Raw genomic sequence first — 72089 nt, 5'->3', positions numbered from 1 at the left:
TGGATCTTTCTGAGTTCTAGGCCAGTTTGGTCTACATAATTAACTTCAACAAGTCAGGGCTGCATAATGAGAGCCTGCCTCAAAAAAATTTTTCTTTTTCTGTGCCTTGTGAAATGTAAGACGTTGAAAGAACCTTATATAAAGTCTATAGGCCATCCATCCCACCCTAGCATCCCATCTCCTGGCTCTACACCCCACCTTTTATCCCCTCATTTCAAAGTTAGGGCTACAAGTATTGACAGAAGACAAGGTTTGACAAGGTTTGACAAGGTTTGACAAGGTGTGTTGTATAGAATCAAGAGCTGTAGCAGGCCTATTTATGTCTAGGATATATTGGGCCCTATGGAGGTACTTTCAGGAAAAAAAAAAGCAGAAAAAATAGCTGGGCACGGTAGCTCACCCAGTGGCAGAGCTGTTTCGTCGGGCCTCAGTGGGAGAGGATGTGCCAGGGTGAGTTGGTACCTGGTGGGGGCCTCCCCCTCCTCACAGAAGGGGAGGAGAAGTGGGGGGAAGGACGATGTGAGGGAGACTGAGAGATGAGGAGGAGCTTCGACCAGGACGCAAAGTGAATAAATAAAGGGGAAAAATATTGTCCTTCTGTAACGACCCGTTCTGCCCCATGTTTGGGGTCCTGGCCTGAGCTGCTCTGTGGGTCAGGGTCTAGTGAGAGAGAGTGGGGATGGAAGAGCAAGAGACTCGAAGAATGAAGACAAGACAGAAAGTCTGTTCAAGTGCCCTTTTACTGAAAGGAAATCCTGGGTATGTATACACTTTACCATGTGCCTTGCAGCCGTGGACAAGCAGGGGAACACAGCTGAAGACACGTTACCACGTGCACCTTGCAGCTGGGGGCACTAAGCAACAAAACAAGGTATGTGAGAAGAACAAGATGTTTATCAGAGTGTGCTCAGCTGTTGTGGGCTGTTGAAAACAAGTCTCTTGTCAGGGTATATGGCTCAAGATGGCTGCAAAGATGATAGCTGCTTTCTGCTAGGAGTCGGCTCCCAAGCTCCAACATCCTTCCTGTTAACTCAAATGTTAATATGTCCGTCAAAGTCACCTCATAAGGAGGAACCCAAGTATAACACACAAAAACACAATGTTCTACCTTTTCTATCAGGCAGAAAAGAGAAACAACCAGTCAGTGACACTCATATAACAAAGAAACTCATCCCTTTACACACAAAAACACAAGTCCAACCTTTCCTCTCTATCAGGAAGAAAGGAGAAAGAACCAGAAAGTGGCACTCATACAAAAAACAAACAAACAAACAAAAAAATCTCATCACTTAACACAAAACCCACAAATCTGAGCCGGGCAGTGGTGGCACACGCCTTTAATTCCAGCACTTGGGAGGCAGAGGCAGGCAGATAGTTCTGAGTTCGAGGCCAGCCTGGTCTACAGAGTGAGTTCCAGGACAGCCAGGGCTACACAGAGAAACCCTGTCTCGAAAAACAAAACAAAACAAACAAAAAAACCCCCACAAATCTGACCTTTCCTCTCTATCAGGCAGAAACAAGAAACAACTAGAAGGTAGTGATCACAAGAAAAGAAACTCATTCCTTCCTCCTTGTCAGGAAGAGACAAAAGTAATCAGATTGGTGTGGCTCCCTTGGCTCTCCAAGCCCACGCCCACCCTAGATTGGGACTCAGGACTTTTGGCCCTGTATTGCCATGGCCCCCTGATACACCTATCTTAACTGCATCTTGGCCACAGATACAAATTCAAGCAAGGCCTTTTTCCAGACCACTCAAAGTTTATAAACAACAGCATAGATCACACTGTGTGGAACCAAACTGCTTTGCTGCAGAGACTATGTGGACAGATTTAGCATATAGACAGACAGGATACAGGAAATTTATCATAACACTACAAACACACATATAGACAGACATAGACTGGATTTGCCAGCATCACCCTCTTGATCGGTAGTCCTTAAAGCCATGAGGAACCTCCAGGCCCATGCACCAAAATGTAGTACCAGAAAGTATTCGAGAACCCTGAAAGACCAATCAGGAGCTGTTCCAATGCAATCACACCAGAGTCTTTATTCACAAACTGGAGCTTGGGGCACAACACACTGCAAACTCACAGGACAGTTTTGGTGGAGAAAAGCCCCCAACACTCATTAGGACAAGGTCTTATAGAAAATGGCAAGCAAACAAGCAGTGAGTGTTTCTAGCCTGGCAAGCATATAATTGGGGTGGTACTGTGGCCTTTAGCACAATCGGCTGATGCTGGGAGCCAAACCATAAACTTAACTTTTTTTTTTTTAATTGGTGGTTATTAGGCAGGGGCGGGGTTGTAACCTGGAGGTGTAGATTTGTTGGGGGAAACTAGCACCAGGAAGCTGGTGCTAGTTGCTGGATTTGTTGGGGAACTAACCTGGAGAGGCAGGTATTCTTGAGGATAGCCTGTAAACTGGATCTAGGTACTGGCCTGTTAGTTTACTTAAGTTTAAACTTAGGTCAGGTTTTGAAAGATGGAGTCTAAACCCAAGAATTTGGTCTCTCAAAACCATCTTGAAAAATCAAGGATCAAAAAAAGAGAGGTAGCTGAGGCGGAAAGCAAGCTAGCCAAAGATTGGCTGTAGTTCTGATCTCTTCCTGCCCTGATTTCCTTCAGTGATGACCATGACCTGGAAGTATAACATGTTTTCCTCTTCTAAGTTGATTTTGGTCATGGCATTTATTACAGCAACAGAAACCAAACTAGAACCAGAGTATCATGTAACCCAGGGTGGCCTCACAACCCACTCTGTAGCTGTGAATGTCCTTGAGCTTTTTCGAGACAGGGTCTGCAGAGCTAGGTGCCGACTAGGCTGGCCTGGTATGCCAGAGATCCTTCTGCATCTGCTTTTTTTTTTTTTTTTTTCGAGACAGGGTTTCTCTGTGTAGCCATGGCTGTCCTGGAACTCACTCTGTAGACCAGGCTAGCCTCAAACTCAGAAATCCACCTGCCTCTGCCTCCCAAGTGCTGGGATTAAAGGCGTGCGTCACCACCGCCCGGCCCTGTATCTGCCTCCTGATTGCTGTGATCAAAGAACTAAGCCACCACACTTGGCTGTCCTGATATTTTTCAGTCTCCTACCTCCGCTCCCCAAGTGCTGTGGGTTTGTAGGATTAGGAGCTGTGTCATCCTCCTAGTTTGCAGGTCTCATGACTAAGTGCTGGGATTAACGGTGTGTGCCACCATCTGAATTCATTTCTAATCTTTCACAGGGAGGGACAGATAATCGCAAAGGAGTTTCTTATGCAGAATGTTAAAATATGCAGTTTGTTGCAGGAAAAGACGCTTGTCAATTGTGCTTTTCTCCCCTCCCCCCCCAATAACTTTTAAATAGAGAGCTGCAGATTTTTTTCTTTTGAGGGAGGGTCTCACTATATAGCACTGGTTCCCTGAAACTCCATGGAGGCCAGAGACATAGGCCTCTGCCTTCAGTGTAGGCTAGAGGTGACCCATACCACGGCTGGTAAATACGTAGACTGTTAATTTACAGTTGTTATGGTGAGAAGGCTAGGCTAATTCCACGACAGGCTTCAAATTAGCTGTTAAGGAGACTAGGCCAAAAAACCCAGGCCTCAGGCAGCTAGTCAGAAACTGCCTCACTACCTGGCCTCAAACAAGGACAATGGGTCAGCAGTTTCCAGCCAGCCCTCACGCCCCAGTAATGGAATGTCTTTAGAGACAGCATAAGACACAGCCTACCTACCCCGGGATTCCTTAGCAACAGTTTCTAGCCACCACACCCCAGTTACGGTTCTGAAATACCTAGAAAGAAGAGTAGGACAGAGCCCATCTACCCTGGGATTCTACTAAGGCGCTTTAAATTGGGTCTGTGAGCTCATTTGAAGCTCTATTTTGGTAATGTGAGAGCCCAGCATGTTGGACTTCTGCAGAATAAAACTCTGCATTTACATACTGAGTCCGGGGAGTCATTCTTCGGCGAATGATGGACCCTTACAATGGCTGTTGTAAGAACACCTAATCCTATGTTCGCTTTTATTTGATAAACTAAAGCCCAAATGATTCCAGATCCCTTTGCTAAGCAAAAAAAAAAAAAAAAAAAAAATCAACTTATTTCATTCATATGCTGCACAAGACTTGAAACAGATGACCACATTAAATAAGATACAAATCTCTAGCCAACAGGTAGGTAGCCTACATGGCTACAAGTCTTTTAGAAACTTCGGAAACCGTTCCATTCTCTAAATGCTGTACCCAAAACAAGTGGCTCTGCTTCTTCCTGTCTTAATTTTTTAAATGTGCAAGTTGCCTAATGTGAAAATCTCATTAACTCAGCCGCATTTTGCGGCCTGTGAAACGTGCCCGACTGCAACTTGCAGTGTGGGTCTCCCAAGAAGGCGGAGCAGCCACATTCTCCACACCTCGGGTCTCAACATTTGGCGAAGGGGTCAATCGGCTTTCTTACAACCTTAAGTCTCAAGTCAGAAAAGCGTGACTTTCCATCGGGCATTGGACTGGGGTGAACTGGGAAATGGAGACCCAGAAGCGCGCGGGGGAGGGGCGAGAGACGCTAGAGAAAGGGAAAGGCCTTTCTCTAAGCTGACGCGCGGTCACGCGGCTTTCTCCCGACGTGGGCGCTCGCCATTGGTCGAGCTGCAGTTGACGTAAGCGTAGCTGCCGGGCGCGAAGCGCGGCGAGGGCGGTGCTGCGTTGGAAGTTGGCGAGGCGCGCGCGCTCCCGCTGACGGGCCAATCCCTGCTCTCCACTCTCGGCCCGCCAACCCACTGGTCCAGTCGCGCTCCGCTTCGGCGTGACTCCGCCCACGATGGGCGGGCGGCGCGCGGATAGCACATCACGTGATTACTAGCCCCGCCTCTTCCTCTCGGTCCCATATTGAACTCGAGTTGGAAGAGGCGAGTCCGGTCTCAAAATGGAGGTAAAACCGCCGCCCGGTCGCCCCCAGCCTGACTCCGGCCGTCGCCGCCGCCGCCGGGGGGAGGAGGTATTAGGGGGAGAGCGGGGGGTTGCTGGGTAGTTGCCGGCATGGGGGGCTTTGGCTCGATGGGAGCGGGGAGGCCGGGGGAAACCGGGACGATCGTCCCGCGCTTTGCGCTGAGGGCGGTGGGAGGGGGAGGGGAGCGGTCCAGGTGGCCTCATCCAGGCCCTCCGTCGGCCTGGACCTCTCGGTCGGCCGCAGTAGCAGCCCTCGAAGGCGCGGCGCAGCCGGGGAGTGGGTCCGCGGCCGGGCAAGAAGCCGTCGGGCTGCGCGGCCTGACTAGCGAGGCCGCGGGCGGCATGGCGGGCCTCCGCGGGAGCGGTTGGGAGGAGGTGGTGGGGGAGGGGAGGAGCACATCCGGGCGAGCGAGCAGGCGGGCGGCGGCCACATTGACATTGATCCGCCGCCGCGTTACGAAATGGCGCATTGGCCCGCAATGGCCGCCGCCTGGCTACGCCGCCAAGAAGGAGTGCGCGGGATTGGAGGGAACGGCGGGAGGCGGCCGGGCAGAAAATGCCGCAGATGGCCTCCAGGCTCCGGGCGCGGTGCTTTCCGCTGGGATGCTGCCGGCGCGGATCTAGGCCTTGGCGGGCCTTCTGGGTGATGACAATCCGCGCAATACTCTGGCCGGATTTTCTGAGCGCTCATTTGGGGATACATTACTGAAAAGCTTGCTGCTTTAAGGTGCTTCCTAACCCGCTGCTGGTGCTTTAGTATTTGGAATGAGAGTATTTACAGCGTCCTGTGGTTGACCAAGACTTAACCGTTTCGGGGTTTGCGTGTAGTTAAGTGTTTATTTGGAGCTTAATATTTTTAATTGATCTCATTTCTCATACTTCGGATTGGACCGGATTGTGTTTTCCTGGATTTTGGTTTTAGAGAACTGCGACTACACTGGAAAATGCCACGATTATACATTTTGTGTGAATAGGAATGTTGCTTTTGTGTATTGTCAAATTCATTTATGCGATGCTTGAATAAATGGGACTAAGTGAATTATTCGGGTAGTTGGTCATTTAACGGGTTTCTGGTATGTGGCTGTCTTTTAATATTGAATGTTCTAACACTAATTTCTAGAAGATGGAAGACGTTTTAAATGTAGAAGTGAGTCCCCTTTAAGGGCTTTTGTTGAATTGTTTAATGCGTTCATTAAAAGCGGTTCACTCGAAAGTAAAACCTTAAAAAGAAAACAGGCTAGATATTTTATAAGTCTCTTGGTTACGGTTTTGTTCCTAATTCCTCTGGTCAGGCAGTATATGCTACACCTTATAAATCCAAATTACATGCTTGTGAATGTAGGTCTCAATTCGAAATCACTTAAAACTATGATGTAAATGGGTATAACCAAGGTAAATTGATTACAGATAGCTAAGTAGTGGAACCAGGTGTGAATGGTGCGTGCACACCTGTTACCCTAGTGAGTTCAATGCTAGCTTAGCCTGCCTTTCCTTGAGAGCCTGCCTCCCTCAAAACCCCCACCCACCCTCTTCGTCCCCACAAGGTATTATGGGGTTAAGTCTTGGCTGTGTTTTGTTCTTTGTAGGATATGCCTATTTTGCTTAGGAATGTCTTTTAATAACTGATTAGCTGGAAATGTGAATTTCTCTTAATTTGCCATTGTAAGCTTTTAAGTTGCATTTCGTAGATGATGATTTAAAATTTCAAGTTTGATGGTGTTGCAGACTGAGGCTAGTGGAATGGCATGGGTTGAATCATCCTGAGGCTTTGGGGTTTACTAGTGAATGACTTGTTACAAACGTCTGAAATATTTTAGATTTTTTAGTTGTAGCTTTAAAAAAGTTTTTAAAAAATGAGACCGTTTGGGGGACCCTGGATACCATTTTAGTGGGGTTTTTTTGTTTTTAAGACAACCTATTAACTATGTACCTCATATTGGCCTTTAAGAACTGGATATGTAGTCGGCCAGTCTCTGTCTCCCAAATGCTGAGATTAACTGGTATGTACTATCATGCCCAGCATGGAGCAGAGTTTTTAATTGGATGGAATATCGATGTTACAGATTCTGAGACAACAGAGAACTTAAAGTTAATTTTCTCCAAGAGATAACTTTATTGATCTTTTTTCCTCAGGGCCATGATCCAAAGGAACCAGAGCAGCTGAGGAAGCTGTTTATTGGTGGTCTGAGCTTTGAAACCACAGATGATAGCTTAAGAGAACATTTTGAGAAATGGGGCACACTTACAGACTGTGTGGTGAGTTCTCAGGGTAAAAATGGTCTAAGGGATGGGGACCCATAGGACTATTTAATAATACTTTGAACTATTTATTTTGTAGGTAATGAGAGATCCCCAAACAAAACGTTCCAGAGGCTTTGGTTTTGTGACCTACTCTTGTGTTGAAGAGGTGGATGCTGCAATGTGTGCTCGGCCACACAAGGTTGATGGGCGTGTGGTGGAACCAAAGAGAGCTGTTTCTAGAGAGGTATATTAATGACATGTTGTATAATACTTGGAACTGTTTCAGTTTGGTTTTTTTGACTTAAAATTATTTTATTTGTAGGATTCTGTAAAGCCTGGTGCCCATTTAACGGTGAAGAAAATTTTTGTTGGTGGTATTAAAGAGGACACAGAAGAATATAATCTGAGAGATTACTTTGAAAAGTATGGCAAGATTGAAACCATAGAAGTGATGGAAGACAGGCAGAGTGGGAAAAAGAGAGGATTTGCTTTTGTAACTTTTGATGATCATGACACAGTTGATAAAATTGTTGGTAAGTAACAATTTATTAATGTGTTAATAATTTTGAAAGGATTTTTAGTTTTTATTATGTAATTTTTAGTTTTTAATATGTAAATAATCTTAAGTCATTGGTTTTCAACTGTCCTAATGCTGTGACTATACAGTTCCTCATGTTGTGACCCTAACCATAAAAATTATTTTCATTGGTACTTCATAACTACTTGTTGCTATTATTATAAATTCTGGGTATCTGATATGCAGGATATCTGACATGACTCAACCTATAGGTTGAGAACTCTGTCTAGATCAGGAAACATTTCTAGAGTATCCCCTCAATCTCTTCTCAGTCTCCCATCCTAACAGTATTGCATGGTGATAAAGGGTTTACTTTTACATGGCTTTCCAAACAAAAAATAACTTTTCTTTTGTTTTTGACTAAAAAACTAGTTCAGAAATACCACACTATTAATGGGCATAATTGTGAAGTGAAAAAGGCCCTTTCTAAACAAGAGATGCAGTCTGCTGGATCACAGAGAGGTGAGTAGGATCAGATACACAAATAATAGACGTGAACAGTTGTGGGAAGATTTTGAAGTTTTCACTCCAACCATGTTACAGGTCGCGGAGGTGGATCTGGCAACTTCATGGGTCGTGGAGGAAACTTTGGAGGTGGTGGAGGGAACTTTGGTCGTGGAGGAAACTTTGGTGGAAGAGGTAAGGTGTACTCACTATACGTACTAGTGTGTCAAATTTACAAATAAGTTGAAAATACAATTGTAATTGAAATCCTGCTTTTCCTCAGGAGGCTATGGTGGTGGAGGTGGTGGCAGCAGAGGTAGTTATGGAGGTGGTGATGGTGGATATAATGGATTTGGAGGTGATGGTAAGTCTTAAAATGAACTTTGGTCTTTTTAATTTCTGTATTGCTGGGAATCACACATGCCTCAAATGCTAGGTGGTGGGACTTAAAACAAATGTGGTGGGTGACATGTTTCAGTTTTAACAACCACATTAAAAATGTCATACCTGGGGCTGGAGAGATGGCTCAGTGGTTAAGAGCAGTGACTGCACTTCCAGAGGTCCTGAGTTCAAATCCCAGCAACCACATGGTGGCTCACAACCATCTGTAATGAGATCTGACGCCCTCTTCTGGTGTGTCTGAAGACAGCTACAGTGTATTCATATATAATAAATAAATAAATCTTTAAAAAAAATGTCATACCTTCTAATCCCTAAACTTTGAATAAATTGATGAAATAGTTTCTAACTAGAACAGGAAAATTCTTCCCAGGGATGGAAGGTAAACTATTAATTAGTTGTCTTTGGTTAGTAAGATCTTTGTACCAGCAGTAAAGCTAAAATTAAAATTGGCTTTGTATGAAATGAGGCTATATTTTCCAGGGCAAAATTGAAGACTTGCTTTTTTAAGAAGAAACAAAATGGCCAATCATTAAGATTTTACCAGTCAAGATTACTTAAGCTCTGTGACTAGATTCTAGGGCGTTAGGGGTTTATTGCTATTAAAACTAGAACTGTTTGGGTCCCCCTGAACATCTTTCTGTGTGGCTTTCTTTGCAGGTGGCAACTATGGTGGTGGTCCTGGTTACAGTAGTAGAGGAGGTTATGGAGGTGGTGGACCAGGATATGGAAACCAAGGTGGTGGATATGGTGGTGGTGGAGGAGGATATGATGGTTACAATGAAGGAGGAAATTTTGGTGGAGGTAAGTTACAGATTTCTGGATTAAATGCAAACCAGCAAAAAAAAGTTGTAACTGTTAGTAATAGCTATATTGTAACACCTTAGTCCATGTAGAATGTACAACTTAACCCTGACTGGTCATAGCCATTATTTTTAAGTAGTGGGAATATAAGCACTGCATACATTTCAACTTTTAGAAAACCATTTTGAAGGTGAGTGTGCAGGTGGAGGGTCTTTGAATTCCAGGTTGGTCCAGATGTTTCTAATGTACAGTTCAATGCTTTTTTTTTTTTTTTGGTTTTTTGAGACAGGGTTTCTGTGTGTAGCCCAAGCTGTCCTGGAACTCACTCTGTAGACCAGGCTGGCCCCGAACTCAGAAATCCGCCTGCCTCTGCCTCCCAAGTGCTGGGATTAAATTTTTTTTTTTTAAACACTAATTGAGTTACACAGTAGCTGTCTTTATTTAGGCACACCAGAAGAGGGCATCAGATCCTATTTTGAGCCACCATGTGGTTGCTGGGAATTGAACTCAGGACCTCTGGCAGAGTAATCTGTGCCCTTAACCACTGAGTCCATCTCTCCAACCCCCAATTCGATGTTTTTAAGGATATTCACAGTATTTTATAATCACTATTCCCAGAACATTTTCGTCATCCCAAATATTCCATCTCACAGCCCAGCAAACGTCAGACTATATTGGCCTCTGGCTTTGAGCTTTCCTGTACCCACCTCCCAAGTGCTGGGACTGTACATGCTGTGCCACACTATGTATTTGATTTTTAAAAATTGTTTTGCAGTGTCTGTAGATAATGTGAGTTGGCAAGCTTTACTATTTAGTATAGTGAAATGTTCATTTAACTAGTTTAGTAAATTACAAAGGGAGTTTTAAAATTTGGCTTATTGCTGAGTTTTTCCTTAACTCTTAATACTTTTAAACTAAGATAAACGGGATGTGCAAATTGTTTGAATACTTAGACTTACTAAATAAAATAGTATGCCAAATTAGCTCTTGGAGTAATTGGAGTATTACTGTATTTCGTATTAATAAATATTGGTTATATAGTAATTGTACCATGGACTGCACACAGTTGTTACATGGCAGTGTCACAGGAGAACTTTGAACCTGATGTGATTGATTAACAGCATACCTTCTGTCACTGCTTTAAAAGCTGCATCAACATCACATCAAATACTGGCCTAGAGGGGATGGGACAGTGGGTGTTTTGTTTATATGCTAAAATTTGATAAGCTTAGAAATGTGCTTTTCTGGACAGACTTAGTGGTGCTTCTTTTTACCTGTTAATTAAGTTACGCTTCTGATACAAGTTTAAGACCTAAGATTGCAGTTAATGCTTGCATGAAAATACTTGTAATACTTGCTGCCACGAGTAGTTACGGGGGTATTATTTTGGAAACTACAAATAAAAATCTTTGTCATTTCAGGTAACTATGGTGGTGGAAACTATAATGACTTTGGAAATTATAGTGGACAGCAGCAATCAAATTATGGACCCATGAAGGGGGGCAGTTTTGGTGGAAGAAGCTCAGGCAGTCCCTATGGTGGTAAGTCTTTTTTTACTCGAAATTCTTCAAAGCCATCTTGGTTAACATATTCCATATATTTAGAACTGCATGTGTTATTTCCAGGTGGCTATGGATCTGGAGGTGGAAGTGGTGGATATGGTAGCAGAAGGTTTTAAAACAAAACAGAAACGGTAAGTAGTATCTTTGCATTTTTAAAATCATGATAAAAAGAATGTATGGAACTGTTCACTGAGTGTAATAATTTTTTTATCCTGTATTATTCAACAGGCTACAGTTCTTAGCAGGAGAGAGAGCGAGGAGTTGTCAGGAAAGCTGCAGGTTACTTTGAGACAGTCGTCCCAAATGCATTAGAGGAACTGTAAAAATCTGCCACAGAAGGAACGATGATCCATAGTCAGAAAAGTTACTGCAGCTTAAACAGGAAACCCTTCTTGTTCAGGACTGTCAGAGCCACAGTTTGCAAAAAGTGCAGCTATTGATTAATGCAATGTAGTGTCAATTAGATGTACATTCCTGAGGTCTTTTATCTGTTGTAGCTTTGTCTTTTTCTTTTTCTTTTCATTACATCAGGTATATTGCCCTGTAAATTGTGGTAGTGGTACCAGGAATAAAAAATTAAGGAATTTTTAACTTTTCAATATTTGTGTAGTTCAGTTTTTCTACATTTTAGTACAGAAACTTTAACAAAATGCGGTTTTGAAGGTGTTTCCTTGTGAGTTAACAAGTAAAGAAGATCATTGTTAATTACTATTTTGTATGAATTTTGCTAAAGTTAACTGTAAAGAAACACCTACTGACTTGCAGTTTAAGGGGAATCTATTCTCCCCATTTCCAAAACCATGATGAATGGGCGCTGACATGTGGAGAGAATAGATATTTGTATGTTTGCAATGTGTGTTTTAGATAATTAGAATTGGGTAATAAAAAATAGCAAATTTGTGAATTTTAATAGCATTAAGATTACCTTCAAATGAAAAAGATCTCAAAAGTTGCTGTTTGGTTTTTGTGCATTTTCTTTCAAAATGTAATCATGATTTTAGTGTATTAGATTTATTGAGTCCTAGACATGTTAAGAACATCTCCATTCCACATTTACCTTGATCACATTGAAACTGCTGCCAATAGTTTGGGATATAAAGTGTTTATGCTCCCTCTACTTACCAAGGGTGGTAGATGTATGCCATCTCCCAGTTTAACAGTCTTACTTTTCATTAAAAACCACCGAGTCTGCTGTGTCTGAGCAAACTGGTGGTACCTGGTTTGTTTCTGCTTTTAAATTTTAAGGTCTCAAAGCCCCATTGGTCTAGTCACTTTTCTTGGTTAAGTTCCCCACACACACAACTTTTCAGAGCAAAGGAATAAAAGTCACTCGTTTGAATCCCTGACTGGCTGGCATGCTTTCCTGTTTACACCCATTTTCCTGTTTATCCATTTTGCTGGATGATGAAACAAAGGATAGTAAGGTGTTGTCCAAACAAAGCAGCAGAAGATGTAGCGCACACACCTCACTTCCCCAAATATCTGAATTCAAATTCGGAACATCTTGAGTCCTTAATCCCCAAAGAACACCTGGTTATTCTTTGTGTGTGTGTGTATATATATATATATCATTCTAAAACATGTTGGGTGTGACAATTTGGAGACCGTTTGAGAGTTTTAGATACTAAAGTCATATATGAAAAATGTCTACTGTTGCGCCAGCTAGTGCTTAACAATTTCATCCAAGTCCTAAGTGTGTGCCCTGCTGTTATTTCTTTGGCAGTTGACCGTTGAATTCAGATTTTTACTTGGTTTTTAAAGTATAAACTAAACAAGCAATAAAAAGGGGAATGGGGCGTGCTAGTATTTCAATATGCTCTCTTGTTGCTCTCCTTCTGTGCCTCTGTGCATTATTAATATTTGGATGCATGCAATGCTAGCATGAAACTTTGGTCTTCACAAATACTGCAGTTTTTCCAGAAAACACTCTCAAACCAATAAATGTAACAGAAAACATTCCATTTGCTAATGGGCATATGTGCATAAGCAGTGTAGAAAATAGGCTCATGTTAGAAACATCATCACAAAGTGTGGTTAAATGAATGGACACTGTCAATGTTCATAGCTTAAACCTGGGTTCCTGGTCAAAATGCTTAGGAAACATTAAAACTGAGCTAAATTGTCTCAAGTCCTTTTATTCATATAATAAAGATTGAAGGAATGGGGGAGGCTGACATTTCCTGGTTTTGTTTGTGAAATTGTTGGACACAACCTTGACAGTATCCTTTTTTAATGTAATGAGGTCAATTGTAATGTTAACCATCTTTTTATGTTCTGGAATTAGTATAATAGTGAATCTTTTTTCAGTAAGTTGATGTTTACAACCTATAATCAGGTGAAATCTGTATGTGACCTGTTTATAAGTTGTACTAAGTTAGTTTTTGTGAACAGTGTGGAAGAGTAAGCCATGAGAGCGATTTAACCAGCTTTAAAGGACCTAAGTTGTGCTTTTTAAGCACTGTGGATCAAAGGAAAACCCACTAAGACAGGACTTCAGCAGCCATTTGAGTATGGACAAGTCAGCATAAATAAAGAATGAGAAGGCAGCAGCAAGAGCTTCAACAACAGAGAAGTGGAGGCATAAGATACTATGGTGATAGTGAGCAACTTTCCAAAAGCTAGTTAAAGCTGCTTATTGCAACTGAAATGTCGAAGAAAGTAGCAGGAAGGAGCTCCGCCTTTTGGAACATCAATGAGCTAGTTGCCACAGGCGCTAGGTCTAGCGTTTAGACCTGCAAGAAAGGGCAATAAGCATTAGGTAAGGCTTGAATTTGAATTTTTTCACTAATTAAAAGAGTACTTTTTTGTAAAGCAAGGTAAGAGTAATCTTTTTGATTTGCAGGTGAATGAGAACCCTACCTGCCTAACTGAGGAATGTCTTTCCCACCACCTTAAATACGAAGGTTTCTGGCTGGGTAAGGTTTGTAGCTCACAGTAAAAACCTATGACACTGTTGGTTTCCCACAAATGAAGGTCCCAGCTGAGACATGACTCTCGAGCTCAGTTTTAACTTGGTATCCTGTTGAACAAGGTCTAAGACTTAGACATGTACAGTCTACAGTGCCATGGGTGTTTGTCATGAGCTAGGTGTGGCCTCTCCATGTGTGCAACTCACTGTTCTAAGAAAGTCAGCTTTCAATAAGGGAAAGTCATGTTGGCTTTTCAAAAAGTAGTCTTTGATGTATGACTTTAATAAGCTGTTAGTTCCCACTCTAGGAAAAACTAGGAACTTTCACAGTTCTCAGAATAATTGTCTTCCTCAAAGTTCTCTAGCATGTAAGTTTACTATTGTGTGGACCAGTAGGGACAGTCAAGTGTTTAGTCTCCCCTAACCCATCACACAAACAGGGTCTCACTGTTGTCCTAGCCTGGAACTCAATCCACCAGTGCTGGGATTAAAGGGTGGTGCCTATATGACAACTCATGTTCCTTTTAAAAACATCCAAAGAACAGTTGGGTTACTATTAAAATATGTTGCTGATTGTTCATAAGGGCTATTTCTGCTGCCCTGAAAGGGCTTCTTTGAAAACTGCTTAATTCAGGTTACTTTTTAATAGGATATTTTCAGGGGACAAATCTGCAAAATGTTTCCTGCACAGGGATACCCTGCATCAACAAGTTTGCTTGACATTTAAGTCAGGAGTGAATTCACAGAAACCATACTTAGCAGTAAAGTAGCAGTCTTTCAACAGTGGTTACTTAATAGATTTGGAAAAATACATTTTCTTAGAAGGCATTTACAGTCCATTTCCTTTCTGAAATAAAGTTGCTTTACTTAATATGGTTCCACTGTCATTTCTTCAAAAACACATTGGTAGGAAGGGTGAAGAAAAAAAAACAAATGAGGCTGACATTGGTTTTGTTGAACCTGTGGGATACTGCTCCCATTTTACATGTCTGAAAACTGTGTTCATATTCATGTCTAAATTAGGAAACACATGGTAAAAAAAAAGTTCTAGTATGGGACTACAGAGAAATGGGTTTGGTTTTTTAAGAGTTCTCTTATATCACAATCTGAAACTCCTGACAATACTATCAGTAATTGGTATGGTAGCAAGCATGCAGATAATAGAAGGTGCTAAGAGGATTGGTAGCCTGAGTATTCAGTTTTAAACTAAACATGGTTTCTGATCTTTATGACAGCAGAGGTGGTCTGTAATTCAATTGTTTCATTTGTAGCATAATGAAATGTTACAGAAAGATGACCTTTTCATTAAAGTATTTTTAGAAATGTCTGTGTGTGGTTTTTATCACTTTGTAATATCACTTTAAGTCTTATAGGTGGTTATAGACATTAATAAAGTGAAGTTTGTTTTAAACAGGAAGTAGAAACAGTTCTACTGCCACTGAATACGAAGACAATTGGGATAATTGGTTTATGTTATGGATTTTCTAGGTAGTGGGGGGAGAATTAGGCAAGTGAAAAGGCTAGGGCTAAAATGAGTGTCACATGTGACATCTTTTTAGTTTTGAAAAGGCAGTTCCTTGGTTGGCCATGAAGGTAAAAAGCAGGTAAGAAGTGAACTTGCTGTTTAGCTCAAATATGTAAGTCTACTGAGGTTTACCACAAATATGTAAGTAGTCATTTTTGGTAATGAGTTAACAGCCTTTTACCTTTTGAGACCAAGGCTGCCCTATTATACCTAAAGTTTCATTTCCTTGGTTTCAGTAAGCTCTAAGTCTGAAAGTGCCTAGCTACACATGACCCCAAGTGAGTTATTTGGTAAATCGGGACCAGGTGAGGATTCATATGCTTTGAATACCATTTTGTGAGGTATGAAATAGGGATATTTGTCTTTCAGTCCTGATCTGAATCACCAAAATCCTGAGTGCCAAGGGTATGTCCCAGTGACATTTGCCTAGCATGCACAAAATGCTGGGATCAGTGTCCCCACACACACACACACACACACAACAAAGCTGCCTAACATGAAAGGAAGATTAAAACCATTGATGTACTTAATTTTCCTTAGCAAATCAGGGTCCTGTCATGCAGTAAGTTGGTATAAGTTTAATTTAGGTTTACTAAAGAGTGACAGTTGGCTATCATGTTGGAAACAATGGTAGGGATATATGAGATGCATGTTCAAAAAGCCTCAATGGACAGTTCTGGGAGCTAGAAAATAATTATTTGTCTATTCTTTAGATATAGATTGTCACTAAGCAGATACCAAGTTATATATAGGGCGATTTTGATCTTTAAAATATTAAAGGATAGAAATGAGTACATTTTATACTATGTCCATTTGGTATAACCATATTTTTAAGGGTTGTATTTTTTTCCTAGATGTACATAATGTATCTGTGTCCTTAGAACTAGAAAAGAACTTCATTCCCTGGAGCCAGAGATTTTGGGTGCTAAGAACCAAACCTTTGTCCTTAAAGTAGCAGGTGCTGAACCATCTCTTCTGCCTCTTCCATTGCAACTTATTTAATGGCCTCAAACAGTTGGATCTATCTGGAGCTTATAATAGGTAGTTTTCTTTTAAAATAGATATTGTGCTTCCCTATGTAGTTATGGAAACATTCTTAAAGCTTCAGATAAGTTGCCTGCTGTGAATTTCAGCTGTCTTATGTCCTCATTTAAAGTGTTAGGATGCAGTTAGGTTCTGTTTAGTATTTACGCTTTGCCTATCAAGTTTAGATTCTGAATTTAAATCATGGGCTTGGACAATTTGAGGGTTTTTTTTTTTTAACTGTTTTTCCTTAACTGTTTGATAATGCCAATAATGGTTAAAATATTGGGTTTGGGGCTTAGTGGCTAAGGGTATGTTACTTTTCTAGAGTACTTAGGTTTGATTCCCAGCATTCACATAGGTCAGCACAACTATATGTACCTCTAGCCTCAGGGCATCCAGTGTCCTCGTCTGGCTTTTGAAAGCACACAAGTGCAGACAGGCATGCTTATAAAAACACTCCAACACACATAAATTTTTAAAAATTTCTTTGGCTGAGAATTGTGGTACATGCCTTTTATCCCAACAGTTAGGAGTTAGGCACAGGTAAGGCCTTTGTCAGTTCAAGGCCAGCCAGGGTTACATAGTGACACCTTGTCTTTTAAAAAAAATTGTTCAGAAATCACCCAACCTGGCCTCCATCCTCTGGCTAGCACCTTCCCAAATTCTGGAATTATATTTTTGAACATCTAATGTTTGCTCATGCTTAAATGTGGACAGTTTATATATTACCTTGAAAGTCATAAATCAGAGGCCGGAGAGATGGTTCAGTGGCTAAGAACACTGGCTCTTCCTCCAGAGGTTCTGAGTATCTGGCTCAGCAGTAGGTGCTTTATACATTAAATCGTTTTATTCCTTGGGTCTTAGGTCTTTGAAGTTGCTAACCAAAGAACTTTTGAGTTTCTACAATTATCAATACTATTAAGGATATTAAAGGAATGCTAATTTTCATTGTTACCAAAATTAAGTAACAGTCTCATTAAGATCTCGGTACCCCTTGAGAAGACTTGCTGTGCAAGCATTGAGGACCACAGTTTGAATCTTTAGCACCAATGTAAAAAGCCAGGGCTGATCACATATGTCCACTGGGGCTTGCTGGCGGCTAGCCTGGCTCCAGGTTCAGCAGAAAGACCCATGTTTCAAGGGTAAGGTAGAGCTAAGGCAATGCACTCAATATCTTCTGGCTACATGTGCATATATATATACACTACATAAGGAGATTCTAAGACCTAAATTTATCTGAAAGAACTATGCAAATATGGAGAGTATTGCCTGAAGTTAAGTGTGAAGAATGGGTAAAGAGGGTCCCTATCTAAAGAGTGCTTTTGGTAGTCTTTAACATATCCTGAAAGCATACTTAAAATCTCATGAGTGACTAAGTCAGGAGCTTGGGTTTTTTTTTTTTTCCCCTTCCAAGTGTAATTCTGTTAATTGAAACTGTCTTTTCAAGTGGAAAGAATGATACCTCCCCCCCACACACACACACACCCCTAAAAAAATTGAGACTGAGTCCTGGCTGGCCTGGAACTCAGAAATCTGCCTGGCTGAGTGCTAGGATTAAGCTATGTACAGTTTCATGATCATGTAAATTAAGGGTGTGGCAGTATATTTGAATATCTTCCCATTCACTCAAAAACTCAGATGGGAAAGTCTTAGATGCGTTTTAAGACTTTCTAATATAAGGGACTGGAGAGATTAAGACCATTTGTTGCTTTTGCAGATTCCCAGTCCCACATGGTAGTTTACCACCATCTATAACTGGTTTCAGAGGACATACATGCAGGCAAAACCTTCATACACATATAATCTAAAGGGGGGGGGGCACGGAGAGATGGCTCGTTAGGACAAGTAGTATTTTTGCAGAGGACCAGAGTTCAGTTCCCAGCACTCAGGTTAGATGGCTCACAACCATGTGCCAGAGAATCCCAAAACCCTCTTCTGGTCTCCACAGACAACCGGACTAATATACTCGCATTCAGATAAACAGACACATCATTAATAGTTTTTTAAAAAAGATTCAGAATACAAAATTTGACATAACCTCAAAGATGTGTATTTTAGTCTACAGAATTGAATTAAAAACAGTTCAAGTAAGGTTTAAACAGGCTAGATTTAGTATTTCAAATGCAGAACAAAGGGAATTTTGTTCTTTATGGTTAGGTAAGCTAGGATTTGTTACGAAGTTTTACATTTTTTAATTTCTTAAAATATGGATGTATGGATGTATTGGTTGCATGTCTTTCTGTGTAACTGGTGCCCATCATAGAGGCCAGGGCAGGGGGTTGGGTCCCCCTAGAACAATAGTTACATATGGTTGTGAGCTGCCATGCAGGTGCAGAGCTTCTCCCCTACCCCCAATCCAGAGCTGAGGACTGAACCCAGGGCCTTGTGATTGCTTGGAAAGTGTTCTACCACTGAGCTAAATCCTCAACCCCCTCAGTCAGAGCTCTTAACCAATGAACCATTATACTCAACATAAATTCAGGTCTGTAAGGTCCTATGGTGAGTTCCTTTTTAGGAATAGCAGAATCTTGTCAAGTTGGACTGTGATAATGTAGATGGACACAGTCTATTCTTGTGTGTTTCAGATAGAGCTGCACCCAAGGTTCCTGTCAGTTACATTTTCATTTGAATACTGTCTCCTGGAATCATGCATCACTACACCTCCAGAGTTGGGCTAAGTCTCTTATGAATCCTAGGTCCACTTTTGACTCAACCCTTCGGTCATAGGTCATATTTTCTTACTAGTGTTTCATGTTACCAAAAAAAGTTTTGAAGATGAACCAAGTGTCCACTTACAGGTTTCCATCTTACAGAAGAGACAAGGCTGAAAGCTCAATTGAGTGGCTGGAGGCCATTCTCTAGGAAATGACTGGCAACAGGTTCACTCTAGTGCCAGGCCTGGTTAAGTACATGATTGGTCCTAGTGTAGTGATAGGACTCTTGGAGGATAGTATACAAGCCCATGCTTATTGACATACACAATTCTCAAGTGCATCTCCAGGACCCCTTTCCTCAAATACCGTTATGTAGCCCTGGATTGCAGAGGCTAGGTTTGAATGTGGGATACTACTTCCTCCAGACTGCACCACTACATCCAGCACACAACTTTTACAACAGCAAAAAGCCCTCCAGTGATGAGAGGAAACTGGTGTTCTAAAGGGTTTTTTAAAGGAATGTTCATTGTCCAATCTTAGGGCCTTCATTGTTAGACCCTCTATGTGTCTAATCAGTCTCAACATAGCCACATGGGTGAGCCAGTTTTTCCCCCATTACAAAATGGCGGAGCACATCTTTAATCCCAGCTCTCAGGTGAAGGCAGGCAGATCTCTGAGTTCAAACCCAGTCTTCTGGGTGACTTCTAGGACAGCCAGGGCTACAGAGAAAAACTGCCTTGAAAACCAAGAGGGAGTTGGGAAAAGAATATGTATGAACCTCACAACTGGTCTCTCTCGTCCCACCCCTCAGGTTTCAGGCTCACAAACCAGAGGGAACAGTCTCATTCCACTTCAACCATAGCTCCTCCTTACAAGATTGCCCACTCCAGTGCTTCTTATCGCTGTTCCCATTATTTCAGCCACTGTGCCTCTTGCTCAACCAATAGTCTGTGGAGTTGCTGTTAGCATACAATGCTCTGAGAGTGGCTTGACCTGTACCTTTACATGTTGCAAGCTCCTATAAGTTGTGAAGATTTTTACTAGTATTTATTTGGATTTTTTGACACAAGGCATCTGTCTACATAGCGCTTAATTGTCCTGGAATTCTCTGTAGATCATACTGGGCACGAACTCACAGATTTGCCAGTCTTGTTTAGAGTTCAGCAATTGAAGATGTAAGCCATTATGCCCAGCTATTTATTTATTTATTTATTTATTTATTTTTAAATATTTTGGTTTTTCGAGACAGGGTTTCTCGGTGTAGCCCTGGCTGGGCTGGCCTCGAACTCAGAAATCTGCCTGTCTCTGCCTCCGAAGTGCTGGGATTAAAGGCGTGCGCCACCACCGCCCGGCTCAGCTTTTATTTTTTTAAACTGGCTTTTTCAATCCTTTTTTTTTTTCTTCCTTAGTATGCTTCCTAGCCCTCTTAGAATGCCACTTCTAAGAACACAGGGAACACAGGGAGATTACTGGTTTTGTTCTTTGTTCTACAATACTGCACAGCAGGCATCCATTGTGAATAAACAAATTTTCATTGTGAGATGTATCATTTCCTTGGTATGACAATCTTAGTAACATCTACTATAAAAAGTTTTTTTGTCTTTTTTTAAGATAGGCTCTCATTATGTAGCCTTGGCTGTCCTGGAGCTCAGAGATCTGCCTGCTTCTGCCTCCTGAATGTCGGGAATAGAAAGCATGTATTGCCATGTGTGGCTATAAAATGTTTTTGTACTTTGAAAATGTAAAAAGTAAAATGTAAATGGGTGATCGTCCTATGAAAAATATTACTGTGAATAAACTCAAACAATCCAAAGTAATTTAAGTCATGGTATTCCTTTATTAGTGCTAGCTCCTTTTAATTTTTATCAGAGCTAAACAATTTAATATAAAAATGTCATTTCTTGTTCATACAGTATATAAAAAAGTATAGTGGTTTGGTTAGTTTTCAATAGTTTGCTTTTAGCCAGATGTCATATAAGTCTATGACTGTAACAAATGAGAACAGTATAAATAAGTTCTGTAGTATTTACACTTACACAGAAACTAGCCCAAATGGTGCCTAAGAAATTAACTTGAGAGTTAAAATGAAACTGATTCAACATTGAGACTTTAATGCTTTGTAAAGTTTCATATTATTTCTACACTAGCTTTGGCTATAATTCTGCATAGTTACTTATAAAGTGTTTCTGCATTTCACATCACAGTAGGAAGTTTTAGCAGTACAAAATAAACTCTAGCTCAGAGAAGGCTCCATCCTCCCGAACCTAGTGTTTCTTTGTATCTGGCTTCTTGCTTTTGGGAACAAGGAACACGTTGCCATCTCTGGTTTGCTGCAGAGAGTATTCGCTGGGAGAGTAAGGTTTTCCATCCTCATCCCGTAACATGCTGAAGACTTCCAGATACAAAGTGCTGAGCTGCCTTTTCAGTAGATGGAGGTTTCTATCATTTTCTCCCTTTTCTCTGAGCAGTTTTTCCCTCTCGTCTTTTAAGTGGCCCAAGTCTTGCTCCAGCTCTACGATGTTCTCCAGCTTCCTTTTCCTACAGTTCTGAGCGGCAACTTTATTCTTACCTCTCCTGCGTATATCTCGGATTAATGCAAGCTGAGCTTCGTTGAATTGTTCCTTGGACATCATTTCATTGAAGTCATCAACAGGGAGGTTAATGATTTTTTCGACAGGGAATGGAATATGGAGAGCTTTTGCCCTAAGCTCATCTCTTGTGAGATGAGCCTCTAAGCGACTTGAATGTTTGTCCTTTGTGAATGGGATTTTTTGATGACCAGGACTCACAGGTATTTCTTTTTTTGTTGTATTTTCACATTGGAATTCATGCACAGGAGCACTGTGCCCTCGAGCTGGTGACAGAGGCTGTACTGTATCCCCAGAAGAATGTGTTGGCTGTGCTTTAGGGCCATTCTGTTTGACACTTCCTGGGGCACTATCTAGCTCTTCCATTTCCGAGTCACTGAACCCAGGCGGTGGGTCTCCGTAAATGGAAGACTCCACAGAGTGCTCTGGGGATGTTCGGCTGGGACTTGTGTTCAGTGAAATGCCGGAGTCAGAGTCATTGAATTCCGCTGTGCCTTCAGTGTGCTTCTGGTTGAAAGCTTTACACAGTGACAGATCACAGCCATCAATAGTCCCGCCCAGAAGTTCAGAGAGTGACTGACTGATGGCAGCAGAGGAAGGCATGCTGCTACCGCCACTGGGCTCTGCTATGAAAGCAGAATAAAATTCATCGCCAAAATCTGTGTTTAAGGTGGAATTTGAGTCTAAGGAGTTCAGCTGACTGGCATCATCTGTGGAGAGGATGCTACTGAAAGTATCCTCAAAACCATGAAGGAAATGTGGACTACAGTTGCCCATTTCTTTTTCCAGTGAGGGGATCGATGAGTAAAAATGGTAATTGCTGTCCATTTCTGTCAGTGTGGCTTCTGGGCTGGGAACAGTGGTGGTCTCAGCCAGCTGCTTGTTTTCGGTATTAAGACACTAGAAAAGAAGGTCACATTGTATAAACAAAGGCTAAGTGCATTTTAGATCAGTTCCCTACCCCTAAATCCAAGGTGTTCTCAATAATTCTGGTAACTCCCCATTTTCAATAGGTATTTTATGGTTGTTAGAACTCTGAATTAGCTTTCAGTCTTAGAATGAATTTATCCTGAAATATTCAGTCTAATTAACTAAAAACTACTTGTGTTAAGTGAGCCTGGGAAGCTCTCATGAGTAATTTAATGCACCATCAATTTCTTCCTTTGAGTAGGTAGCATGTAAATAATAAATAACCAGAATGACTAATTTAAAAGGGCCCACAGAAAACTGCCCACTCAGAGCTCTCTTACCTGTAACTCGGGAATGGAAAATAGCTCCTGCCAAACTTGCTCCATGTCCTGTTGTATGCTGCTTAAATCAGTCATGGCTGCCTCCAGAGAGCTATCAAGTGACTGAGCCTGATCAGGGGCAGTGAAGACCGAGCTTTCAACGTGGCTGGGAATATCCAGAGCAAGTGACTGAAATGTAGGTGAAGAAACCTAAGATTGACAAGACATTATGTGAGTGAGAGCCAAGGCATGTAGAACAGACAGCGGCAGGGGCTACAGCTCTCAGATTACTAACGACTGCTTTTATAAAATGAAACATTTCTTCCTCCCCAATGACTCCACACTGATACACGACTAGGTTATTTCATTCCATGTATTTAAAGGTAGACTTCAAAATGGATAAAAATATTCGTTAGGATTTTATTTGTACTCATAATGCTAGCAGAATGTTTCAAACAAGAGATTAAGATTTTTAATCCGGGCTGGAAAGATGGCTCAGTGGTTAAGAGGATTGACTGCTCTTTGAAAGGTCCTGAGTTCAACTCCCAGCAACCACATGGTAGCTCACAACCATCTGCAATGGCATCTGATGTTCTCTTCTGATGTGTCTGACACAATGTAATCACGTAAAATACATAAATCTTTTAAAATAAAAAACAAAAAACTTAAAAAAAATTTTTTTTTGTTTTTGTTTTTTTGAGACAGGGTTTCTCTGTGTAGCCTAGCTGTCCTGGAACTCACTCTGTAGACCAGGCTGGCCCCGAACTCAGAAATCCGCCTGTCTCTGCCTCCCAAGTGCTGGGATTAAAGGCATACGCCACCACTGCCCCGCAAAAAAAAAAAAAAAAAAAAAAAAAATTTAATCCAAGTGCTGGTTAATAGTTGTTCTTTATTAGTCAAAATATTTTATATACCTATATCCATTTTCCAGGGAAAATTATTCTGACTCACGTTTCTAGCTATACAGTAAAATGGACTCATGGTTTAGTATCGTATACAGGTCTTATTTTTAAACACTGTATAGATATCTAATACAGTTTACTGGACAATTTCTTTGATCAATTTTTTCCTTCTAAAATTTTCTTTTATTCTCTTAATTGGAGACACATGAAAGGGACTTATACCAGATAAGGGAGTTTTGCTGTTAAGCAAACATTTTTATACCTCATGGTCATCTACAAATGGGAATGTCTCTGCCAAAAGCTGCATACAGTCTTCAAAGTACAAGGCATCTTGTTTGGGAATGTGGGCAACCTAGAATAAGGGGAAAGGCACAAAGGAACATCATTTATTAAATGTTCTAAGTCCAAGGGTCATGACTAGCATTGAGAGTTGTTCATAAAATAACCTATGATCTCATTTCAGAAACTGATTTGTTGTATAGATTCAAACCAGATCACTTGTGTTCAAATTATTAGTCCCTCCCCCTTTAATAAACAGTGCTGGGGAACTGAACCCAGGGCTGTGCTAGGCAATAACCTCCCCTCATTTTTGAGTGATCTGGACAAATGCTTTAGTTGTTTAGCAACATATAACATGGGAATCATATTTAACACACTTACATCAGTTACTCATACACTTAGGGTCATGCCTGCCACAACAAGGAGCAATGCCTATCCCCTCTTATGACCAAAAGTACTTCTGTCACTGTTTCTCCCAACAAGATGTTTCTGTAACTCACAAAGTACTTCCCATGATCTGTGTCCTGATCATCAAAAGAATTCTCAAAGGAACTCAGGTACTCAACTCATCAGGAAGCTAAGCCTGGGAATTTAACCTCCTCACAAAAGATATAGAAGATGGCAGACCAAGAACTCAGATCCAGATGGTCTGCTTTTTAAGTAGAGTTGTCCTTAGATCCCGCCAGAACTAAGTGTACCTGGGCGTAGCTGGCAGATCCACTGGTGTCTGTCTGGATGTGCTGGGCTGGCTGAATTGGGAGGAATTCTCCTGTTTCTTCATCCAGTTGTAACTGAGCAAAAAAGGCCTTCTCCTGTTCCTTCTGGAGTTGCTCTTGTCTCTCCTTTTCAAGTTTTTTTTTGTTTTTCCAGCTCATAGTCCTTCTGTCGCTGACTAAAGTCAAACACTTCTCGACTTACCCCAAGATCTATGTCTTGCCTCCAGAGGATATCAATCAAATCCATGTCCTATGTTTAAAACAGAAAAGGAAGGAAAAACCATGGTCAAGATGGTCCATACGGGTTAATTCACTGCATGCAATCACTGATGGGGAAGAATACAAACAAACTACGAATGAGAATACAGATGTACATTGGTGTACTTTTAAGAATCCCCCCCCCCCCTCTCTCTCTCTCTCTCTCTCTCTCTCAAAAGATTTATTTACTAAGTATACAGCAGTCTGCCAGCATGTATAGCTGCAGGCAAGAAGAAGGAGTCATATCTCATTACAGATGGTTGTGAGCCACCATGTGGTTGCTGGGAATTGAACTCAGGATCTCTGGAAGAGAAGCCAGTGCTCTTAACCTCTAAGCCATCTCTCTAGCACCAACCCCCTCTCTTTAGAAGAGAGATTATAGCAAGTGCACTGAGCCACTTTTTGTCTGTCATAAACCCTGTCTCAACAAACAAACACCCCAGAATAAAAACCAATATTCAGGAGTTTTGCTTTGTTTTAGTTGAGATAGGGTTTCTCTGTGTAGCCCTGGCTATTCTGGAACTTGCTCCACAGATCAGGCTGCCCTCAAACTCAGAGATCCACTTGCTTCTGCCTCTGCTGGGATTAAAGGTGTGTGCCACCACTGCCCAGGCAGGTTTCTGTTTTTTGAAACGGGATCATATAGCACAAGCTGGCTTTGAACTACTAACCCTCCTGCTCTGTTGACCAAGGGCTGGGATGTACTACCACCAACACCTAGCTCCAGTTATAATTCTGTACAAGCAAGGACTGAGACAATTTCTGTTGGACCACCTGTTCTCATGTCTGACTTCCTGAGCCAAAGGACTGGGTGACCATTTCTAATGGAACTTACTCTAAAATCACCAGTGTAAATCATGCCAACAGTTGACTTTAACACAATTATTTTTTTCTTGTTTCCACCAAATGATAACACTTCAAAACTTCAGAGGGTGTTAATTATTCTTTCCTACCGCAGCATACAGATGGTTACCAAAGGAGACAAATGTCTTCACAAACATAAAATAAGCCAGAGTTAGCAAATGTCCTGATGGGAGACCTGCCGTATGCAAGACCAAACTCCAGGCCAATGCATAATGGAACTGTGGTCTCTAAAGTAATACTGAGACCACCTGAACATTATTTCAAAAGCATGGATGGTGTCATAATGAAGCTTCTAGGTCCTTCTTTGAACATGTTAACGTACTTTTGTTGTTTTTGTATTTTAAGGGAGTTGATACACATCCATAAACAAATTAGAACATGGAGTTTAGGTGGTACCTAAACTGTTGAGAGCAGTGAGTACCTCCTTGTATTTTATGTTAGTCACAGATGCACTCAGTCACAGTTTCCTATGATGACTTTCCCTCAATGCATATCCTAAACCAACCCAGTATGTCTTTGTTTTTCATTTCCCATAACATGATCAGAAAAGGACACTTTGAAGGATCCTTATCAAGAACCAGGAAGGCTCGGCTCACCTGGAATGGCTCTGCACTCAAACAGTGGCTCCCACAGCCTAGCATGCATTTCCAGCAGGAAGGCTACCAAGAGATGTTTACACTTAACTATTCTTTCTTTTATTAGTCAGGGTTGCATGTAGCCCAGGCTGGTCACAAACTCACTATGTACCAAAAAAGATAGCCTTGTCTGGATCTTCTTGCCTGCATCTCCCCAGTTCTAGGACTACAGGTATATGCCACCCATACCTGGATGTCATCTAATTGTTACCAGTGGGCCAGGGAACATTCAGTGTGATCATCGTGTGGCATCCACACAGGCTTCAAAGAGTCCCAGGAAGTTCTCTGCACTCTCAGACTTGAGTTACAAAGTGTGCAAAAGAAAAGGAAAACTGCTTTTTAAAAACTAGCTTGAGAGAGGGGTCAGCAGTGAATATCATGCACTGCCCAAAGGACCTGGCACCCATGTGCGCTTGTTCTCAACTGCCTGTAGCTCCAGCTCTAGGAAATCTGACACCTTTAGCTTCTACACACACACACACACACACACACACACACACACACACACACGCATACACACACATTCAATTAACCTTAACGTAAGTTTTAAAGAGTAAAAACAAGTTGACTTTAAGCAACTTTTAGACTTTGGATTCCTAAACAGCATGCATTTTCCCATCTGAGCACAAGCTAGGGCTGATCCTGCAGCATTAAAGCCGATAGCCTGTGCTCTGAGTGAGATCATAGGCCTGAATACAGACATTCTGATCTGAATGCAGAAACAGCAAGTTTCTTCTTGTGCCTAACACATTTTGCTGTTTTAGATTTCCATACAAGTTTCAGAAGGAAAATGTCTGAAATTTGATTTTTTTCCCCTAAGACAAACAAGTTTCATGCTGAAGCCCAAAGATGGCCTCAAGCTCACAGCAATCCTCCTGTCCCAGCTTTCCAAAGCTACAAGTGTGTGCCACGATGACCTAGCTTCAGATACTGGATGAAACTGTATGAAACAGACAAAGCATTACACTGGAAAGAAATATTGTACACAAGTCTGTTAACCCAAAGCACTGCCTAGGAGGCCCACAGCACACGCTATTTTCTGTAATGAACAAAGCACTCAGCATTTCCGGTAAGGAACCCTGTGACTGGCGCATGACTTACACCACAAAGACCTATCCCCAACCCACTGCTCTGTGAAACTTGAACATCATCTAAGAGGAAATAGTAGGGTGGAGCCCTTAACAAGCGAGAACACGACACAGACAGCAGGGAGAGAAGTGTCTAAGGAGAACTAACACTGCTCAAAGCCAAAGCTTTGAAAAGCAGCTGGCTGTCTGACCCCCACCCTGTGGGTCTCTCAGGAGGGAAGGCCACATAAACAATCTGGAGAGGAAACTGAAAGCAGGGAACAGCTAGCACAGCATTCCAACAGGTATTTTCTCAGACTGGAAAAAGCTGCCCAAGGGTAACGTAAGTGCCAGGGTGGCCTTGTGACATACGGGGCAAATGCTGCCTGCCACTTAAGGATTCCTGAGTGTGTTCCAAGTTCTGCTACAAACTTAGCTTACGCAAGAGACAGTAAGAAGCAAAATGCTGAACAATTCATGTTCTATCACCATCTGCTCCACCAAAAAGTTATATTCAAAGTGTGTAATAACTATTTATTGTCTGGGTAATCCATCATAGGCCCTATGGAATGGTACAGTTTGACAACAAATTCATGGCATTTTGAAATAAACATCTCTGCACAAGGATAAACAGAGACCTTGAACACTAAAGACATTGTGTTTCAAGCCAGTCTTGTTCTTTGAACAAACACTTAGCAGAAGATTTTAAAATGATTCCCATCCTACACTAAAGCTATTCAGTAAACTGAGACGTTGGCATGTTATTGAAGTTAAAATTGTATCTTTTTTTTTTTTTTTGGTTTTTCGAGACAGGGTTCCTCTGTATAGCCCAGGCTGTCCTGAAACTCACTCTGTAGACCAGGCTGTCCTCGAACTCAGAAATCCGCCTGCCTCTGCTTCCCAAGTGCTGGGATTAAAGGCGTGTGTCACTACCGCCTGGCCAAAACTGTATCTTAAAATAAGATTTGTATTACTTTTTATTGGGGTGGCAGCGGAAGGTTGTGGAGGAACCAGACACGGAAGTGCCACAGAGTATGAATAGAGGTCAGAGGACAGTTTGTAGGAATGGTTTCTCTCCCTCTACCATGTGGGTCTCAGGCACTAAGGCCATCAGAATGGGAGCAGGTACCTTTACCCACTATGCCATCTTTGTACCACCACCAAAACAGTAGTTCAACAAGCTGCTAAAAGTAATAAACTGTACTTGTCATTTAACACAGAATAAAAACTGGTCTTTGCTTCTAACTTTAAAGATTGTTCTCCCCTCTCCCTTTTATTGGAGATCTCACTATGGAGGTCAGGCTGACCTCAAACTCATCCTCCTCCTCACTCAACCTCCCAAATGCTGGGGTTACACACAGATAGGCGTATATACACTCTGAACACCCACTTTGGTTTAACCGTTGTTTCTCTGCGCTCTCTTCTTCACGCACACATTAATTACTAAAATGTCTAGAGTGTGAAACAGCTAGCTGTACCGTCCTATCGTGTATCTCATTAGGTTGTCCAGCTGAATATTTATTATTCACCTAGAAGGTAAATCTGGTTTAGCTCCCCCCAATAGACAAAGCTCAAATATTTTAATAAAACCAGATAGAAAACATGACTCGTGTTCTACAGTGTTAAAGTCATCCAGGGGAGAGCTGTCAGATTCTATAAGTGCAATGAGGAAATGCCCAAATCTTAACAACCGAGTAAACAGCTGCATAATTAACCTTCAATTACAAGGTCCTACTCTGTGGTCATACTACCTAATAAATAAAGTATTTATTTATTAATACTTCTAGTATTACTTGTAGTAATAAATGACTCTAGGCAGATATATTACTCAAATCTATCTTACTTATGACTGTTGTATTTTTAAACATTTGCCCATTTACTTCTCTAAGGGTCTTGTCCCACACTGCATTACATGGTAGACAATACAATGCCGACTGTTTCTCAACCAAGATTCCAGAGGCAGAAGACAGACCCACACCAAGCTCCTTCGGTTTTCGCAGATTAATTTTCTAATTCTTTCTGTTACTACTGTGAAATAGGTGATTAAAATATATAGAATAATTAAAATACAGAATAGTGTGGGGTCAAAGAGGGCCTTAGGGCCATCTAAATCAGGTACAAATACTGCTGTTTATGTCTGTTACCTCAGCAATATTACAAAACCCTGGGTAAACAAATATATATATATATAAAATACATATTTTTAATTAATATATAATTAAATATATAATTAATATATATAATTTAATTAATAATATATAATTAATTATATAATTATAATATTATTTTAATATAATATAATTATAATATTATAATATTATATATTATTAAATACATAATAATATATAATTAATATATTATAATTAATATATAATTAATTATATATAAATATATATAATTTATATATTTAAAATATATGGCAGACTCTTAGCACTCAACACCAACTAACCCAAGTTTTCCTCCTCCAGAAATCTTCCCTCAATAGTCAACAACTAGAGATTTTCACCATATAAAAATTCCCGAATTCATATCAAATACAAATCACTCACAAGGTTAAAGCCTCAATCATGAATGTACCATTCCCTAGGCCGTGGAGACATCCTCCACTTTGTTTAGGCTAGAAAGTGGTCTGCTTCCTTGACCTGGCAGGCTACCAGTTACCATGCACAGAAACCTTCACGGGCTGCTTCCTGTTCTCAAGCGAGGTTCTTAGCAATGACTCACTCAATCTAAGAATACGATCCGGCCGGCTTACTGGAACTCTCACCCATTACGCAGCCCATAGCCTGCACCACATGATGCAAGACAACACAAAGCTGGAAAGTGAGGGCAGTCAGAACCCTGACTTTCTCCTCCAGAGGTGTATCTGTAATGTGGTCAAATGAAATCACGAAGGACATTCACTTTCCAAACACCGGGCACCCCACCCACCCACCCCCAACCCCGCCACCTGTTGGAGAAACCACAGAGCTCTGACTTCTCCACAAGAAGTTTCACACTTGGCTTTCAAGAGTTACAATCTGGCTGTGCTGGTGCAGGGCAGGGCTAGGGTTTATAGAGGTTACAAAAGGGTGGCACCTACTCTGTCAGGAAAATAGCGATCTTTAGGATATAATTGTCTAATTCTTCCCATTCTGAGTGAGCAAGACACCCAGAAAAAGCCCTTGATGGGCACTCTTCAGTTACTGTTAGAACAACATATACACATTATTACCAAAAGAACCTTCAGGAACACTGCTTCCATCTTCGTAATCTACTTCACCTGAGTGGAAACAAACCAGGAGACAAGACAGGCAGCTCAGTGCCTTGCTGTCTCCACTACCGACCTCTCTCTGATGGAGTCAGTTCTAGGAAGGAGGCCTCAAATCACTGAGGCTCTTCACGGAAACTGCTGATCCTTCTCAACGCTTCAAGCTCCTTTATCCTCTTTTAGGATCCCCGAACTAAATTATTTAGTTTAATATTCAAGGTCATTTTTAGATCTAGCCAATTAACAATTAGCTAAAAATAGCAACAGTCAAGACAGTCCACCTAGGGACGGTAAGAGCTGCTGCAGTCAAACAGACTCTGGATCGTGAGACTTGGCTGTGTTGCTATCAGTGGTGCTGAGGGATTTCATGTATGAATATAATGTACTGAATTATATTTAGACCACAGAGAACACTTTCAAAGCTTTTTAAAAACGAACCAGTCACTTTTAGGGTACTTTCCAAAGAGTATGCTAACTTTTTAAAACTGTGAACTTTTTAAAAATATGATTTACTCCCCACCCCACCCCCAACAAGGGTTTTCGGTGTAACCATGGTAGTCCTCCAACTTGGGAGGTCCACCTGCCTGTGCCTCCTGAGAACTGGGATTAACGGTTTGTGACACCACCCAGCAAGTATGATTTTGGGGTTGGGAGGAATTCTGTAAAATACAAGGAAAACCTCACAAATTTTCTCACTGTCACTGTACAAGGGCATGCTAACTTCTGTCAGTCCAATTTTCCTGCATGTGCCGCTGAAGACAGCAAGAGCAAGCAATATTTCTTAAAGTAATATGCACTAACGGCTAAAACTCTTGTCAAAAAGTGGTGGTTACAAAAGTGGTGGTCAAGGACAGCAAGATTAGTGTACAGTCTAAGTGGACCATTAGTCTATCCGCCATTGAATAATACATTCACACAGGTCACAGAAACAGTGCGAGGTGCCAGGGATGCAAGGATAACTAAGCAGTCTCTGACTCTTAGGAGACATGAGCAGCAGCATTAAGGACCTCTGGCCCCACAGAGAAGAGCCACTAAGCCTGCAGAGACACAACAGAAGCAGTAACTGCCACCACGTACAACAGTCATGACCACGAACACCATGAACATAAAGAAGGAGGAAGTCTGGACTCCCAAGGTCTGACTCAGTGAGTATTTGAAAGCAACAGGCTTGGTGGCACACACCTGTAATCGCAGTACTCAGGCAGCTGGAGCAAGGATAGTTCTGAGTTCAAGGCAGGAACCAGAGCAAGAATGTATCAAAACAGAAAACAAGGCAGTAAGAGCATATTTAAAAAAATTAAAATTAAAATAAAAAAAAAATCAACCCAGCTCCAACATTGTGTTCTTGATCCTCCTGCTTGACAGTGGCAATATTTTCTTTTGCTTTAACTGTGCGCAACCCCCGTCCCCTCAAAGCTTCCATTTTCTAGCGCAAGGAAAATGCTCATCCCCAGAGCCTTCCTCCTTACATGGGGACTTTTCGGTACATGTGACTCAGATCACATGGGAATCACTGTTTATGCCACACAGTCATGGAATGCCACTACTGAAAGGGCTGTCAGAATCACGTAGACAGTCCTCTCCTCTTGCAAAGGTGAGATAACTTGCCCAGGAGCAGAGGGCAAAGAATTTTAAAACTACCTCTAATCTACTTCTGTATTGTGCTTACCAGGCTGGCAGAGGAAAAAGGATGTACCTCTATTTCACTATCCCTTTTCAATGAGCTCCCCACCCTCAACCCCTGAGACAAAATCTCTCTAACTGCCCTGGAACTCATTCAGTAGACTAGACTGGCCTCAAACTCAGGAATCCACCTTTTTCTGCCTCTCAAGCACTGGGAGCCACCAGACCTGAGGTGCTTTTAAAAACTCTTCATGTTTTTGTGTATGGGTGCATATGCCAACACATGGAAATAGAGGCCAGAGGAAGGTGTCCTCACTACCTGGTCTTACCACTTTGAGTCCCTCCTTGAATCTGGAGTTCATGGTTTTTGGCCAGGCTAGCAGCCAGCAAGCTCTAATCATCCTTCCCCAAGACTCGGGGTTACGGGCATGCATGAGACGGTGCCAGTTTGTTATGTGAGTGCTGGATTCCAAACTCAGGTCCCCATAATTGTGCAGCAATCACTCTTAATCACTGAACCCTCTTCTCCAGCCCCCAGGTTCACAGATGAGAACGGAGAGATGGCTCAGCAGTTAAGAGTACTCACTGCTTTTCCAGAAGACCCAGGTTTAGTTTTTTGTTTTGTTTTAAATGTATTTATGGATGAGCATTCTGTGTGCATATATGGTACATGCCAGGAGAGGGTGTCAGATCCCATTACAGATGGTAGTAAGCCACCATGTGGGTGCTGGGAACTGAGCTCAGAACCTCTGAAAGAACAACCAGCACTCTTAACCACTGAGCCATCTCTCCCCCACTCATACCATACTCTAGCCAAGCTCCTGTTCGGCTGCCTCCACATCCACAGGGATAAAATCCAGAGGGTGTAGTGTACAAAGATAAGAATAGGTGGGTGAAGTCTTATTGGCAGCAACACTTTGGCACAGCAAGCACAACCAGCAAGCACAAGCAAGCTTCAGACTGCTGAGGTGACACAGAAGAAAGGAGACAAGTCCAGCCAGGCTGACCCATCTACTGGCTCTTTAAAGTCTAGGAAAAGATATTCTTTCTAAGACTGTGTCTGTCTGTTGGCCATTGACTGACACTTTGAACATGATGTAACTGACTGTAAAGAAAGCTAACAGTGATTTGTGAGATCACAGCCAACTAGCTCCAGGGCTATAAATTAGTAATCTGAGGCTCAAGATGCTACGTGGACAACTGGTGACAGGCTTTTTGTTACTGAGCAGAACACAGAATACATCTGGCCAACCAAACACAAATTTCAGATAGATGTTCTCATTACAGTTTCTTAAAACCTTTTTAAAATGTACTTTATACATGTTTTGTTTAAATGATTTCATCATGTACATGCTTGATATGCCAGCTGAGGTCAGAAGAGGGTGTCACAGCCTCTGGAACTGGGTTATGGATGATTGTGAGCCACTGTGTGGGCACTACAACTCAAACACACGTCCTCTCCAAGAGTAGGGTGTGTTCTTAACTGCTTAGTCATTTCTACAGTCTTCCATTAGTTTCTTCTACTAAGAAAAATCACAAATTTTTATGCACTTCTCTGACCACCGACACTGATAATACTATTGCCAGGTTGCTAGCACAAACCTCATCAACCTGCACTCAGAATGTAGAGGCAGAAAGAAGTATTGCTGGTAAATTGGAAGTCACCTTGAGCTACAGAGCAAGACTCAGTCCAACCAAAGTAGGACAAAAGCAAAACCAAAAAAGTCAACAAAAACAAAACAGAAAACAAAATAACAAAACCCTGCTGTGTGGAACTTATTTGTGAAGCTAAATCGCCTGTAAAATCCTGTTATCAGAAACCCAGGTGACATCTGACCAGATAGGGTTTCTAGGGACCCTGCACCCTTCCATAGAGACATGTCTTCTCCACCAGCAGCTCTGAATAGCGTGCTTAATACAGAAGAGCCTCCCAAACCTTAGCCCCTGCACAGCCTATCTAGGGCCTGGCCTCTAAGGACCACAAACAAACAGCCTGAACTAGTGTGGACTCAAAAAGACCCAAATTGGACAATACAGGCCACATACCCACTAAATGCAATACAATGCTGACTGTTCTGACTGTTCATCCCTAACTTCCCTGGGGAATTGGGCAATAGCCCTTGTCATCCTTGAGAAAGACAGTTCTTGGACACCGGCTCTGACATTAAAGTGTCTAAAGGTCACAAACCATTCTCATGCATCTTTATGTCATGTAATTCCTATGCCTCTGTGTGAAGGTTATGGGAGAGAAAGAAGACACCAGGAAGAGGAATAGTCACAGACTGAACACACACGGGCTGTGTCTGCAGCTCAAGCTACCCACCACTATGTCTGAGGGGGTCTGGTCACAGATATCAAGTCAGGCCTGGGAAATCAGAACAACACAAAAAAGGCCTAAACTTAAGTGACCTCAGAACTCTATCTAAACACATACAGTCAAATTCTTTGTCTCTTCCCTTAAGCACAAAAGCAATGAGTCTGCTTTTAAAGGTTTTGGGTTTTTTTGGGTTTTGTTGTTGTTGTTTTAAATCTATAGCTTTGAGTTGGGTATAGTGGCATCCCCTACTCAAAATCTTTAATTCTAGTACCCAGGAGGCAAAGACAGATGGATCTCTGAGTTTGAAGCCAGCCTGGTCTACTTAAGAGAAACCCTATCTCAAATATACACAAAACATAGTATCTCTGGCTTTGGGAGGAAAAGACCTAAGTTAAAGTAGGAAAACCAGTATGGAGTCTTCCAATATGGAAGACCACACGAAGTATGGAAGTAAGAACATTACTGTTCGTGAAAGTGTTATTACATCGCCCAGGAATGACACACACAGTAAATACCTACTGAACACACTCTTTCCACTCACTGGTGTGTGTGTGTTGGGGGGGGGCAGCAGCCACATTCCTTTCTACCTGCAATACTGTCTTTTCTAAAGACTCATTTTCTGTTTGTAACAGGAAAAAGATGAAGCTCTGGTCTACTGTGCTGCTGAGTCACTGTAAAGATGACCAGGTTCCTGGCCCTACCTGGACTGGGCACCATCAATTTATAGAAATCTTCTGTCTTGCTTTCTGCACCTGAAAGAGGGTGGGATGGGAGTGGAAGATTTCTAAAACTTCTAAAGTGTTTCTGATTACGATGTCCAAACAACAACTGAAAATTCATTTTAATGTAAAAATACACACTAATTTTAGATTGCAGAATGCTCTAAAGGAACTTTGTAAGAAATATGAGTAACATGTAATATTGTTTGTAGCTCAGACACAATAACAAAAACAACACAGTGAATTTAATTTGAACAATGTATTTAATCCAATTTGGTCCAACAGTATTTTAACATGTTAATAGGAATTGCTGTGGTATTAAAGGTGACAAGTACACTGAAGCACACGACAATAATTTTACTCAACAAGACAGCATGCAATGCTGTCCTACAAAGGCATAATTAGGAGCCCCAAGCCCCAACTCCTGAGCTACAGAGGACTGCCAAAGGCATATTAAACAGAAAAGTAGTTTCTGCTCTTCATAAATGTCAAGTTCATTAAAACTAAAGCTTCAGCCTCTTGGTTTCACTCATCACATTTCAAGACTGCAAGGTGGCCAGTGGCTGCCATAGTGGACAGTGCAGCCCCGTGGCGGCCCCCACTATGGGCCCATGCACTCCTCAGGAGTCCTCTAAACAGATGCTTCTGTGTGGCCAACAACTTCCTGAAGCTACAACTGTGGACATTAGCCCTTCCAAACTACTCTAGGTATTGGTTAGCAATTAACTCAAAGAGTTGGTATGAATCTGAATCACAAAGACGGCTCTTAATGACTAACTCAATAGTTTTTTATATTATTCTATAATAGCATAATTTATAAATGAGATGATTACCATGGCTACTAAACACATCATGTGAAGAACAGACAGAAATAAGGGGCTCTGTGTTCCCAATAAAGACATAAATTAACCCTGAGCTTGGAAATTATATTTCAACTACTTTCATGTGTATATATCTAAAAATGCATCATGGTACTCACTACAGTTGCTGACTGCTACATAGCCATTTGAAAGTGATTTGGGTCTATTAAAAAGGATTATTAGGGACAGGAGAGATGGTTAAACCAGTGGTTAAGAGCACTCACTGCTCTTACATATTAGCTGAGTTCTGTTCACAGAATCTATATGGCAACTCATAGCTGTCTGTAACTCCACTCCCAGGGAATCAGATACTCTCTTCTGGACTCTGAAGGCATCAGGCACATGTGTGATATACAGAAATACATACAGGCAAAACACCCATATACATAAAAAGTAATTTTTAAATCCACTATATAGTGTGAGACACCAGTCACACTGAGTTTTGAGAACAGAAGGTTACAATGTGGATAGTCTAAGTCCAGATAAAGTAGACATTACACTGTGACAACAACAACTGATCACATACTTTCTATGTGCTCAAAAAACTTGTTCCAAACTTGTACCACCTCGTCTGAATGCACAGCAGTCCACCAAGTGGGCAGTAAGTCATCATCACTCTGGAGTAAGGAAATGAAGCACCAAGAGCTTTAGTATTTTTGCCAGCAAATATCCAACACACTGTGACAGTGAGAGCCACAGTAGGCACAGGGACCTTGCAGAGCTGTGACAGTGAGAGCCACAGCATGCAGGGACCTTGCAGAGCTTGAGCTCTCACTCACTCTAGAACGCAGGCTTCTACTCCTTGGGCCCCTTTTTTTGGAGAGGCTGCTTGAACAGTGGACAGCACACACTACAGCTTGGAAGACTTGAGCAACTTTGCTGTGACCCATGTAGTTGATGATGCCCACTCGTCCACCCTCACAGTGGATTCGAATTCAACAGAAAGCCAAGGTAACACCAGTCCTCAGAATGATCTTTCATACGAAGAAAGTGTAAGTGTGTCTTTAAAGTAGAAAGGAGCAAGCTGGGGTGTGGCAGCAACACTATTAATAAATCTATAAACGTCAGTGACTGTGAAAGCAGCTACTTTTTCTGGGTTTAGCCACTGCATGAAAAATAGAAGGTGAGGCCATAACTTGTTTATGTATCCAACACCTGCATGGCAACAAACACTGGCAAATGCCAACGCCTCTCAGCTGTGCCATCGCTCTTCTAGGGTCCCAGGAGGTTTCCCTTTTCTTCACTGCTCAGATAACTTTAAAAGCCAAAGTTATTTTGGAAGAGATATTATAAAACAATACTTTAAAACCTTGAAAGGAGGAGTGGGGGTGAGGAGAGGACGAGGAGGTGGGCTGACTCAGTTTGCATTTGCAGTTAGCTTTCCTCCAAACTCAGACACTCTCCAAACTTCCCTATCCAGTTGTACTGACAGGACCCTAGAATCCTAGGCCCCAGTCCCTGAGTAAGAAATTCTTGTGCAAGTGAAGAGACAGGCCTGGAAGTCATTCTATCCGATGGCTTATCAACCCACTTAATGACGAGGGATCCAGTAAGAGGTTGGAGGATCCCCGGGGAACCTAGGTAGTGTATGTGGCCTTGCTGGGCGGAGATTCATAAAAGGCCTGACCAGGGGACTTCAGTTTCCAGGCAGGTGGCACATAATAAGGTTGGGAGTGTGTAAAAAAGGGCCCCACAAAACCAGGACGTTTATGGCAAAGAGTACAACAGAGCAGGAAGTGAGCTCTGATGAGGCTACAAATGGACGAGGAATCTTGTTTTCAAGTGGCCAAAGGAAACCTCGCATCGCTACACAACCAAGTTCTCCCCAGCATGACACAGGAGGTAGCACTTGTTGAGTATCTGTGTGCTTATTTTACTGATACATCACAGACCAAATCTACAATAAAAACCTAGTAAAACCCACTGGAACCGTCTGTCTATAAGGCCTCAGCTCTTTACTGAAAGGAAGCTCCTTCCATCACAGGGTGCAATAGGATTGTGCCCAACAAAAGTATTTTGTTAACGGACATAGCACCATGCCCTGTGCTGGGGAGAGCACAAGACACTACATCTGAGGTCAGGATACTGTCTGTTTTCATTTTTCCTTTGGTGAATAATAATAATTAGTATGACTGGAAGCCAAGGAAGGGATTGCTACAGACAACACATTGACCTCAGAAGGGCCAGAAGAGGCACTCCCTCCATGCCATTTCAGAGAAGAAAAGAACATATTCTGAAAGCAAAGGACCAAGTCTGGCTGGGTTCCCCTGACCTTCATCAATGGAACTGAGCATACTGGCAGAAGAGTTCCTACCAGAACATGCAAACATAGGCCCTGTGAGGCCAAGCTAATTTTGTGCTGTAACCTATGAAGAAAATCTACTCCCTTTAAAAAGTTTTTTTTTTGAGGGGGCGGGGGTTGGGGGAATAGGAATGGAGACAGGGTCTCATATAGCTCAAGCTAGATTCAAACATGCTGTGTAGCTCAGGTTAGCCTTGACTTCTTGGGTCTTCCTGCCTCCACCTCCCATGTGCTGAAAAAGTATAAGTTAGCTACAATTAGAGATCCTCAGTACATGGGCTGGTGGCAAACAAACCAAGTCATAAGAAGGCTCGTATATACTGTACAGCAGGGGCTTCTTGCTATCCCCAGCAGCCTCTAACCTGCTCATATTCTGACTCACCACAGAATTTGCTTTTCCACAGCCAATCCAGGTACTCTGCCCTTTCTAAAACCTTCCAAAACTTCCAGACACTCTGCGATGCAGGTGCAGTATAACTAACAGCACAGGAGAACTGGAGCCCTCTACCTCACCCCCCAGTTAACCTTAAGGGGCCTCTAAGCTGAAAACAAATGAAATCTATAGGCTAGGAAGTTCGAAAATCTAGTGAAAATGCTACCTCCTTCTAGACATCCTAAGTACCCCAGGAGGAATGATCAGTGCTACAACGGCCAGTCACACGAGCTACTAAGGGTAGGTAAGATACTCCCTTTTCGAGTTTCCTGAGCAACTATTAAACAAAAGCAAAGCAACATAAAAATCTACACCCCTGAAGGACAGACAGCATTAATAAAATTTCACTAATCACCATATAAAACACACCCTGTAATTCAGGAGTACCAAGAGCCAAAGGATTAGAGTAATTAGAAAAGCAATTTCAGAAACTCACGTCCTTGAAGAACAACTGCTATACTATCTCCAAGATTAAAGCAGTCTTCATGCCATGCAAGTCCAGATGTAGACCTCATGATTATTTGTGAAATGAATAAGTACACATTATTTAGTCTCAGAATCCAATATTTGCATTGTAAACCATAGGTATCTGAGGTTATAGCTCAAAGTACCAAAGCAACAAAGGCACATTTTTTTCATATAATTTATGACCAAATACTAGTCACAGAAAAATTACTTAGCTCCATTCCTATTTTAATACTTGGACATTACTGAATACAAGAAGTATTGTATCTTAAGGATATAGCACACATTCTTCTCAAGATAAAAACATCTTTTAGGGACTGGAGAGACGGCTCAGTGCTTAAGAGCACTGACTGCTCTTCCAGAGGTCCTGAGTTCAATTCCCATCAACCACATGGTGGCTCACAACCATCTGCAATGGGATCCGATGCCCTTTTCTGGTGTGTCTGAAGACAGCTACAATGCACTCATGTACATAAAATAAGTATCTTTAAAAAAGCTAACTCTGCCACCATAGTGAGTCTGTTTAAAAAGCAAAAGTCAGACATTTGCAATCCAGGGAGGCAGTAAAAACAAATTAATACATCAATCTAATTGCTGACTAGGTGTATTTTCTTTACAACATGCACTGTTTCCATCACGATGGTCAGAAAGATGAATTTGCACCCACAGGCTGCTTTTTCCTAAAGCACTAAGTAGTCCCTAGCCCTCACAGCCACTCACACTCTAACCTCATTATTCAGACTTCTTCAGGTAAAAAGAACATGAAGAGAAACAAATGTGACATGTTTTTTAACTCTGCCTTCAAATACACTAGTCAAGAATAATATTAAATCATCTTTTTAGGGCCAACTCCTTGAAGCTATAGACTCCTGTATCAGTGTTCCAACATACCAGGCAACACTGTCCTTGGTGGGAAAAGATCTGAGCAAGTTACTCTAATGTCAAGAAAATGTGCCGAGTCTCTAGGACTGTCTATGAGCTCTCCTCCTTTGCCTCCATTCCTTAAGAATAAAGGTACAAGAAGTTCACTAAGGAAATGGTGGGTTTCCCTACAAACAAGACAGTAATTATCCTGCAATGTTCTGCAGCCAGGAGTCTTGTATGGGAAGCAAGGAGTGGGGGCCTTCTGGTACCACAGACCTGCTCTCCATGGAGAAGCTGGGCGCAGGAGCACACAGTGCCCCTTTGGCAGGAACTCTCTAGCACTCTGTAAAGAGTCCTTAATTCTCCAGCAGTTAAGAAAAGAAGACCCTTTCACTTTTAGAGAATGACAGACTGAAGAAAGAATGAGGTAGTAAACCAGGAGCCGGGGAGTAGGAACCAGGGAAATTTGTGTTCCCTGAGGCATGCAAACTATGATCGTGGAAAGTAGCTTAACCACTCTCAATAGCTTTTGTCAACTATAATGGCACATCCACATAGACTGAGTACTGTTGTATGACGTGTATATGTGGAGGTTAAGGACAGCTTTGTGGAGTTAGTTCTCTTCCTCCACCTTTACAGGATTCAAGAGATTGAACTCAAGATGTCAGGTTTACATAGTGCTTACTGAGCCATCTTGCAGGCTCCTTTTGTTAAGGGTAAAGTAGAAGAACATGTCTAGAGTCTGCTACTAGCAGAACTTCAACAACTTGAGTTTCATCTCCTGTCCTAGAAACTGCCAGTGCTGCAGTGTCGTTGGCCCTCCAAATCCAGTAGTTTCACTTGTCACTTCAAGCAACCCTCTATGGAAAGAATTGTTTAAATTATCTGTTACTGTGTATGCTTTACTATCCCCTAACAATATAAATCTTTATGAAGCATTTACATTGCATTAGGTAGTACTGGGGAGTTAAGGATGACTCACAGAGTAAAAGCTGTGTGAAGTTTACAAGGAAGATTTGACCACCTGAGGGGTTTAGAACCCATAGGTTCTAAAACTACAGCCCCTGACACACTGAGGGACACCAGAGATTGGCTTCCTTCACAGGTAGAGGGTGAGTTGGTAACAGAAATCCAAGATTATCTCTCCTCTCTGTTATTGTTCTTTGCAGCACGCACCCAACACTTCACAGCCACAGCCTTATCAAGGGAACTTTGAACAACTGAAGCACACAAGACACAGACCCCTTGAACTTTGGACTTTCTGCAGTGCCAGGAAAAGAGAAGACCAGGTCTGCTCCTAGAGGAGACATTTTGACCCACATCTCTGGAGACAGAGGACTGTTCAAGGTCAATGAGACACAGTTAAAAGTGCCTAGCCACACCTGTCCCACTACATAGCAGGGACTGGACCCTGGATTAGTCAGAAGCAACTGCTTCAGGCCAGGTAGAGATTTTCAAGGGACTGTCCCTAGAGCAGGCCCACTCTCAGCCTAGGAACCAGTAGGAACAATATGAGTTGGTGCAGGTTTCCCCCAAGCAGCAACATTAAGTAAAGCAGACTTTTGAGAGTGGTTTTCAACGTGTATTTCACTGTTTCACTGAGAATTGCTACCAGCAGCAAAAAATAAATCTTCAAAACCTGGCAGCTTTTCCTACTGCAGATAAAAATGATGATTATCCTGATTTTCATCACCAAGATTTGAATGGTTTAACAACAACGAAAGTTCATGATTCTTCAACACTCTATTCACAGAATCAAGATCCCCTGCCTTGCCAGGCATGGGGAGCTCACACCTGTAAACCCAGCACTAAGAAAGCTGAAGCAGGACCTGGATTTTAGTGAGTTAAAGACAACTTAGGCTACTGTATGAGATCCTATCTCAAGAAAACAAAAAAACCAAAAACAAACGAATGGGAAACCTGAATCCCTGAGTCCAGTTCTGCAAAACAAACCTGGTCACTCATAAGAACCTCCGCAGCAGAGTGAGTCCATCAGGGAGTCAGCTCTGTAAGCCTCTGCTCACAGCAGGCACCAACCACAACCACTTCCCCCCAACCTAATGCCTGGACTGAACAGAGGCCGTGGGCTGAACAGAGGTTAGCTTCTGCTTCCATGTGCAATGCTACAAACTCCTGCTACAACAGAGCACAAAGACTGTCAGATCCGACGCACAGGAAAACTCCAACTCCCTCTCTCAGTGTGCCAGTCACTTAGTCACACAATCACACAGCCCTAACATTCATGGCCTTCCTTGAAACGAATACAGCAGATACTAACCCACTCCACATCTCAAGTCTTTTAAGAACAAAAATATGATACTATTCTTCAAAATCTTAAAAGCAAGAGATTGCTTAACACCAGAGATCTGGTGTTTATGATCAGGACTATAAAGTTGCCTCTAACAGTCAGGCACAACCAAAGAATGGAGTTGGCTTGGAGATGCCAGGGTTTTCTTTGGAGAAAGGAAACAAAGCACAGGAATGAAGTATGTGTAGGAATCCACACTCAACACCCACCCCAGCAGGAGCATTCCATTCTCCTCCTGTTTGTTTGGAGACAGGGTTCTTTCTACGCTGCAGGCCAGGCTGTCCTCCAACTGCCTGCAATCCTCCCTAGGAGCTGGGATTGCAGGAGTGATCCACTACACTCCTGGCTCTCACTACCTTTTAAATTTTTATGTGTGGGTGTACAGGTAGTGCACAGAGGTGCCAGGGGAGGTCAGAGACCTCAGGTCCTCTGGAGCTGGGGTTATAGGCAGTTGTAAGCCACCTAACATAGGTGCTAGGAACTGAACTCGGATCTTCTTCAAGAGCAGCAAGCACTCTTGTACATCTTAGCCATCTTTCTAGACCCCACATTGCCACCTTTTTTTAATATGCCATTTCTAAATAATCTTATTTATTGCAAGCTATCCACATTCCAGAAAAAGTCATGGAAAAGTCCTACTGATTCTTTTAGGGAAAGCCTGTTGATAACAGGGTCATCATCCAAATCTTCATTAGATATTAAACATTCACTGTGGACAGGATACTTCCAAAGTGCACCAGGCATTGAGTTAGGTCCTTAAGGTACTAGGTTCTCAATCCTCTTTAGAATCCAGTGGGATGCCTTAACACATAGCACTAATACCTAAAGCCATCTCTAGAGACTTTGAACAGAGAATACAGCCTGGGCTAATAAACAACAAAGTTTGGAAGTATCAAAAGTAAAAATAACTCAAATGTCAAAAGGAATAATGAATGATACAGGACATCTGTTATAACAAGGTGAATCTTCAAAGCATCCTGCCAAGCCAGTTATAGAATGGCTCCATTTCTACGAAGCATCTACCATGGACAAATTCAGAAGGAAAAAAACAGGTAAATGAGTGGTTATTAGGGGTATGGAACTTGGAGAAAATAAGAAGTGGCTACTAGTGGGCTCAGGGTTTCCTTTGAGAGTGATAAAAACTGACTACAGGGGTGATTGCATAAGTATAAACACACGGGACTGCTGCATGGGTTTAAGTGGATGAACTGTGTGGCGGGTGGGTTATATTTCACTTAAACAGACTCTTCAGAAGGCAGCTGTTGCTGGACTATAATGATATGAGTGTGAGTCAGTCATCAAAGGGGCCTGGATAAGACAGGCTAGGTGCTCAGAATCCAGCCTAGGCCCTGGATTTGTCTTTACACTACAATGGTCTGGACTAAACAAGCTTATATTCTAGAACAGAGGGCCTTTCACAGCTAGAGAGGTAAGCTCAGTGGTAGAGTTCATTCATGCAAGGGCCTGGGTCTATTCCTAGCAACCCAACCACCAACCCCAGAAAAAAAGAGTAACACAGAGCTTTGTGACATCAGTATTATTGTTCATGTTTTTTTAAAAAAAAGATAAACTAACATTGTGCTGCTTTCTGCTGACAGGATTATTCAAATTCTTTTTTTTTTTTTTGGTTTTTCGAGACAGGGTTTCTCTGTGTAGCCCTGGCTGTCCTGGAACTCACTCTGTAGACCAGGCTAGCCTCAAACTCTCGAACTCAGAAATCTGCCTGCCTCTGCCTCCCTAGTGCTGGGATTAAAGGCGTGTGCCACCACAGCCTGGCAATTATTCTAATTCTTAACATCATTATAGCAAGACATATACAGAGAAGCCCAATATAGGAGTTTGTTTTGGTTTTTCTGAGGGACATACTCTCATAAGACTGTACTTTCCATAAATTTAAACACATTTTTGCTTTCCCATCTATAAAACATACCACTGTCAACTGTCCAAGTCTTGGCTTCTTAAAGCCCTCCTTCCTAAATGCTGCTGGCACTTATGGCAATGAAGCTTCAGTACCTTCTGAATCTCACATCATCAAAATAAACTCTCCTACATGTCACAGTAATACGATCCCCTTTACAGTCACGGAGGAAGCAACACAGGATAGTCATTATCAAACTCTATCAAACTCACCTCCACTCAAGTGTTCAGCATCCTCTGAAGTGAGTGACCCAGGCAAGGATCTGGACTTATAGAAAATTCAGGTAAATAATCCGACGAACCCTAAAGATCCTTATCCTTTGAAGTGTATTTAACTCAGAAAAATCAGACAATAATTCCTAATAAAATTTAACAGTAAAGACCAGGAAATAAAGTAGCTAATCTTCAAATGTACTCATATCAAAGCTCCAGGTAAACCAGAGAGCCCTGAGCCCTCATAATGCTGCTTTCAACCAAGGCAGGGCCTTAGTGTTTAGTTTGAGTGAACAGGTTTCTGCTAGGTGTGTTCAATTCACAGGCCCCCAACCCCAAATCTACCTTTCTTCAAACTAGTCTTACCCTGTTGATCACACTGTATCCTTACTTACTACACATAATTTTGATCATCCCCAAAATAAACACAAAAGACCATATGAAAAACAAGGCAAAGGCAAAGATACCCACAGCTAAAAGATTTAACTAAGAAAAAGGGTAAATGGTCACTGGAAAATGTGAAGCAGACTCTCAAACACTGCTTTAAAAACGATTATTACAGGGAAAAAAAACATACTGCCTCTCCAAATGAAAGTCGCCTGGACCTGCCTCTGTCTTCCTGGACAGGACGACGGGCACCAGCCCACTGCCGGTTTACTCACTCCTGCTGTAATTGAAAGGATCCACTCCCTCTCACATGGTTATTAACAGCCTAGGTAAGTGCAAAGGGTGTAGAGCCTAGCCTTTATCATCCCAGTCTCTCTCCCAAATCCCCCCACCCCACCCCCACCCCCTTTAATCTACCAAGTTAAAAGGGAAGCTTTGTGGTTCTGCTTTAAATTCCGTTTTGTTCCAGTTTAGAAGACTCAGAGCCCTTGGAGTCAGGCTAAATTTGAATTCTATCTTTAATACAAAACAGTTGGGTCACCTGGAGGAGTACTGGCCTCTCTGCGGAGCTTCTCGCCTAACCTGGAAAGAGAAGATAAAAAGTCTTTGGGGTGTGTGTGGGCCGAGAGGGGGTTACTGAGAAATTATACATCCGAGACAATTTCCATATTGTTTGACTTGCAAGGGAGTGTTCACTAACCTTAACAAGTCTAACATGTAAGTTGTTCCTGGATCCTCAAGCTAATAACCCTGGTTTGAGACAAAATTAAGAAGAATGTATTTATGAAAATCTTTTAAATATGTTGGACTGTGACGGAGGAGATGTCTAGAAATAAGGGTAACCAAGTGCTCCCTTTTCCTGCAGCTTTGCTGAGCATGACACATCCTAAATAAAAATAAATATTAAGAAAAACCACGTATCTGGCTTTCGACCTTCCTGCTAATCCTAAAAGACGGCTGTTCCACAGCATTGTTTTCAAGGATCACTGTTAATACAAATGGAATTTCAAGCTGGCCCTAGTTATTTTTAAGGCAGAGGCTGACGTAGCTGTGTGCTCATCCACCTACACCTTCTGTAATGTCACAGAGATCCAGAGATGCTCTACAGATCTAGAAAGTCAAGTCTTTCTCAGGTTGTTCTCTCTTCCTTCATTCTGGAGAGGCCAATCCCATGTGTCTTTAAAAATAATCTCATATGTCTCATTCAAGATCAACTTCATCTCTTGTCTTCAACAAAAGTATTTTATCTTTCCAAGGGAAAAGTAATGGATGGTTTCCCCTGAGATGAAGAATCATTGAATCTACTATGAGCACAGTTAAAAAAATGTATCCTACTACAACTGCACAACTGACTTCTCCAACCATTTGTCCAATTCTGTAACTCAATTCCAAATCCTTCTGGACTATCAGACAATGCTTTTAACATGAATTATGATGTTAAATTATCTCCTCAAAGTCTTCAAATATTTAAATCAGTGTCTGGAAAGAACTAGAAATGTCTTTGGCAAACAAAACTTTCATATAGAAGAGAAAGCAGTACATCTGCCATTTCTGTAAATGAAATGTTATTCTACACAGAAAAGAGAAAAAAAACTTTACAGTCAAAGTTCATTTGCACCGTGTATCCTGTGGCCAGAAAGCATTCCTTTTGATTATTAATGAAGGGAAGAAATCAAAAAGTACAGTTTACTTATTCATCCTAATGAAAACCAGGCTACAGCCCCAATCATTTCTGGGGCCAAGTTCAAGGGAGGAGGAGTAGAATTAATGCATTGTCAGTAACTTTAAAGCTTACACCAAGACCTTCCAAGTCAGCCGAAAACTTTACATTTAAACTAACTTATTGTTTACCGGGTTATACCTTCCCTTGAGCTAAATGATTTCTTTTTCTAACAATCCAGTGCTGACCTTTTTTTTTTCCCGGCAACATAAGCATTTACTTCTTTAAAAATGCCTGAAGTATAACCAGAAACTGGTTTTCACTTACATAACAATCTTCAAAACTTAGAAAGTGTTATGAAACGCAAGCGTCCCATTCTGTCTTCATAAAAGTGCGCAACACACTAAGAAAATTTAGGAAGACTCTCAAACAGCAAGGAAAAATGTATTAAAGACACAGGGGAGGGATAATAAATAAATGCTAAAAGCAAAACTTCTGCAACAATATAGAAAGCAACAAATTCTAATCTATTACTCTTACCCTTGACGGCAAGGAACAGAATATCCTGCCTTATACATTTTGGTATTGCAACTCTGTAATGCTAAATCCAAAGACAAAGCCGCCCAGGGGAAAATAACAATTGCGCAACTGATCAACAGCTCCAACTTGTCCCTTGGCCCCAGAGCAGCGAGGTTTGCACGCTATAGAGCAGGAAAGGGCCAACCGAGGGCCTCTGTGACTGCCAACTGGCCGTTGTAAGCCATCCGGAGGCCACAGCCACGCACACTACGTGGGGCTGCACGTGTCACGATACTCGGAACACACAGCCCCGCATGGGGCCGACTCGGACCTCGGAGCCCCCCGCTCAGGTCTGCACGTCCTTGCGCCCGGGGCGAGATCAGCCCCGAGTTCCCAGGCCGAGAGAGCGCGCGGAGCCGTGCCGGCAGGCCGGTCGTCGGGGCGCCAGAGCACGGGGGCCACCCGGTGACTTTCTCCTCCGCCCCCGGAGGGCTGGGCTTTTCTAGATCAAGACGGACAGGCGTGATCCTACCGACGACCAGCTCTCCGGCTGAGGCCATAGACGGCCGAGCACACAGCGTCGTAGGACGGGGGTTGGGGAGGGCTTCCGGGCCGACGCCGACGAGAGACCTCAGCTCCCCCGAGCGCGGCCCCGTGACTAGGCACATTTTTTTACCGGCACCGAATCTGGGAAACTACGCTGCCCCGGAAAAGACCGGGCGGTGCCGGCTTATTCCGCCAGCATCCACCTCCTCCCGCCTCTCACCCAGAGAGGCAGTGGTGTCGCTGCCTGGCCCCGCAAAGTCCGAGTTTCCTCTACACCCCAACCCCGCCGCCCCTGGGGACCTCAGGCTCGGACGCCACACTCGTCGCGGCCCCAACATTCTCCGTTGCCCTCCCAGCCCGGCGGGGCAGTTCCCAGGCCCTGCCGTCGTAGTCCTGGCTCAGACTGTCCCTCCCTCCCAGGGCCACTGTCCCCTCGAGCTCCTGCCCGCTTCCTGGCACAACCGAGGGGCCGGAAGGCGGGGGCAGCACCTGTTGGGACTGTAGTCCTGCCGGTGGCAACTCCAAGTCCATCATGCTGAGGGCGAACGCTGCGGTAGGGCTCCCCGACGGCGAGGCTACTGGCAGCAGAGCTGAGGCGGCGGCAATGGCTATTCCGAGCTGCAGGGAACCAGCAGATAGCCTGCTCGGTGGAGTGGCCAGCTTTAGTCCGCCCCGCCCCCGCCCCCTGGGGGCGGAACAAGTACCTAGGGACCGGACAAGAACTTAAGAGGCGGAGAAAGGGCTAGGGCAGGAGGCAAGGGCCAGAGGCGGGACAAGGGCATGGGGCGGGGCAAGGGGCGGGGTAAGAGCTTGGAACCGCGCACAAGGGCCAGGGGCAGGGCAAGGACCCGAGGGTCCCGCAAGGGCCTAGGGCGGGGCAAGGCTAGGGGGATAAGACGGGGGCCAGGGGGAGGAGCAAGAGCCTGGGGGCGGGGCAGGGACCTGAGAGTTTCCGGCCGGAGTTCCCGCGTTCCCCTAGGCCTCCACTATTGACCCTCCTCTTGCGGTCCGGGGCTTGGCGGAGTCAGGTGGGCTGAAGTCACACGGGGGCGGGACGCGAGCGGGAGGCCCTCGGCTCCCCAGTCCTCTCTAGGACAGCACCTCCTTGCTAGAGATTAGCAGCTGTTTGCCGAAGGTCGCTCCGGCCCTGGCTCTTTGAAGCAGTTTAAACAGTTGGAGCAAACACACCGGGAGCCCGGGCCCCTGCGCTGCTATCGGAGCTGCGCCTCCCTGATTTGGACCCGCAGAACCTTGCCCGCTTTATCTCGCTCCACCGGCTGACTGTGGCGCCAGTCCGGGGGTTGGGGCTCTGAGCTGGGACCAGGACTTTACAAGGGGCCAACTGCTCTCTGGCCTCAGGTCCTGCTCAGTTGCTGGTGCCCAAACACCTCTGTCCCAGGGAGATGGATGAGTCCACGCTGCAAACTCGTGCTCGCTTACTCGAAGGCCCTCAACTTGACCCACGTGCCTTCGGCTCCTGGCCCAAGCGGTCACTCAGTGTCACTTCACCCACCCAGAGCCCAGCAAGCGGGCACAGCTCAAATAAAATCACCGAGGTGGATTCTAAGACCCACAGGGTTCCTTTCCTTGTACTTATTTTATTTGGGAATTTTGAGATAGGGTCTCATAAAATCCAGGTGGCATTAACTGTGATCCTCCTGCCAACATCTCTCAAGAGCTGGTATTAGAGCAGTGTTTCTCAACCTTCCTAATGCTGTGACCCTTTAATATAGTTCCTGTTGTGGTGACCTCCAACTATAAAATTATTTTTGCTGCTATTTTATAACTAATTTTGTTACTATAAATCGTAATGTAAGTATCTGATATGCAAAACCTCTGAGATGCTTGGAGTGGTTATCCACAGGCTGAGGACAACTGTACTATAGAATCTGCCACTAGGTTTTGGTGGTGGTGGTGGTGGTAGTGACTGTTTTTACAACGTTCATCCCCAAACATACATCCCTAACTGCCCCTGAAAAAATTCAATTTCTAAAATAGTTATATGGGCTTAGAAGAAAAAATAGAGGGATGTTTTAATGTGTTAATAGTTGAAAACCCACAGAGTATTTTTACCTTTCTCTTTGTTGTTTTAAGTGTGTTTGAAACTCACACCTATCTTCTTTTGAGATGTATTTTAAAAGCCATTACCCTATTATGGGCCTGGGGTCAGTTAGAGATTCACCAATCTGACCGTTAATACATTTTAACAAAGAAGAGTCTCTTACTCAGATACTAGCACTAGGTCTACAGCTGGGACTCGGGATTCCTGAACGCAATGCCCAGCCATTTGTTCTCTAGCAAACAGAAGCTCCTCTCCAGCAAAACAAGCTTGTTTACAGAAACAGAAACAAACAGAAGCAGCAGCAAGAAAAAATTAACCCTTAACAGCCCTTAACATTTGGAGGTCTAATTTTGCTTTATAGCCCACTTAAGCACAGAAAATTTAAACTTTTGAACATAGAAGTTAGCCATCAACATAATATTACTGTCACATTTCCCACCCCCTTGACCCTGGGCCAAATCCTTCACTCTGTAGTGGGTACCTGTTTATATTGAGACTTAATTATAATCAGCTTAATGGTTCCTAAGTGACAATTTATATATCTGGTTAAGGCATTAATGATGCAGGGGCCAACTTCAATCAGCAGAAGCTGGAGAGCTAAGGGCCTTGTGACAATTGACAACCAGCTGTGTTACTAGCCAGAAAGAACTTGAGAAAGAAAATAGGAGTCTTTTACTTCCTCCTTGTAGGGCCTTTTCCTTCTCTCTATGAGGCTTTTTTTTTTTTCAAAGCCAAACTACACTGAATAGTTTGCTTAGTAGTTTGCATAGAAACAGCAAGTTTCCCCAAGGTCATACAGTAACCTCTTGTCTCCATAAAGCAGGTCGAGTGCCCTACCATGCTGTTAGACCTCCTGCAGTTAATGAATTGACCTGTTCTTCTAATTTTACAGTAGACCTTTCCGATGCAAATAAATCCTGGGTTACCTGACATCCTAAATTTTTGTAATTGATATCAAGCCATTGTTGTGTCTGTTGCCAGAAGAATGGCTGCAGCTGTTAGAATGGCTGCTGCCAATCCTAAGTTTACTATGAGGGGTAGAAGGAGAGGAACTGCATGTTTCGGCCCCAGGAGGCTGAAAAGATTTGCAAACACAAGTACTCTCTCTGTGCCATACCATCGTATAGAAACATCTGAGGAAATACGAATACTAATAGACAAAATTTGGAGCCTTGATACACATGCCAAAGAGCTAAGAAGGGATGTAATTCATCATTATATGCAAACCAAAGAGTTTCAACCCAGAGGTGAAGAAAGGAATGCCCACCTGACAACTGGTGCCCAGGAACTGTGAGACAGTTACGGCAAGTTTATATTTGCTCTTAAAAGGGGAGGGAACATAGACAAAACATTATTAGTCTATAACTAATACATGATGTGACAGCTACGTGTGAGTCTTTAGTGGATCTTCTCAGGCCTTGGTGACAGTCCATTTTTCTGCAGCAGGATCAGCATCTCCTGTGACGTACCTGATCTGAAAGTGATGTATCCAGGTGTGGCTATCTCGACAGGAGCAGGGTGGTAAGGATGATGAGGTACGGGCCTTCCAGTGGAGTCCCAGTTTCCTTTAGATCTAACATTCCAGCCTTTTGTTGAGGATAAGGGGAGATGTACTATACTCTGTAACTGCTTCTCAGCTGAAATTAGTGTGTCGTCAGGGCCTCAGAAGGCTGTAATGCCAATCAAAGGCCAATGGGTGGGGCTCTAGACGGGAGCTGAAAAGACAGGGAGCAATCACATTAGCTGTACTGATTTATATCAGCTTTCAGCAAGCTCACAGTTGTTTGGAGCAGTTTGTAGTCTACAGTCTGATCCTGGGTGGTGCCCATCAGTTAAGTGGACAGAAGTTAAACTTTAAGAACTTAAAGGAAAAACTTACATTTAGAACTTACCGCCTCAGGAGTAAGCAGTAGGCAGGGAAGCTTAGGCTGCTGATTGACAAGAATTCTTATCTGGAGTCCATTTGACCTGTGATAGGTGAATCCAAGTCTTAATTCCCTGGAGTGTACATGAATTTAAAATTTACAAAAATTTTAGATATACTAGCATTACCACTGTTTGTAATCTGTATAGAAGTGCACATTGTAGAAACAGCAGCTGACCTATACCTTTGAATCATACTAAAAGCTTTGGGACCCAAAACATTATTTTTAGTTAAAAGCATTAACACATTTCCTCTGTCCAGAGGACTGAATTACACATATACACACACACATACACACACACACACACACACGAATATGACAGAAATGTTTTTAGCACAAAAATGTACCTTTTAGTCTATATTTAGAAAATAGTCAAAGGAAATTTTAAAACTTTGAGCTTATGACTATAATAGTAGTCTGTGATTTACAAGAGCCAATCAGAACACCACTGATCTAAACCTTTACAATCCCAACATCATGTATCAGCTCTTGGTTTTATTATTATTTGCTCAGACCCTTCCAACTTACATAAACCTCAAACCTTTTCCATTTGATCATTTACCGTAAGACACAGGGGTTGATTACTGAGAGCAGTCATTGCAATGTAAGTTCTTTAAATAGAAGAATTGTAAAGGCTACGTGGAAATCTGTTTTGTGAACTTGCCTTTTTCAAACCAGGAGACCCAACAGCTCTAGAAAAGGCAAAGCCTGATTTTCATATATGAAATTCATGGACCAGACAGTTGCTGGTAAACTGATAAAGCTCTGTACAGCCATCAACCATCAGTGATTGGAGAAGGAGAAATCTGAGCAGGCCATATAAACCAAATGGCCTCTGTATTAATAAAATGACAGGTACTTACCCACTATCTGGACGATTACTATAGGCTCCTCCTCAGCAATCTCGGCAATCTCCTTGGATGCAAAATGGCTTTAGCCTCCAGCTATCACACGAGACACCACTAACTTTGATTGCTACACAGGGCAGCATCAGCCTTCAGCTGCCAGGCACAAAAGAGACTTTCCTGTGGGTTAGAAAATTGAGAGGCTGGCCTACCTTGATGAGGTAATGAGGGACAGTCAATACTCCAGTGTCTGAGCAGTCTGTAGCCTCAGCAGGGTCCTGGAGATGAGTGAAATACGGGGTAGTGTAGCCCATTGGTTAGTGTTACCACAATTCAGGTGGAGTCATCTTTGGAGGAGATCTTGGGGTTGCCTCTAGAAGCTGGATTTTTTTTTTTTTTGTTAACACAGGAAGCCTTTAAATTCCATATTCAGCATATCTCTGAGGACTTTTTGAAGTGTATCTATTAAGTACATCTGACTTTAAACAAACTTTACTTGTTTTTATAGTTATTTGTTTTAAGCTTATCCTTGAAAGCATGCAAAGATGTTTAAACAAAGTTTACCCCTGTTGATAAATTATATTTGTTCTTAGCACTACTACAACCATAGTTCTGACCATGTTGAAGAATTTGATCATTTATAAAGTGATTGACTATTAACCTGCATGTCCTCTGTCAGCTTATATTTTTCAAAACCTACTTTAACAAGTGTACTTAAGGGCTGGTGAGATGGCTCAGCGGTTAAGAGCACTGACTGCTCTTCTAGAGGTCATGAGTTCAAATCCCAGCAACCACATGGTGGCTCAGAACCATCTACAATGAGATCTGATGCCCTCATATGGGTGTCTGAAGACAGCTACAGTGTACTTAAAATTAAAAATAAAAAAAAAAAAAAAACAAGTGTACTTAAATGCTTTAACCCCCCTTCTAGCCCACCACCCACTAGAGATAGTGTAAAGGAAAGGTCAATAGGGCAAAGGAGGATGTGGACTTGTTTAGAACTAATTCTTTGAAGCAAATCCATTCTTTGTTGTCAGGATATTGGCAGTTCAGAACACACAAACCAGCAGCAGTAACTCGACCCACTGGCAAACACCATTCACAGAACCAGCAATGGCATTTTGATCCAGAAGAAACTGTGAGGCTATGCCAATCAGCTTGAGTCAGGGAAAGTATCAGGAAGCCTCCAGAATCCCACCAGAAGTCCTTCTGTGCGTTTCTTTCTATGAACTCATGACAAACGATGAACAGCACAGAGTAACAAGGTGAGCCATTACCACACAGTGTGTCATCCACTGTCTGTTGGGTTATACCTATACCCATTCTAAATGTCACATGTTCTCTCAAGCATCCACTCTAGGAAAATAACACATGCCTTTTTTTCTGGCAGCTTCAAGAAAAACACCACATGTCTGTTCTCAGCAAAACATCTTCCTGTGTGTCTACTTCAGCAAAAACATTCTCTCATAAGACAATTTCCAGAAAAGTATCACATGATATAACTGAGTCTCCAAAAAAATCAGAAATTTCCACTTCAGTCCTACCTATAACCTTAAAAAATTGCAATTTTTGAGTTGAAGCTCCTTTCATTCCAAAATAAAAATTTAAATCATAAATCTATCCCACAGAGAGACTGTGAACCTTAATTTTTGATCTTTTTATAGTACATCATTATAGAACGTTACTGTGTCTTGTATGAATCAGTTTATCCAAATAGCTAAAGCTTAGCAAAGTCAGCAGAGACAAGGAAATCAGATATTCATTTTCAAGTCAGTTTCTGTTAGCCTGAATAGATTTAGGTAAGGAGAGATATTCCATAGGTTCTTCCAAACTGCTTAGGGCAATGTCATGCTACATTGTAAGATAGGAATATCTCAGCTTCTGGTGCTCAGAAGCTGTGACCCTAATTCCTTAGCTTTTTGTCTCCTTCCCCATGCTTTTTTCTTTTCTCCCCTTTCGTCCCAGTTCACCCTGTTTCTTGAGCCTCTGTTATTCTTTAACTAGAATAATACAGATCTCTCTACGTCTCAGTCTATCCAAAAGCCTGGCCAGATCCTATTTCATGACTTCAAACCTTCAAACCTCTGCTGGTCTTTTTTTTTTTTTAAGATGTATTTATTTTATGCACATGAGTACTGTAGCTGTCTTCAGACACACCAGAAGAGGGCATCGGATCCCATTACAGATGGTTGTGAGGCACCGTGTGGTTGCTGGGAATTGAACTCTGGAAGAGCAGTCAGTGCTCTTGTTGCTGGGCCATCTCTCCAGCCCTCTGCTGGTCTTTTAAAGTCATATTTGTAACCAGAAGATCCAGCTAGGTATGCTGGATAGTAACTGTCAGGTTGGCATCAAAATCTGGCCTGAGGCAAGTAGCCCCTAAGCCAGGAGGCCTGGGCTGGCTTGCTTTCTTTCTTTCTTTCTTTCCTTCTTTCTTTCTTTCTTTCTTTCTTTCTTTCTTTCTTTCTTTCTTTCTTTCCTTCTTCTTCTTCTTCTTCTTTTTTTCCTGAGACAGCTTCCTTTCTGGAGCTTTCCTACTTATTTTTGTTTCTGGAAACAATTTCTGTCTTGGACCTTTTAAATGGATTTCTCAGGCCTAGTACTCTGTGTCCTGAGCTGATGTACCCTATTAGCTCAGGTACATATCTGGGTATAGCCCTAAATTTAAAATAAAAACTAGAATTGGCAAAATTATTAGAATAATCTTTGAATATATCAAATCACTGATGCTTGAAGACTCAATGAATTTTGAGAACATACAAGGGCAAACATTTTGGTTTAACCCATGACATTATTCTGAGATAAAGCTGACTTGTTATTTAGTCACATTTTCCAAAAGAGCAAAGAGTTACTGAACACAGTAAACAAAACCTCATTCATGCTGCTTTGATTGATTTGCTTTGTATTTTTTAGCCATTATAGCCTTTTCAGTGTTGTTCCCCCCACCTTTTTTTTTTTAAATAAACCTTGTTTTCTTGAATTTCTTCCTCATCTGTTATTTTTATTCTCAGGACAAGAATCACCACACAAAAATCCATCCCAATCTAAAATATCTTAGAGACCCACTGTTATCTAAAACATCCATTTCTTTAAAACAAGAGACAAATCCAGGTTACACATACAGTAGGCAATAATAAATTAAGGTTATTCATGTATAGATTTCAACCCCGGTGCTATAAGTTTTAATCTTTTATTAAATATTTTACAGATCTTTAACCATACCCAATAAACTTACAAATCTTGAGTTACAGAACATTTACATATTAGTCTTAATAAATCTTCAGGTAAGATTCACATATTAGCAAACCAAAACCAAAAAGAGGATGAGATGAGGAACAATAATCCCCACTGGAAATAGTCTCTCCTTTTGTCCTGTTCTGCTCCCCTTTCTCTGTCACATAGTCAGGTGGCTCCCCTGACAGGGGACAGAGATTTTGGAGGAAACCTTTAAACAAACATGTTTGAGTCTAGAGGAGTGAGAGCCATAACCCAACTCCAGAACCAGCTTTTCATTGAAGTAGAACAGCATAAAACTACAATTTAATATTACACATACCTAAAAGACATCTGAATCTCTAGAAAATTGAGTCCAGTGACCAGGGGGAAGAAACAGTAAGCTGAGAGCAAAGAAGGCCTAGAGATAAGATTTAAAATAAAAAATAAAAAAAGATGCAATGCCACAAACACAATCTAGGCAACACAAAACAGACTGACAAAACTCTACAACTTGGTATCATCCAGACAAACCAAAATTAAACAAGGGCCAGTGTGAGGCACCCCAGCAGTCCCTCTGACTTGGGAATCAGCAGTGTGTCGAGCCCTTCTACAAGTTTCACACATGCACACTACGAACAGAATCCTTATCTATACCACTGGAAGTTTTCTGATGCCTCTGTTCTCACAATCTAAATGTTGAGAACCTGCTGGTGGTTCCTTCCAAATGCTAGGCCTATCTGATTTCTTGGCTCCCAGAAGGCCAGGAGCCTCCAGGTTTCCAAGGTCAGCCAAAAAAAAAAAAAAAGAAGGTAGATCCAGCTAATTCCCAAATCTCAGACAAGTCCCCAAATGTTATAGGTCTGGGTTGTTCAGAGATTCGCCAGTCTGACCACTAATAAATTTTAACAAAGAAGAGATTTTTATTCAGACACTGGCACCAAGTCTATACCTAGACTAGGAATTCCCAAATACAATACCCAGCCAGCTCAGTCAAAGGTTTATAAAGGCAAAGAATACAAAATAACAGATTGTTCTCTTACAAACAGACGATTCTCTCATGCAAAACAAAATTGTTTATGCAGCAGAAATAGCAGTAAAAATTTTAACCCCTAATAGCTCCCTTTTTTTGGGGAGAGGGAGTGTAGAGACAGGGTTTCTCTGTATAGCCCCAGCTGTTCTGGAACTCACTCTGTAGACCAGGCTGGCCTCAAACTCAGAAAGCCACTACTGCCCAGCTCCCCTAATAGCCCTTAACATTAACAAGATCTAATTTTGCCTTATAGTTCTCTTAAGGACGAAGATTTTAAACTTTTAAACATAAGTTAGCCATTAATGTTAGTCTTCACAACCCTAAGTCAGGCATGGTGGCACATGTCATTAAGTCCAGCATTTGGAAGGCAAAAGCAGGTGCATCTCTGAGTTCAAGACCAGCCTGGTCTAGAGAGGGAATTCAAGGACAGCTAGGGCCACACAGAGAAACCTTGTCTTAGAAAAACAAAACAAACATCAACAACAAAAAATAAAAACATTACCCACACTGCGTGGGTATAATGGCGCCAGAGTTTAGTCTCAGTGTTGTGTGACATGGCTAACCTCAGATAGGGAGCCCATGACAGACCAAAGTCCAATTTGGTGAACCAATACGTTTTATTGGGATTAGTCTCTGGAGTATGGCTAAGGGGTTACTTACTGTTAGGCTGGCATCCATGTTCTTGCTACAGCTCTCACTGTATTGTAAAGCACCCCCTTACCCAGACAGCACCAAAACCAAGTCCTAGGTAGCGCCAGCCCCCTTCCTGAATGACCACCAGGCACTCAAAACAGGATCTTATATGGAAAAAGATCAAGCTATTGCCTGACGTGTCACCCTTCCTCTTGCCTGGGACTATAAGAACTGTCTAACTTGGATCTTGGGTGTGATTTCTCTAGCCCCTTCACAGGGACTAGTGAAACTTGCCAGAGAGCTGCACCAATAAACCTGAGTTTGTTTGCTGCCAATTTGGTCTGATCTGGTCATTTCACGTTGCTCCTGAGCCTCTCACAGAGGCAGAAATGACTCAAAACCAATTCCATCACCAAAGCCCATTCCAGCATAGGAGATAGCTCACAACGCTGGGAACCTAGAGCACACAGTACAGCTTATAGACAATGCAAAGTTCTAGGTGCTTCAGTTGGTCTAAACCTCTTTAGGGAAGCTTGAGTGATTTTTGAGGCTTCCAGGCAGCTAATCTAGTCTTCTTTATAGCTTGGCTTTTTCTGAGGGGGACTCCCACTTTTACTGTTTACTCTAGCAGGGAGGGGCTTAGTGAATCTGGTCAGTTTCAGAGACTTCCGGAAACTGTGTTTACCTTCCTGCCTAAGGAGTTTTCCTGTAGGATGGAATGTTTCAGTCTGGAGGAAACTTACAAAACACCTAGCACTTGGAAGACAGATGTAGGTGGCTCTGTGAGTTGGGATAAGCCTGATCTGCACAAAATGAGTTCCTTCTTAGCCAGGGATCCATTGTGAGACTTTGAAGTGGGGAAAAATCATTGCTATAGAAAACACCAAGAATTTCAAAACGTAATTTGAGCTCACAAATTCTTTTTAAAGAATGGGTTTTGTGTTTTCTTTTATGCTTTAATAATCTAAGTCTTTAATGTGACTTACAGGTTTTTTGTTTGTTTGTTTGTTTTGGTTTTTTGAGACAGGGTTTCTCTGTATAGCCCTGGTTGTCCTGGAACTCACTCTGTAGACCAAGCTGGCCTTGAACTCAGAAATCTGCCTGCCTCTACCTCTCAAGTGCTGGGATTAAAGGCATGCACCACCATTGCCCGGCGTGTGACTTACAGTTTTTAACTCCTTGGAATTATTCAAAAACAACTGAAGCTGGTAATTTTACTATTTCATTCAGAAACCTCACAGAGTGTGCACACTGACCATAGCAGATTGACTCTCAGAGAAGTTGCAGACTAGCTTTCTCTTGGTTGCATAATTTGACACTCCCAGGATTTCTATGTAAACTTTATGTTCAAATACTCCTTGAAATAAATGGAACCTAAATTCATTCCTTGTAATTGAAGCAAGGTTCTCCAACTTGAATTAAACCTTTCATCTGTCAGATGAAAAGCCTGAAAAAAATGGTCTGCACAGTGAAAACAAGCTTAGGAGAAATTATTTACAAAGACCTTGACACAAAAGAGGCAGCCATGTAATAATAGTGAACTGACATTTCTGCATCAAAGAGAGAGAGGAGTGTATAATGCTAATAATTCAGGTTACTTATTAAAACTGCTGCATCTGAAATGGTAAACAAAGAGCCGGGGAGGTAGATCATACCAAAGTCCTGTGCCACACAGCTACTGCCCTGAGGGAGTTTATAAAGTATTTTCATTTCCTTGTTAAGCAGTATTACCATTGAGTTTAGGTAGAATGAAATAACCATTACCTTCACAAAATAAATGTACTGTGTATATATTATTTCAGGCAGCTGCAAAGTATATTTTTTTCAAAAGGAGGAGAGCTGTATAAGAGCCTGAACACATTAAAGAAAGAAAGAAATCTAATAACTCGTTGGTGGTTCAGCTTAGGAAAATGGAACCTCAGTTTCAGACCACCCAAGTCAAGGAGGTTCCCAGTCTTTGAGGAAATAAATTATCTTCACTGTGGGGATGTAGTACTAGGATCCAGCCCAGGGCCTTGGGCATGCCAGGCAAGTGCTCTCTCACCAAACTATACTCCTACTCCTACTGTTTATCCTCACCCCAAATTGGCCCCAGTTTGTTCAAAATTCTGCTGATCCTTGTACATTTCCACAGATGTCTGAATTTCTTGTTATCTTTGAAATACCTAATCTCCATGCATGCTTCAGACGTGTCTGCACTATTATACCTCAGTCCAGAGTTTTCCAGGAAGCATCTTCAAAGGCTTCCGAGGGCAACAATTGATGCTCTGACTACTTGTTCTACCTTCTCTCAAGCCAATCCACCAAGTTTCAAGGCCTGCGGGATGTATCAGTTGATTCACCCTCCTCTCAGGCTTCAAAGTTTCTTCCTCTTACCGTTGGAGCTGGAAAGATCCTTAGACCTTTTTGGAATTACAACTGAAATGTTCTTTGGTCCAGTAGGCTGAGTATTATGTCTGCAAATAACAGCCTGGTCTATGCAAGTTCCCAGCCTGCTAGGCCTTCACAGAGAGACATTGCTTCAAAAAAAGAAAAAAAGGAAAAAGAATGAAGAGGAAAGGAAGGAAGAAATGAGGTGGATAAGATGGCTCAGAGGAGTCATGCAAATTGCCTTCTGACCTTTGATGTCTACATTTGTTCTATAGAACATGTGCTGCACACACACACACACACGCACACAGAATACATCTTTTTATATTAAAAAAAAAAAAAGAAAGGAACAAACTGCCCTGGCCCTTGGACCTTCCATACCTGCCATCTCAAGTCCTAGAGGATTCTAGCCCTAGGCATAATGAGACTGCTGCCAGGTAACAGAAGACTGCCTGTTTGGACAACCTCACAGACCTGTGACAGATTACATAAATCACTTCCAGCTACCAAGCATTAGGTAGTTTGTTTCATAACAGTAGGTGACCTGATGAGCATATGTTGAGCCTCTGAGGCAGCGTGCCTCCTGGGCACCTTGTTTATTAACTACCACTGAAAACAGGCACAGGACCGCTCTTAGTGATTACTTTAAATAGAGCCTCAGACCCTCAGAAACAAATTTACTTTAAGAATGAGGAAAGTATTTTTCCCATAATATATACCTGTTGCTACTAACAGAGTAAATGACCTCGTCACACCAGGCCTTACTTTCCGTCCAACAGATGCTGGCGAGATACTCTCATTAAACACACAGCACAGACACCATCAGCTTAGTACTAGACAGTGATGCAAATGCATACCCAGATACTGACCCTGCCTGACCTCATTTACACTAGTTATATAAGATGCTTGTGAATAGCTACTAAGGAAATGTGAACTTGAGGAGCCACCTGCCCAGTAGATAAACTGAACTTCAGCACATCAGGGTTTGGAATAATTGGTGTGTTAACTTTCAAACACGCCCATAACCTTGGTTCTTGGACTTAGACACCTCACTGTGCAAACTGTAGGTACAAAGCACTGGAAGTCCACAAAGCCAGTTCCAACCAGTGTGGTTTCCTGTTCCCGGCTGAAACAGAGCCCTGCAGGGGGAGTGGTGCTGTGAGGAAACAAAGAGAGCAGAAGTTTGAAAGCCTTCTTAGAACTGCACCTGCCGACCTCCACAAAAATACTACACACGGATGGAACGCAGACAGAATGAATATCTTCCAAAATGGCCATTGATTAGGCCTGTCTGCTGGAGACTGATGACTTTATTCTTGGTTTTGCCTGTCTGTAGTTTCCTGAGTAACTTATTTTCATAAGAAAAAAAGTATGTGTGTGGGGGAGGGTAGGATGCAGAAGTGAGGAGGATAATGCTTCCTTTTGTCCTAAGCCACAGGGCCTGTTTTATTTTCAAACTGGATTTTATTTATGTATTTTTATTTTATTTTATTTTATTTTGCAAGTCAGGGTTTCTCTGTGTAGCCCTGGCTGTCCTGGAACTCACTCTTTAGACCAAGCTCCTCCTAGAACTCAGGGATCCACCTGCCTCTGCCTCCAGAGATCTGGGATTAAAGGATTAAAGGTGTGCACCACCACTGCCTGGCTTCTTTTCTTTTCCTTTCTTTTCTTTCTTTTCTTTTCTCTCCTTTTCCTTTCTTTTCAAACTGGGTTTTAGTCACAGGCTTTGCAAGTGTATTCAACCTGTATTTACTCATGCAAAGCCCATACACTGGATTCTATCTTGAATTGTAGTTACAATGAGAGCCTTAAAGAGCCTTGTTTTTCCTCTCAATAGATTCTATATTTGCAGAGTGTTGTGCAGCAGAGGAGGAATTCCCAAACATGGAGGTTTATGAGCAGAGATGAAGAATTGAGTCTTCAGAGTGAGGTGCAAAACATCCCGTGCATAACACTGCTGTATGGGGAAAATTAGCAAGATATATAGGCCTGAATTTATGATTGCCTTACTGCTCCCCAGAAATTAATAATGGAGGAGAAAACCAAATACACTTCATTTTCATAGTTTTCTTTTTACATTTTAAACTTTAATTAATTAATTAGTTGATTAATTAATTAGTTAATTGATGTGTGCATACATGCATGCTATGGTGCATGTGTGGAGATCAGAGAACAACTTGTGGGAATTGGATCTTTCTTTCTATCATATAGGTAGAATCATCAGGTAGTAACAACATCATCTTTATTGGATCAGCTATCTTGCTGGCCTTCATTCTTGTCTTCTATGTCCAGAGTTTTACGGAAAACACCTTTAGAACAAAGGGAAAAGTAATGAAACAGCTTTCATTTTGGACAAGCAGACGCTGGGACGTGGTGAGTGGTGGAGCAGTGTGTCCCTGTGAACCGGTTGTGGAGAGAGGGGTAAAGTGGAGAGGGGATGTTTGTATGTCTGTTGAGATGCTGAGCGAGCTGTCTGCTGTCATCCCCACCCCCATGGATGAACTTTAACTTTTGCCCTTTGAATAATGTTAAAATTAAAAGAAGTCTTAGACATCTTGTGGCTCAGTAATGATCAGTTTCTCTTTCTTTCTTTCTTTCTTTCTTTCTTTCTTTCTTTCTTTCTTTCTGTCTTTCTTTCTTTCTTTCATCTTTATTCCTTTTTTTTTAAAGATTTATTTATTTTATGTGGTCCTCTCAGATCCTATCATAGATGGTTGTGAGCCACCATGTGGTTGGTAGGAATTGAACTCAGGACCTCTGGAAAGACCAACCAGTGCTCCTCTCCAACCCTTGTTCCTTTTTTTTTTTTTTTAACTTGTCTCCCTTCCCTCTGTCTGGCTCTCCTTCCTTCTTTCCTTCTTTCTTTCTTTTCTTCCTTCCTTCCTTCCTCCCTTCCTTCCTTTCTTCCTTCTTTCCTTCCTTCCTTCCGATGTCTTGTAACAGGATCTTGCTATGTAGCCCAGGCTTGCCCTGAACTCACAATAGTCTTCTTGTTTCAACTTCCCCAGTTCTGGGATTATAGTGTGTACCAGTGTACCAAAAAAAGTGGGTTTCATTTAGATTGTCAATTCAAATCTTTTATGCAATGGCTCCCGACAATGTTTTATTGAGCATTCAGAAGCAGTTATCCAATGTTCCCTACATGAAGCCCTCTTAACCCCACTACCTCTGTGTTCAAGATCAAATCTAGAACTTCACACAAACCAGACAGGCATTGTACCATGCAGCTATACAGCACTCAACTTCCTAGATTCTCAATTTGGTGTAAAAGATCAGTGATTGATTATTAATGTCTGCAATGGCACAAAAATTACAGGATTTTTTAAAGGTATTTTTCCTGGTCAACCTTTTGCTTTTATATTTGAGGAAACTGAGGAGTCAGTTGGTTACTCGTGATCACCTACCTGCTATGGACAGAATCAAAAATAGAATGACATTTCTCAACTCTTGATCTTCTGTTTATCCCACACAAACAGAGTTCCCCTTTGAAGGCCATACTTTAACTGAATCATACTGAACCATACTTAAATGGTCAGATATAAATATTATTTACATATTAAATTTTGGATTTTGAAGGGGATTAATGTAACCTAGTTTATTGAGGATATGTTACTGTATTTATTTTTATAAATACTCCCCACAAATCTAGGAAATGTAATTGGGTCTAATATAAATTAAACAATGGCAGTCTATTTTTTAAATAACTGGCTGAAAGTTCAAGAAAAATTGATACTGAAAATGGTTGGTTCCAAAGCCCAGGCTTAGTCCATGGGAGGTCAGGGCTCTGGAGTCTCTTGGCTCGTGCTGTATTTACTGAGCTCTCACGTAGCAGAGTTCCCTGAAGATTCCACTTTTCCATATTCTGTTTAATTAGTTCCCCAAGGACGGAACAACAAAGTGTTTTTTCACTAGAGAAAGCATGCAAACAAATACAAGAGGAGGATTTCCACATGGAAGAACTCTGAAGTGGAGGGCAGAGAAAAAGGAAAAAGTCAGGCAGGTCTTCTTTTTTCTCTCCGTGAAGAGGTCTAAGGACAGAGGATAACATATGCTGACAAGACCAAATGCTGCTGTGCCCCTTGGAATCGTTCTAATAAATTAAATTCCTCTAGTTGCACGCTCCTAGAGAGCCTAGCCGTCAGGTGACCTTTAATATCACCCTGGAATGGTTTCTTCCTCTGGGGAAGGTTCAGGTCACACTGTCCACCTTTCCTCTCTCCTAATGAAAGGTGGGATATGTCCGTCTGTGGGGTTATAAACTAGAAAGGTTTTGTTTGAGATGTTTGCAACTGGATATGAGGACGGAGGTTTTTCTCTTCTAGCATACACTGTATATTTGCTGTGTATGCTGATGGTTTCTTAGACTATTTTTTTAAAAACTTTAAGGATTCTTTTTTTAAGTAACACACTGGACCCTGCCAGACAGTGGTGGTGCACACCTTTAGTCCCAGCACTTGGGAGACAGAGGCAGGCGGATTTCTGAGTTTGAGGCCAGCCTGGTCTACAGAGTGAGTTCCAGGACAGCCAGGCCTACACAGAGAAACCCTGTTTTGCAAAAACCAACAAAACAAAACAAAAAACAAAAACATAGTGGATCTGTAGATTTATGAATAGTAATAACAAACTAAAAATTAAAGCCAATATTTAATAGTCACTGTGGATCATGTGCTTTGTACAAATTGGTTCATTCTGAGTCCTTGAAAAAGAAAACAAAAAGACATAGGTAGGTTATTATCCCTTTAACAACCTAGGAAGGCTAAGTGAGATGGCTCAGTGGGGAAAAGGTGCTCACTGATAACCCTGATGACCTGAGTTCAATCCCTAGGACCCATGCATGGGAAGGAGAGAATTGACTCCTGGGAGTTGTCCTTTTTTGATCTCCGTGCACACAAGCAGACACACAGACATAGACAGACAGACAGACAGGGACACACACCACAAAAAACACATTTTTTTTTTTTAATTGAGAAACTCAGGCCTATAGAAAATACTTATTTCCTGTGCTCAAACAGGACACTGCTTGAAAATAGTATTTTGAACACTGCCTTTCACTTCTGTCCGTTTTTTGTCTTTGAGACAGAGTCTGACTTTGGAGCTCTGACCAGGGTCTAATTACAAAGTCTTTCCTGTCTCTGCCTCCCAAGTGCTGGGATTACAAGAACCAGACACCATGTCCAACTAAAGTTCTTAAATGTGATGTCATACTATAAACCATAGCATTTCCAAAATTGCAAAATTAATTTAGAAAGTTATCTAGAACCATTTTGATGTTTTAAAAACATTTAAAATATGGGCAAAAAGTGACCACAGAATTTATTTTCCATTTTAAAAAAACCAACATCAGTTGAATATTTAGTGAATACTAGCCTGCTGCTGGGGGTGGGGGGGATGATGAGGGACGAGTTAAATACAGATCTTACCTTTAAAGCCCAACAGAAATAAAATATCTCAATTGCCCATACTCAAGAATTAATGAAGATTCACTCTCAGGACAGAGGCCTGGAGTTTCCTCTTTATTTTATGCAAAATTGACATAATTTCTTTCCTTCATTCCTTTCTTTTTAGGCTCTAGGAATTAAACTTGGGTCCTTACCTATGCAAGGCACTTTTTAAAAATTGGGATCTAGCTGATACTCAGTAAATGGCACATATTTAAAGTACATAATTTGGTAAGTATGGATACATCCCTACACACACTAATGAAGCCATTACCACAATCAAGGTAATAAACTATTCCTCATCACAGAGATGTGCTCTTCCTGTGTTGCTGGGGATCCAACTCAGGGCCTTCCAGCTGTCTTACAAGTACTGTACCACTGACCTACATCCAGAGTAAGACATTTGCTTTGGGTTCAATTTTAATCCTGCTTCTTTCTGCCTTTCTTCCTTCCCAGGTGTCCACTGGTCTACTTTAGGTAACAATGGTTTAATTTTATATTCTAGAATACCGTAAATAGAATCATATAATATGGCCTCTCTTTAATGTGAGTCCTTTTACTTAGCATCATTGGGATTCAGCTATATTGCTAAATATATCAATAGCTAACTCTTTTTCACGTACTGAATGGTGCATATCAGAACATATTTATCCATTTACCTGTTGACAGACTGCTATTGTAATACACGATTTTCACCAAGTTGACTCAAATTATCTTCTGACTACTCTATAATATCACTTCAGTATTATTTTATTTTACATTTTATTTATTGCCTATATGTGAGTTCATGCACACATACATTTATGCCATGACATCACATGAGACTAGATGACAACTTTCAGAAGTCAGTCCTCTCCATCTGAAGACCAAGCTCAGGTTGTCAAGCTTGGTGACAAACACATGCTGAGCCTTCTAGAAGGCCAAGTTTTATCTTTTTAAAAAGGCCTTAAATATTGAATAGATAGGTAGATGTTTTCTGAGCTGGACTTGCCATTGAACATCTGTGATTCCAGGACTTAAGGCTAAGCCAGGATGATGGCAAGTTGGAGGCTAGCCTTGTAAGACACTGTCCCAGTCACAACGAACAGCAATACAGGGATGTATGCTTTGTGACAATATTGATTGACAAGGTAGACAGTTTCTGCCTGTCTTGTCCCCCCCCCTTTTTTTTTACTCTTCTGAAAAGGAACATAATAGAGGCATTTCTTACTAAAATTCACCCAATCCAGCCTATTGATGATCTTGGGTTATGAGCAGCAGTAAATATGCCTTTTCAGTTGCCCACCTCAGTTGGGAGGTCAGATACAAACAGCTGATCTTCTCATACTCCTTGGGAAGGGTTCTCAAGAGACTTGACTTCTTTGAGCCCTTTGGCTAAAGCTCTGCATCCTGATGCCTTAATTTGCCATTAGTAATCTTCACAATGACCGTTTCCGGGTGATAAAGTCTGGCTTGGTTTGATTAGGGGAACTTGGCCAAGGTCACATAGTTCTATGATTCGGTCACTCAGCTGAAGTTCCAAGGCAGAGCTCCTCTCCTGTGCAATTCTAGGTTAGCAAGTTCCAAAACACCTTTGCTCTTTTCACTGCATCAGGCGAGGCCACGAAATACATCCCAATGCTTTGTTAATAATTAAACACCGTGGGCCTCATGATCCATGCCGTAATTTTGCCCCGACCCTTTACTACATGACATAATTTGAAGGGTGAAGCATAATTCTGTGCTATTGGGCGTCATAAAGCTATAATAGCTGTGTTTTTCATGTTGAAATTCAAATTAAGATGCTCATAAATTTACTTTTATTTCCTTTTCTTTTTCTCTGTGTGGCAGTTGTTTTTATTATTTATTTATTTAGTTAGTTAGTTATTCATTCATTCATTCATTTATTTATTTATTTTGTGGTGGGCACGGGAAGGAGAACTCCATCTAGTAGGGAAGCAGAAGAGGCCATATTAGTGGAACTTCAAGATCTTGCTTTTCTTACTCCTGCCTTGATTACTGCTTATCAACCTCTGCCATTGACTCAAATCTGTAAATACGTAAACGGGAATTATAAGGGCCTCTAAATCTCTGTATCTGATTGTTAGTGGTATGTCGGTGAATTTGAAGAATATTGCTCCAAGGAACATGGTTCCATCTTTACAGTCTGGTTCCACAGTCCAAAGTCTTTAAAGCCAACACCGAGTCAATACCAGATCTGATCACAGCACTTTGCTCCAACTATCTCTTTTACTAAGGATCAATTTCATATCTGAAATGCCATATTTACATCCACTCTGAGTACACTACAAATTGATAATTCACAAAAGAGCTAATGCCTTGGCTGGGTGGGGTGGTGCACTTCTGTAATCCCAGCTCTCAGTAAATTGAGGTAAGAGTGGATGGCACATTCCAGGCCTGCTTGGCCCAAATAATAAGAAGAACTTGTCTCAAAATAAATAGGTAAACAAACATGGAGAAAAAAAAAGAGAAAAGAATAGACTGTTTCTCAGAAGTCTCGAGGAGAAGAGGTAAAAGAGAGTGCCCTGTAAGGGAGACACATCAGTGTGGTTAGGAGAACAACCAGGGGCCAGGGAGGTGGCTCAGCAGGTGAAGTGGTTGCCCTGCAAGCATGAGAACTTGAATCTAATCCTCAGTCTGATCTGCATAAAAGCTAGGGGTAGCAAATACCGGGGAGGCAGAGACAGGAGGACTGCTGGGTTTGCTGGTTAGTGGTTGGCCAAATCCATGAGTTTCATGTCCAGTGAGAGAGACAGAGACATCTGTCATCCACCTCTGGCTTCCACACACTATTGATTGTGCATACCCAAATACACACACACACACACACACACCAATCAGATACTTAAAAACCTATAATAATAATAATACCCTACAGTCACACAACATACTTGGAATGGACATATAAAAGGTATGGAACAGAGTTGTTCAAAGAAGAGGTTATAGGATGGTTTGAGAATAAAAGGCAAATAGATATAATGGGGAAAATTAGAACTCCCTTTAATGTAAGGTATGGTAGTGGTTGATGCTAATGAGACCCATGGTCATCTGATAAGCAATGTGGACCTCAGAAACACATATATACTCATGATGTGATTATCTCGAAGACATTCTCTGTCAAGCAACTGAAGCTTAGCATTCAAATGAAAACCGTCACAAGCAGTTCTTTACTATATATTAAATATATATTAATATATATTAAAATGTATATTTAAAATACATAAATATATACTTATATATGTAAATAAGCATATATATAATTTTTTATTTATTTTATGTGTATGAATGTTTTGCCTGCATGGATGTCTGTATGCCATGTGCATGCTTGATACCTGAGGAGGCCAGAGGAAAGCTTCAGAGTCTCCTGAGATGGTGGGTGGGTGGGAATCCAACCCAGGTCCCCTGGGAGGGCTGCCAGTGGTCTAAACAGCCGAGCTATCTCTCTGTCCCTCTACTTACATTTTGAAAAGTCCTGCTGGGTGCTATGGTGCAGCGAATGTAAGTTCAGATCTGGGTTTGGTTCCTTGGCTGTGTGATCCTGGGAAAGTTGCCCAGTCTCACTGACAGGCTTCCTGAACCGTAAAATAGAAGATGTCAGGAGACTAAGAACACATTAGAAGTTACTTATAAAGAGGACGAGCGGTTACAAGTCCTGACATGACCATTTGAAAACCATATTTGGGGCAATGAGATGGCTCAACAGGTAAAAGTGCCAAATCTGACCCCCTGAGTTTCATCCCTGGGACCTACTTAGTAGAAGGAGAGAACTGATTGACAAAAGTTGACCTCTGACCTCTATATGCATGTCATGACACACAAATGCCCACACATGTGTGAATATACATATATACACAGAAACACAAAATAAATGCAATGAAAAGGAAGGGGGAGATAAAATCTTACTCTGTAAAAAGTACTGATATAACGATAGACTACTGCCAAACCCTAAATGCAAAATATTTAGTTTGTTTGATTGTTTTAAGCAAATACATATTATTTGACATAATAAAAAGAAATGCCCTTGGGGATTGGAGAGATCTCTCAACAACTAAGAGTATTTGCTCTTGTTACAGAGGACCTGAGTTTAGTTCCCTGCACATGGGTCACAAGCACTTGTAAGCTCACAAGTCCTTGAGGATCTGTTACTCTCTTGTGGCCACAGCAAGCACCCACAGGCATGTGTACAGACACGTACAGACATACAAACACAATTTAAAACATTTCATAACAAAATGCTCATCTGAGCTTGAGATACGTAGTGACTCTTAAGATCGAAGTAAGGGAGTTGGCTAAGACTTCAACTCCTCAAGAGCTGGAAACTGTCCATCATCTCCCTAGGTTTTACGTTTCTTCAGTTTACACGGGCACACTGGATGCGGGTTAACTTGAGTTAGAGGACCGCATGAGTAACGAGCCAACTTCTAAGGTTTCTCCTAACAACACGCCGATCTGTTAGGATGTGGGGAGCCCGCTGTGTAAACACAGTTTTGCTGCATCTGATTAGAGCAAACGTTGTAAAATATCAACTGTTGGCAAGAGCCCTTGGTATTTAGTTGAAATGAAGAGTCAGTGTAGCTAATCTTGTGTATCCTTTTGCTGATAAATATTTACAAAAACTCATTTTCCTACCCACTAAGACATTTTCTGATACAAAGAAACTAAGTCTTGAGATGAAGATGGTCTTTGATTGTTTGTTTGTTTTTTGAGTCAGAGTTTCTCTATATCTTCCTGGCTGTCTTGGAACTCACTATATCAGGTTGGCCTTGATTCAATTTCCTCTGCCTCCCAGGTGCTGAGATTAAAGGTGTACACCACTCAAAAGGATCCCAAACTCTATTTTCATTTTCTAGATTTTCTTCCCTTTCCTTGTCTTCACCATGACTGTTTTTAGAAATGTTTAGTAAAACCTCTAATAATATGCTTAATTTTTTTTTATAGAGAATGTAATCCAGTACACGCTGTTGTACAACTTGTGTTTTTTGCTTAAAACATCTTTGTAAGTTCTTGTAGTTATACTCATTTATTATGTAGCATGTGTGTGTGCATGTGCCCTGGCATGGATATGGAGGCCAGAGGATGCCCTGGGACTTGGAGCAATCAGTTCTCTCCTTCTACCATGTGACCTCAAGGACTGAATTGGGTTGTTGTGCTTAGCAGCAACTGCCTTTTGCTGGTCCAAAGAAGGACTTTGTTTTCAGTGCTGGGGACTGAACCCAGGACCTCATGCATGCTTGGCAAAAATTCCACCTCTGAGCTTCATCCCCAGCCCTGTGTTACCCAATTTTGAACCGTATTTATGAGGCTCCAAACTGTAGACTTTTATATAACACACCTTCATTCTCTTTTATACATTTCATTTGTATTGCTGGATAATATTTCATTCCTCTGATGAGTTACGGTTCACTGGACTAGTTTCATATTAACACATGATGCTGCTTGTTACTCACAATGCTGCTATTGTAAGTAATGATTTCATAAATGGATTTTATCATGGTCATTTTTAAGTTAAAGATTTACTTTTAATTGATGAATAATAATAGTGTATATTTACGGTTATAATGTGATGTTATATATATATACACATTATATACACATATATTTACATGTATATACATATATGCACACATGTGTACATACATGTATGTGTATGCACGTAAATATACACACACATATATGTATCTATGTGAATGTATGTGTGTGCATATGTGTGCATGTGTGTATGTATATGTATATATGTGTGCATATGTATGTATATGTACATACATACACATATATGTATTATATACATGTGTGTATGTGAACATATATGCGTATGTGTACATATATACATTTCTATGTATATACATATATATACATACATATGTACATATAATATACATGCATATGTACATATATATGATACACACACACACACACACACACACATATATATATTTGTAATTGGGAATCCTCCCAATTAGTTGATTGGCTAATGAAGATGACAAGAAGCCAATCTATGGGCAAAGATATGGAGGTGGGATTTTCCAGGCAGGACAGGAAGAGAGGGGGAGAGGATGAGAGTCAGACAAGAAATGCAGGCGGAGGAGTAGGCTGGGAATTGTTAGACTCTCTGGTGACCTCTGCCACCAGAAGAATTCCAACAAAGAATAGCTGGTGAATTTAGGATGATAGATTCCATGACCAGCGATTGTAATCTGTTGATTTTAAATATTAAATTGTCTGGTGTTTTCCATTTGCAACGATTCAGGTGGGCAAGTAAGGGGGTGCAGCCTCAGGGTGGCCATGGCACTGGTAGAGCTGGCCACAGGGTGGTAAGCTTGCAAAAGAGTGATCTCAGAGTTCTGGAGAGGCAGAGCCAGTGTTTGTGGTAGAGGCATTGATTAGGAGAAACAGGCAGGTAGAGGTCACAGTCTTGTTGTTGCACCAGGCTAGGAACAGACAGAGACTGCAGCCAAACCAGGGCAGACAGAGCAGAATGGCACCAAGCTAGCAGTTGAGGATGGGCAAGACCTCCATTGCCCACATCTAGTTGGATTTAGCATGGATTTTTAAAATTAGATGATACACACACACACATACACACACACACA

General features: G+C 41.8%; 2 protein-coding genes and 1 long non-coding RNA gene across 5 annotated transcripts; 1 reads left to right on the top strand and 2 right to left on the bottom strand.

The window, feature by feature from the left end:
* Window positions 1-4819: 4819 nt before the first annotated feature.
* Hnrnpa3 (heterogeneous nuclear ribonucleoprotein A3) lies at window positions 4820-15184 on the top strand. Of its 2 annotated transcripts, none has more exons than XM_028762930.1 (11): window positions 4820-4905; window positions 7056-7178; window positions 7261-7407; window positions 7486-7696; window positions 8113-8202; window positions 8284-8379; window positions 8468-8548; window positions 9244-9387; window positions 10809-10928; window positions 11013-11080; window positions 11178-15184. In XM_028762930.1, exons 1-10 carry the CDS (start codon window positions 4900-4902, stop codon window positions 11063-11065), a joined length of 1071 nt encoding a protein of 356 aa, XP_028618763.1. In that variant the 5' UTR covers window positions 4820-4899; the 3' UTR covers window positions 11066-11080; window positions 11178-15184. The 2 variants fall into 2 exon arrangements, with proteins under 2 accessions (XP_028618763.1, XP_028618762.1); XM_028762929.1 differs by having other exon boundaries at window positions 4859-4971.
* A 5692-nt stretch (window positions 15185-20876) lies between these two features.
* Nfe2l2 (nuclear factor, erythroid 2 like 2) lies at window positions 20877-48650 on the bottom strand. The gene is given in 6 exon segments (XM_028762861.1): window positions 20877-22550; window positions 22901-23089; window positions 24044-24133; window positions 24759-24917; window positions 24919-25026; window positions 48473-48650. Coding segments are annotated over 6 exon segments (1815 nt in total). The 5' UTR covers window positions 48518-48650; the 3' UTR covers window positions 20877-21326.
* A 2733-nt stretch (window positions 48651-51383) lies between these two features.
* Window positions 51384-52916, bottom strand: LOC114617299. Of its 2 annotated transcripts, none has more exons than XR_003710775.1 (3): window positions 52834-52916; window positions 51925-52043; window positions 51384-51760 (listed from the first exon to the last, which is right to left on the bottom strand). It is a non-coding gene; the product is annotated as an uncharacterized LOC114617299 (long non-coding RNA). The 2 variants fall into 2 exon arrangements; XR_003710774.1 differs by having other exon boundaries at window positions 51938-52043.
* Window positions 52917-72089: the final 19173 nt, after the last annotated feature.

Source organism: Grammomys surdaster, unplaced genomic scaffold (assembly GCF_004785775.1).
Source record: "Grammomys surdaster isolate TR1022 unplaced genomic scaffold, NIH_TR_1.0 136, whole genome shotgun sequence".
NCBI classification, from domain to species: Eukaryota; Metazoa; Chordata; class Mammalia; order Rodentia; family Muridae; genus Grammomys; species Grammomys surdaster.
The sequence above is the reverse complement of the archived record's forward strand: the minus strand, read 5'-3'. Positions and strand labels throughout refer to the sequence as shown.

Coding starts and splice junctions, on each gene's coding strand:
- Hnrnpa3 (XM_028762929.1), top strand. CDS start 4,900: ATGGAGGTAAAACCGCCGCCCGGTCGCCCCCAGCCTGACTCCGGCCGT. Junction 8,203..8,283: donor GTCTGCTGGATCACAGAGAG/GTGAGTAGGATC, acceptor ACCATGTTACAG/GTCGCGGAGGTGGATCTGGC. Junction 9,388..10,808: donor AGGAGGAAATTTTGGTGGAG/GTAAGTTACAGA, acceptor TTGTCATTTCAG/GTAACTATGGTGGTGGAAAC.